The 72,089-nt window shown below is 47.5% G+C and overlaps 2 protein-coding genes across 5 annotated transcripts in view; one reads left to right on the forward strand and one right to left on the reverse strand.

Annotated features, from left to right (window-relative positions):
- The window catches only part of LOC144124896 (putative ubiquitin carboxyl-terminal hydrolase MINDY-4), a 29,048-nt gene extending 26,552 nt beyond the window's left edge, over positions 1–2,496 (forward strand). For both annotated transcript variants that reach the window (XR_013313314.1, XM_077657840.1), the window contains exon 16: positions 121–2,496. Coding sequence is in view for 1 of the 2 variants with exons in the window: in XM_077657840.1 (XP_077513966.1) it covers positions 121–169 (49 nt within the window). In the remaining variant the exon portion in view is untranslated. The remainder of the gene's footprint in view (positions 1–120) is intronic.
- A 4,778-nt stretch (positions 2,497–7,274) lies between these two features.
- On the reverse strand, positions 7,275–32,505 carry PIP4K (phosphatidylinositol 5-phosphate 4-kinase). Of its 3 annotated transcripts, none has more exons than XM_077657842.1 (9): positions 32,380–32,505; positions 31,825–31,921; positions 31,134–31,286; positions 30,513–30,659; positions 26,458–26,520; positions 23,514–23,552; positions 20,628–20,741; positions 14,591–14,900; positions 7,275–10,511 (listed from the first exon to the last, which is right to left on the reverse strand). In XM_077657842.1, exons 1-9 carry the CDS (start codon positions 32,442–32,444, stop codon positions 10,327–10,329), a joined length of 1,173 nt encoding a protein of 390 aa, XP_077513968.1. In that variant the 5' UTR covers positions 32,445–32,505; the 3' UTR covers positions 7,275–10,326. The 3 variants fall into 3 exon arrangements, with proteins under 3 accessions (XP_077513968.1, XP_077513969.1, XP_077513970.1); XM_077657843.1 differs by lacking the exon at positions 26,458–26,520 and adding an exon at positions 27,579–27,635; XM_077657844.1 differs by lacking the exon at positions 26,458–26,520.
- Positions 32,506–72,089: the final 39,584 nt, after the last annotated feature.

Raw genomic sequence — 72,089 nt, forward strand, 5'->3', positions numbered from 1 at the left:
ATCTTTTGGTTTTGGCAGCTGCTTGACTGTGTACGTGTGGTTTCACCACTGAGAGTAAGCACTGTCATCTTTGCTATGGCTCGAGGTAAAAAATAATCTGGTGTTCTTTTTTACTTGCAGATGGAAAGGTGCATCAGTGTCGTGGAACAACGCGGAACCATTGCTGTGATTCCCTGCTTTTTGGCACCCATGTTCAACTCGACGCACAAGATATTTGTTTTTTTAGTCTGTCAAAGCAGGAAATCAAAATTTTGTGATTTAATAATATGCGTAATGCTTGTCTTGTAGTTAACTTTTGCACTGTACAAAAACGATTAATAATGCAACTTGACCAAAGATTTCGCCATTCTAGTCAGGAAATTTTATGTGCCCCCTTTTAATATATTATACACTAACAGATACATACCCAAAGAGCTGTAACACTATTGAGCACCGCTATTAATTATTCTTGGTGGCAAACTCACTGGCTACTTCGTGCTCAGGTCTCATGCAGGGGTAACATTTGTTGTTTGAAACCTGTGTCACTGAAGATAATTACACCGCATCATAGATCACAGAATGGTGCCGTTATCTGCAGCTAAGAGAACAGCAGTGAAATACCAGGAGAAAAGGGCTAGGAAAATGCCTGGTGCCTTGTAATTTTAAGTGCAATTTGCACTTTGCTCGTTTAATGCGAAATTCAACGTTTAAGATCTGGCATTATCATAGATGAAATGTAATTTCACCTCTTCTGCATGCATTAGGCAAGTGATGCACAGTAAACCAAACATTGCACTGAACAAAAGTTGTCGCGTAGTGTCGCCTCTCTATGAAGTTTTAGCTCAAACAATCCGGCAGTTAGGCTGGGGATGCATCTGTACCTCCACCATTACAAAATGCAGCTTTTGATTTTGATTCCTGTAGTACTCTGTCCAGTGGTGTGTCTGCTCATAAATCTGTGAGTTCTGGAGCAGAACTTGCGCACACTTATGGGCCACATGTTCTTGGGACTCTTCCCAAATTGAGTAGTCTATCTTCTACTTTGGTTTTCATTGCATTCTGTTCTAACTAGCCTTGAGCCATATCAGCAAGTCATTCCAAAGTTATTCCAAAGCTGCTGGCTTGTATTGCTCCCCCTGATGTGCAAGTACTATTGCAAGTGTCTACGAGAAATGATTGACTGAGAGTACGGCATCCAGCAGCAGGGGTGCAGTAAAACTGCGTTGAGTTAATCATTAGCAGCTTCAGGCAAAGCTTCAACTTGGGGGGGGGGGTGGGGGGGTGGGGGGGGTGGATTGGCCTTCATCACTTGCAAAAAGTGTGGCTAGTCTTTTCGTTTGTTTCCTGTTTTTAACCTGAGCTAGTGCTGCTCATTTAGGGAAATTTAAATTTTATCTTTTTCATGCATTCCAATTCTGTGTTACCTTGCGCTCCGAACTGTTTTCAGTTTTAAACAAAAGGGAGAGGAAAAGGAGACTTTTCTCTTCCTCGAAATGCATTACTTTTTGCATTTTATTGGTTCTAGAAATTTTTTTTACTGTTGGTTATTTTTTTATGTAGTGCCACGAGTGTTGGCTATTAAATCAAGCTGCCCTTGTGGCCATAGAGATCTAATAAGGCACTGGATGTTGGGGGTCTAGTCAGGGGCGAGCAAAGGTTCAAAAAGCCAGATTGTAAGAGCAAGTTTTGCATTTGGGGACTTGCCAGTATGGTTGGTGTTCATGACTTTCAGCGCTGTTCGATCCAGTCTTAAAGGAAATGGACTATTCAACTATTCAGAGGCATGCTTGATTTTTGGTTGCATTATGGTGACCAACGCCTCTGCTAGTACATTCCACACAGTGTCTGCTCTCAGTTGCGAAAAGGAATGCCAAATGCACCCTGAAGCTTCAGGGTGGAAGGCAAATGTGTGATGCGTTAATGTGTTCATGCTTGCATATGCATGGCCCAACAGTATTAGAAACAATGTGTGCATTAAAATTGGTGTGCACTAGTGGAGTACAAAAACTGCCATCCAATTTTCTGTTTTGCTGTAAGCGGCTGTAACCTTGCGGATACATGAGAGCCATGGAAATTTTTTTCCTCGAGTGCGTGCTGCTTTGTTTATTGTAGCGATAACTACATTATGGTAGCATTTCGAGCCTTCAGCATGGCGGCGCCGTAGCAGTGGTGGTGCCGCCATCCTGTGGCGGCGCTGCCACCCTGTGGCTGCGCCGCCACGCTGTCACGTGGTTGGTCACGTGACCAAGTTCCACCTGGCCAGCTGCAGCTATCGCGTCACTCCAGGTTTAACGAAAGCTAAACCGCCACAAATTTTTTGGCTATGCTTTCAGTGCCGGGCAGGCATTCACAGCTCTTCAAAGATGCTAGTCACGAGAGTGCCATGTGTGTGTATCTTTTTATTTGCATTTTAGTGCCACTTATTTTTTTCATGTACTGTTTCCCACACTTTAGGATATTTCATGCTCTGTTCATTTGTGTTCATTTTGCTACAATTAAAGATGCTGTGATAACACATCTTTCTGTTGCTGTCGATTCTTTTCTACTGTTGCACCTTTTGTTGGGCAGCGAATGCCAGCCTGCTCTCCTTGATATTGCCCATGCAAGCAGATTTCACTAAGACCATCACACACACAAAGGCAATGTACAGGCAGGAAGGGAAGTGAATGATGCATACTATAATGGTTAACTTTGTCTAACCATTCCCTAGATTAAAGTGGGAGCTGCGGTGTGAGCCTGCTTTGCCAATATGGCTGTTTGTAAGCACAGCACTAATGCCATGGCTCTTTATTTCCCCTGACACAGTTGTAAATGCAGCTAGGAGAACGAATAATGCTTCTTTTAGTAGTTCTCTCCATGCCTGCACAATCACAAGAAAGATGGGCAGATTTGCCCTGGCAGCAACATCCAAATACATGCAGTAGTGAGTGATGAGGCACTTCCTGATACACCTTTTGCTGAAGCTGCAGTTTCTTACCTTCTCTAGTTCTCTTATGATTGCTAGCATGCTCAGAGTAGCAGCTGACACGGCACAGCGTTCCCAAGTAAAGCCAAGAGTTCATAGCAGTGCTGCTTTTTTTTTTCTTTTTCATTGTTTCCACTCACAAATGCACCATTCTCTTTTCTTTTGCCAGGAAACTTATCAGGGCCCAGTATTAATTTCAGCAATGCAGAATGCCACTCTAACATGAGGAAAGCCACTGATTGTAGCGATAAATTGATGTGCAATGCCAAGACCATGATAAAGATTTGAGTAGCTATGTTTATTGGCAAGGCGCCTCCCTTCACCTTCTTGCTTCGCGGTTGTCCCTTGAACCATACCATGTGGTATGGTGTGGTATGCCCCAGTTTAATGTCCCAAAGCTGCATGCGGGCTATAAGAGGTTCTGGTGGAGGGCACCACATTAATTTAGACCAGCTGGGTTTCTTTTAACGTGCATGGACATTGCACAGCACAGGTATGTTTTTACATTTTGCCTTCAAGATGCACGTGCCATGGCCAGGGTTCAATCTCGCATCCTTGGGCTCCGCAATCGCTTGCTCTAGTACCAAGCCACCTCTGCTGGTGCATTTCAGTGGCACAGGGCAAGACATAATTGATCTTGTTTTAAGCATGACAAAATGATGTGAAGTTTTACCAAGAGTAGCGAGAGTACCAGCCTCCATGACCACATGCAATACACATTCCTAAAGAGGTGCATGCCCATCTTATGTGATACAGAGTGCTCTCCATTTGCCTAATTGTTCAAGACAATGTCAACAGAGGCAATAAAAATGCATGTCCTTAGTGCCACAAAGCTTATTGAATAGTCTGGTCACACTTAGATGCCTTTATTTTCTATCCATGGACATGTAGTAAAGGTAAGCTGTTCAGGATGTTGCTGTCTCTACAAACTACATGGCATGACCAAGAAACACAATGGTCGTGAGCAGTGCTATGATCACGCAGTGACCCACAGCCAAGTTGCGCTGTGCTCACTGCACCAGAAACAGTTCCTTCCATTCTGGCCCACATGAAGCACACCACACTGTTCCAAATAATTATTATTGTAGCACATTCAGTCGTCTACTTGGCATTCACCACTAGAAAAGCCAGCAAAGCTGCAGACATGAGCAAGGTGGGCGCAAATCTTGCATTAATCTGGGCTTCAAAAACTTTGAACAAATATTGCCATACCTTTCAAGTGAAGTGAAGAGTAACAGCTGGCATCTCTGTTCTAATGCATTGTTTTGTGGCAGATGTCGGGGAAGGCAAGCTTTGCCATCTAGCTCCAAATTCAATTCAACTAGAATTGTTCATGTTCCTCTGAATTTAAGTGAACTTGCTACACCACGGACTCCCGACAGCCAGGCATTCCTCAAAATTAATATGTTGAACTGCCACATCTCCTGCCGTCACAAGATGCCATGTAGCCTGTCTTCTGCAGACTGAAGACTGCAGATAAAGCTTTTATTAAGCAGATTTAGCTCGTTTACCAGATCACTTCATGTACCGCATCTTATACAGGTTGAAAAGGTGAGCGGAGAATATTTAGAGGTAATATGGGACTCCTGTAATTACAGCAAGGAAGTCAATAGTCTCTAAAACGAAGGAAAGCACAGAGTAGTCTTCCGATAACTCTAGTAAGGAGGGCGCTTGTGAACCTCTTGGTCACAGGGAGCTAATGCCCAGTAACTCTTCTGTCCCTAAAGGGTCACTCGGCTTTAAAATGCCAAAGAATGGCCAAAAATTTAATTTTTTTAAACATTGTATCCACTTGTGGGCCTTGTTTTTATGCTGCCCCGAAGTTTCACTGCTGAAATCAACGAAGTAGTACTCTAAAAAAATTGTTTCATGAACCGTGGCGGTTCTGCATTGCGAAGAAATGCTCCAACAATGGCAGTTTTTCTCAGTTACGGTCTTCTGTCTAGATATTTACCTTGTGGAGCAGATTTGATTTGTTACGCTTCTAGGACCCTACTGCGAAGTCAAGACATTGTCTTTCAAATTCGTAAATTTTAAATTTCCTGTATAAAATTTCCTTCACCCGAGATATGTTAGCGGACACTGCACTGCAAAAATTCAGAACCAAAATTTGTACTTTGCGAAAAAAAAAATTCCAAGAATGTCATGACTTGTAGCACGGCAGCAGGAACGCAATGAATGTTGAACCAGCCTTTTCACAAGATATATTAGAAAACCGTTTTCTGGAGATATAACGGTGAAATTTTTTGAAACTATTTCTAACATGCACAGGTTTCATGTAGATACATCAAGAAATTAAAAAAAAATTTGCTGAAAACCGCGTTCCCTACCAAGCTCTCGCCAGATGTACACAGTTACCTTTCAGACACTTTGTGCTGAATTGTGTGCAGAGTGATCCCTCAGCTTTTTTTAAGTGTTTCTAAGTTTTAGACTCTGAACCCTTAAAAAAAAACTGTCGGAGCTTCGAATGACTGTGGAGTGATTAGTACATGGGACCAAGACTGAAGCGACAATAAAAAGAACATGCGTTATATTCAAGAGCACAGATTACAAACATCTTTGTTTGAACGCTCATCTATTTTTCTCTACTCCCAGGACGCATGCACTTTTTTCTTAGCCCAGGAGCCACTCTTCCTTTTTGATGAGATGGCTTTTGGTGTTCGCGTCATTTGTTTACCTGTTTTCTTTATATGCCTAGCAGCGATTTCTTTATTTCGGGTCAATTTAGTATCCGTTGTGTCGCAGATGGGGTGGTTTTCTTCTCCCTACGAGTGAATGCAGTAAATAATATTTGACAAAATGACTTGGTAGCACACCCTCTGCCACTTTCATGCAAATAGAGTTGGCCACCAGTACCGATTGAAGAGACTAGCTCAATATCCCAGTGTATTGCATGAACCACCAACTAGCCCAGCTTTCTGCCTTGACACCAGTACAGATATTAATTTTTTTTCCCAAAAATTCTTGAGTCATTGCACCTTCAAAACAAAGCAATTCCATGACTCTTGGGTTGTTTATTGTAAAAATCCTAGAATTTTAATGTATGTTGCAATCTCCGTGCATTGCAACACTTTGAAAATTTTGTCCACTCACGTTTAAAACAATAACCTTTGGTGTTTTGCATTGGAAAACAAACTGGCTTCATTCATGCCAGATTATAATATTTAAGCAGAAAATTTCTTTTGAATTAAAATAAGCAGCGCTTAAACAGGTCAAGATTGCAGATGCCCAAAAATATTCGTTTATCACACTAAACGGTTATGCACAAGGTCTATTAGATATGAAGACTGGATATGATATGAAACTGAGTGATTTTAAATTGTAGACCAATCAATAAAAGACAAAATATCATCGATGGGGCTGAACCTACGACCGCAGCATCAGAGGTCACGGGTTTTGTCCTCGCTAGTGGTGGTCTTTCTCATGACCTAGATACAGTTTAAAATCACTTTGCTTCAAACACAGCACACTCCCTTAGAAATGCTAAGCTACTTTTTAGCTCATTCAACCAAACTCCCCTAGACTTAATTATTGTCACTTGGTGTGGGCATCGACTACTAAATCTAATATAGACAGAGTGCTCATTCTCCAAAAAAAGTTTTTAAGAGCTGTCGAAAACGTACCAATGCACTACCACACACATGAATTATTTAAAAAATACAATGTAATTCCAGTAACAAAATCCTATGACTATCGGCTTTGCAAGTTGTTCAAACAAGAAACTAAATGTAACAATTGTACTACTAAGAACATAGCTCAGCTAGAAAAGAATGTAGATTCATACCAGACGCGTCATTTTGAACCATGGAAGGTTAACACAAGTAGAACTACATGCGGTCTACAAATGCTGCAAAACAAGTTACCCCGATTACTAAACAGTTTGCAAGCTAAAAATATCCAACTCGACAATATAACTTTCAAAGCACTGCGCGATCTTTTCAAAACGAAGTAAAACGAGATTTTGTGTCTATAATATTTCCCCATCAATGTATTAAAAATGTGAGCACGTGTTACACTGAAATGTGGAAACAGTATATATGTTTTAGCGTTTTTCTTGTAATATGTTGTATTTTTCACTTTTTTTTTTCTTTACATGTTGTGATAAAATATACTGTGTATAAACTTTTTTTTACGACATTCCGCAAACTGCCAATGAAAGGGGGCCTGCGGCCCTGTCAAGCTGGCTTCTGGCAGCTTTTTCTGCAGGCTCCCTGCATCATGTAATGTGATGTGAATAAACTTCTTCTTCTTCTTCTTCTTCCTCCATCTTGTGCCAGATTTGTGTACTTTCTGGGTGACAACAGCAGGCATACAGTGAACACACAACACATTTCATGTCTCTAAAAATTTATTTGAGTGTCATAGAAATAAACATATGTACACTAAAAATAATACACTCACAACTGAAGAATCTTTGTGAGGATGCCCCCTCGGTTTGGGTATGGCAATGTGCCTGAAGAACTTGCACAGCACACAACACAGAGCAACACAGCTTTTCGTCCCTCTGTCCCGGATACGAATTGGGACCCCACCGAAACTTCGACCAGTGGACACATCCTATGCTGCAAACTATGTAACGTTCATGCCCTGAAAGCAACTACAGAATTATACGAACAACAATACAACACTGAAAACATCAATCATTTGCAAGTATTACACCTGAAACTACACAAATCACTTCGGTGCTTGCAAGCGCAACCCATGTTTTGCTTCCATGGAGCTTTACAAGTCTGTTAGTTCTTCCATGCACCGTATGGAATGCACACATCAGCATTATACGACAGATTATGGTTGTAACTGTTTGATGTATCATGTCAATTTGAGCCCTGATGCATAGCAATGGAAACTTAGACATGCTTTGAAGAACATCACAACCTGTTTGTAAAAGTTTGGGCCATTTTTTTTTCCCTCCCACCACAAATGTCAAGGTCCACTGCCCATGCCACTATTCACAAACAACCCCATCCTCAGCCTCTTGCAGTGTTCCAAGTTCCTCCTCGGATTGGGTGCATGCAGGCTGACTTGCACAAACTCATATGTACACTGCCACTGTGCAATAACAACTGTCCTAGAGTGAGGCGACCTCCTTTGTTCGACAAAGCAAACAACTTGTTTAGGTTCGACACGATTAGACTACCACTAAGAAGCTTGGTAGCAAACTCTCTCAGAACACTGAAAGGGGGGAAGAAATTGCACTACCACATACATATCGGTACCTACGTAAACATAGCTAAAATTGGCTTACCCATAAACAGCAATACTAAACCACCTGGACAGGTGACATAGTGGAGAGGTGCAACACTGGTGGTATACATAATATATAGCACTGAGTATTATTGATCTTTGTCTACTTGTATTTTCCACCATATCCTTTCACTCCACGCAAGAAGAAAAAAACTGAACTGCCCTCGACGTGCTAACAAATTTTCATGCACTGACCCCCAACCAAGAAGTACCTGATGCTCATTGCAATGCAGCTGGGCTAAAGACAGACAAAACAAGAAAATGCTTGGCCACAGCTTTGAAACTAACAGTTTTGCTGCGGTATACAAAATGTTGGGAGATGACTGCATGCTCCATGTGAAAGAAAAAAAAGAAGAAACGTGAATAACGCCCAGAAGCAGCTTGTGAGTCACCAACATGGAATCAATGAAAGTGTGGCGAATGTGATCAGTCTGGAATTGGGACTAGTTGTGTAGAGGAAAACAAAAAGACTAATAACCACTCAGTTTGCAAGTACTGCACACGCACACACACACACGCACGTACATGACACATCAGCAGCGACGACATTGTTCGCTTGACATTCCTCACTGAAGATATACGATGCAAAAGCTGAAGAGAATGAGAGGTGCCAAGGCGGCTCTAAAAGACACTCGATTAGCTTCGCACAAATAGCAAGCATACAAAAGTCCCATACAACTGCGTGCTGGAGGACACGGAAGCAATACTGAACCTGTGTCTGCACGGACTCCTTTTTTTTCCCTTTCACTCCTGCCGACAGCAGACCACAACACGGTGCTGCAAACTGATAAAAAAGCAACAGTAGCATTTCACGGGACCTAGACTACCGCCACATGAAGAGCCAAGTGGAGCTTGCATGAATTAAATAAAAGCTCGAGCTGGGATGAGGACATCACGACCTACAGTCTGAGCACATTTTGAGCTTTTGCTGCGTTTGAAAAGGAGAGCGTGAACAGTAGAAGCACTGGGTATGTTCAGGCTCAGCACGGATGATAAAAACTGGAACGACTGACTTCAGCCACTGTGCACAACGGACAAAAACTGCTCCCTGTAACTGCAATAGGTAAAAGGTTAAAAAAAAGGAAACGTTGCGAGCAATACGCACATCCACCTGTTAAACATGACACGCTAGAACGGACTGCAGATGCAAGTTCGCAGTTCTAGACTCTCTGCACTACACCGTTGGGCACATGTGTGCAAGTCACGGTGTTGTTTGTGTACGCAGATTAGCACCCCCTATCAAGTGGGGCCACTGCGCAGCAGTTTCCAGCACCTAACTATCCATCGCTCATTTTGGACCACCCAGCTGAAGCAGTGCATGCAGGAGGACAAGCAAGCCAAGGCCTTCAAGCTCAAGTCTCTGATAGGCTTGCAGTAGACCGTCAACAGTTCTGCACATCCTTTGCACTCACAAGTGGAACACAATGCCAACAAAATGTGTCACGAAAAGGGTGCTCTCGCAGCAAAATATACTTACATTATCATACACTACCGATGCAAAACTATCAGCAGCTGCTGCAGGTAACACTTGGTTTGAAGACACTGCTGGAAGCTTTCAGCGGCCGAAACAGCGCCCTAATGGAGAAGTGCACCGTGCCTGGGAACACTGCAGGGCAGTATCAACAACAAAGCCTCGAATAGTTTTGCAGCAGTAGCGTATGCACAAGGACATCACACGCGTATATCTTTCATGGGGACCAGTAAAATGTGGCCTCTGCTAGGAAGCATATTAGAGCAACAGGTGGGCAAGACGACAAGGAGAGAAAAGTGGCAAAAATCACAGCATGGGTACGGCTAAATAAAGCCACAGTGGGCTTCCCAGAACCCGAAGCTCACTGGCACTAAGAGTTCCTGACACGGCAGCGATGCAGGTGGCCTCACTTGGGCAAGTTGGGCACATCTTGGGGGGGGGGGACAAGGGGGACCGTGCAGAATGCCCTGGGGCTTCACAATCTAATCGAGGGGAAGTATGAAAACGCACAAAGAAACACAACAAACGAGACCATCAGGGATGGATGAAAACAAACTCGCAGCGATTAACACAAGCCAGCTCCTCACGACAGCAATGGAGAGACACACTCACCCCCTTTCCCCAAACCTTTTGTAGGTACACAAAGCAGACCAGTGCCAGGGGGGTTCTAGTCTATCGCTTTGGAGATGAAGTCAAGAAAGCGCTTGGCATACTGTTCTGGATGCACCGTCGAGATCTCCGCCCCTGCGCCGTGTTTCATTGTCTTCGCTGCCTGCGCGGTGCGTTTCTTCACTCCGTAGTGTGTGAGCACATCAACTAGGGCCATGAAGTACACTTCTTTCTTGCCAGAGCCTGAACACAAAAAAGAAAAGGGAAGCCAAGGTTACAACAATAAACTGTTTGTCGGGTAAAGACAGCAGAGTGCTTAGCAGTTTGGTTTGGTTCGGTTTATGAGGTTTAACATTCCAAAGCTACTCAGGCTATGAGAGAGGCCGCAGTGGAGAGCTTAGCAATGTCTCTATGTCCTCCACCTGCCATAGTTGCAGATTATGGCACACATTATTAGACTAAATATCGAGTAAGAATATGCTACACAACATCAACAGTCTTCATGAATGTGTGCTTCGCTGCTTTTTTACCACTACATCATCGCCACAGCCGAATGACCCACATTTTTAACTACCAGTCTCTCGCGCTGTGCTTTGGATGTAGTAGTCTTCATCAACTTCCATCCATGCGCAATGGATCCAGAATGCAGCACTATCACATTAACCAAAACCACAACGGAAGTGAAAACCAAAGTGTAAGTGCACCCAATCTGAATTTGGCCTAACCATGTAATATCGTCCATCATCTTTTTTTCTTTTTTTTTCGAAAACGGCCATTTGAAATTGGATGGTCGACCTATACGCGGAGTCGAACCATTTCAGGGTCTAAGGTAGTTTCAGCCGAGCCACAAGTATCGAGCACCCTGTGCCAGAGCTCGTTCCTGCCAAGATTCCTCAGCTCCATGTTTCGAAAAGGAAAATCGTTATTTCGTACATAAATTGGTTCTGAAAATAAATATTCTAAATGCATGCCATTTACCCAGCTCGCTTGCACCAGTGGCTGTTTTTGTGGACAAGCGGTGTACAGCGAGAGAGCTAACTTCTGGTGACCTCCAGAGCATGCGTATGTCACGCCGGAATCCTAAACTATAATAGGTCAATGGCAATTTGGTTTGCCGGTTTCTATGCTAGTCAGCTGGGAGACATGCAACTGTGGACATCAGGAAAGCGTGTTGTTTTATTGCCTTTGACCTCCACTGGGGAAAGGAAATGGTGCAGTATCTGTCTCACATATTGGTGGACATAGGCCTTTTCTCCGCCTAAGGGAAGAGATAAAGGAGGGAGAGAAAGAAGAAATAGGTGCGGTAGTGGAGGGTTCCGGAATAATTTCGACCACCTAGGGACCTTTAACCTGCACTGACATCACACAGCACAGGGGCGCCTTAGCGTTTCCGCCTCCATCAAAACTGCATCAAGCGTTTTTTTATTTGAGCTGCTTGCTGCACGCAAGCTATGATCCCATCCCTTGGAGGTTGGAGGGGGGGGGGGGGGGGGGGGGGGGGGGACATATGTGTTTTACCTATATCTGGAGCTGATTTTTCCATCCCAATATACACCGTCTGGAATGCACTGGATGCCTGAGGCTATCACTTGAAACTCCAGCAATCAAAAGCATTACCCACCCATCAAGATAACCCTGGCAAGTTAAATTTACAATCAAGCCCATTTACATTCAGTGCAAGAGAAACCTGTGCTGTTGTGCATTTCAAACGCTACTCAAATAGCCTGACCAATCACACAAGTATGCTTAATTTAAAACATTGACGATTGCAATGAGCATTTCCCAAGTCTCTTTTCTGACATGAGAGGTGCTACGATCATGGCAATTAGGGCGCCATTTGCAGATAGCCTAGACATAATGAACAGTATGCACTGGAAAACACTGCAGATCAGCATACTTAAGCAGCTGTTGCTGGCCACAGCAATCACTTTGGTCAAAAAAACAGCACAGTGTCTCAAACAAAGGCCAACCACTTGCCAGGACAAAATGTTCTCAGTGACTTCATTGACAATGCACGAAACACTGCAGGAGAAAAAATATTTTTGACTGTAGTGTCCCTTTTAAGATATTATGTAGAAAAGAATTGCTGTCTTCACTGATGGTGACAACACTATCACAGCAACAAGCACAGCAACCAACCCTAACTTTTTGTACGCTTTCCAGAACGAAAAGTTTCATTCAGCTCGCAAGCGTATGCGAACCGCAGCCCACCCTCATTGGAAGACACGTTGTTGCGGTGGATTGGCACCGCACGGGATGCACGGCTCCCACTGAGAGGGCCATTAATCTGCGCGCAAGCAGAAAGCTATGCCCTCTGCATAAACATCGATTCCTTCAAAGCCTCGGAGAGCTGGCCTCGTGTTCAAGATCGTGTGTGGGGAGAGAGGTGCGGTCAATGAAGAAGTCGTCAAGGGCTGGCAAAACGTCCAACTTCAGGAACACATCGCAGCCTACAACCCAAACGATGTGTCCAACGTGGACGAGATAGCACTATATTTTAAAGCGCTCCCGGATATGACGATTACTTTCAAGGGGGACCCTTGTACTGGCAGGAAGAGGAGCAAGGAGCATGTGACTGTGCTTTTAGCGGCCGACATGACTGGCACAGAGTGTGTTACTCTCCTTTTTATCGGGAAGGCACTTAAACCCATATGTTTTTATAACACCAAGCACCTTCCAATCGACTATTGCGCAAATAAAAAGGCACGGATGACTTCTGAAATATTTTGTTCATGGCTACAAGAGATGGACCATCGATTTAGCGCCAAGAAACTTATGGTGCAGCTAGTGGTGGATAACTGCTCTGCGCACTGCAGCGTTTCTGATCTCCAGGTGATCCGACAGGTATTTCTACCACCGAACACGACCTCTGCACTACAGCTGATGGATCAAGGCATCATCCAGTACGTGAAGAAAAAAATACCGGAAACAAGTTTTGGAGCATATGCTGCTCTGCATGGAGCAAAAACAACCATACAATGTAACGCTCCTGAGTGCAATCCATATTTTGGCACATCCTAACATGCCGGCAGCAGTAGTGGCCTATTGCTCAAGCACAGCTGATTTGGGCAACCGGAGCTGCCTGAAGGCCTGCAGGTCGCAGCACCTGACAAGGATGAAGAGGATAGGGCACTCGTTGCCCTGCTTCCCGCTTAAGTACAGCTCACTGACTACTTTGGAATCGATGATGGCGTTACTGTAGACGGTCAGTTGCCTGATGCAGAAATTATCGCCAATGCTCTCGGGGCGACTGGCGAGGCGTCCGACGAAGACGACCAAGACGACCCCCGCGAAGAGCTTCCGGCACGGCGTACCACTCTTTAATGAAGCTGTGGACGCCCTCGCTGTTTTGAAAGAATTTTGCCTGAGTAGTTGGCACATGTGCGAAAAATTGTCGTTGCCGCTCAGCTTTCGAAGAAAAAACAAACAACCATTACAGATTTTTTTGTAAAGTAAAGGTACAGAATGAAAGCTTTCTTCATGTGCTATTTTTGTTGTTCATACGATAATTCAGCATTCGGATAATTCAGACAATTTTTTTACTCCTGTGAGATCCGAATAAACGAGGTTTTACTGCACAAACACTCGCCTATCGCCATAAAAATCTGATTATTGTGGCAGACTTTTCAGCAGCTGCCGTGGATGCTTCAACCATGATTAGTTTTATCCTGTCCTTAAAGCTAATTGCTGGCAGCAAGGGTCTCAGACAGGAGAACATGACTGGCCTGGAGAGCCTGGAAAGAGCTGTGGTAAGGTCTGCTTTGAACAAGTGGACTTGCATAAAGCAGCTTTTGAAGACCTAAATGTCACTTTTGGTGGACGTAATATTTTTAGCTGTTATACGCACAGTCCACTTACTACGAGCCTGGGATATAACAAATGGAATCCACATGACCATCAGGTTCGTCATAAGTGGGCTCGACTGTACAAACTTATCCCAGTTCTGAAGTGGTGACTCCGAAACACCATAACTCGACTCCTATGTGGAGGATGAAGGCATAATTATGCAGGCAGGGTTATAATTTCACCCTCACTGCATTCCTTGATGTCAAGGGAAACCAATGGCATGCGTTTTAGCAAGTTCCCTGCTGCAAAATTTCTCAGAAGCTTTCTCTACGAAGTTACATCACATAATACATAAGTGCATAAAAGGACTTGTTTGACATGAATTAAATGGAATATTTGGAATCAGCATGACAAAGTACATGTTCCCCAAAGATTTCATGATTCTGACTTCATTAATAAACATTTTTTTTTTAAACCCTCTTCCTCCCTTAAAATAAAATCAGAACACGGCACACGAACGGATGAGCAGAACACACCATCAAGGCTGCCAATGGCATAGATATCCCTCGCTGGGTTGAAGAGACCGTTCGCAATTCCAAGTTCATTGCGGAAGCGCCCACCACCCGGGGAGTCCGGTGGAGTGGGCACAGCGTCAGCCAATCCCGATCCGGCCGAGTCCTCGTCTTCATCCGAGGGGGGCAGCGCATCACTGCCTCCCGTGCCATTGTCCACCTCCTCCATAAGTGCCTCTGCCCGTTCTCGTTCGAGGGCTTCCTGCTCGGCCCGCTCCACGTCGTGGATGCCCAGGCAGAGCGAGTAGTCCATCACGTTCATCTGGGCCAGGAACTGAAACCATGGGAGGAGCGGTGAGCGAGAACTTTCAGACTGCAGGCCTTGGTTTCTCCGCTGCACTAAAAGCTTTGCCTGTGCCAATCACTGTGGCGCCCTGTGCTGCAACTATGGCCAGCAAGGTATGTATACTCCGTTTCATACATCAGGTGCAACGCTGTGAAAGGTACGAAAGTAGTCCGCGTGGAAAAATAAAGAGAAAGCACGATGGTCGAGAGATGCAAGGTGCCGGCAAGGGCCGCCATCCTCATTTCCGTCGCCGCCTTCCCGAGTGGCCAATCTGTTCCATAAGAGTTGGCGGGCCCGTGTGAGGCACCGTTTTTATCGACGAGTGGAATAATTTGAGTATCTCCGCCATTTATTGCAAAGCACAAATCATTGTCACGCAAGCCGTCGTCTGCTTCCATGGCGGCTGCACCTGCACCGACCACTGAGGAGGTGCACAGTTTTCCTGAACTTTCCTGAACTAGACCTGCACAACGTCTGCACTTTTTTTAAACGAATGGAGTCGTGCAGACAGTGCCATCTTGCACCGATGAAACGAATGGCAAAGTACAGCACCGCGAGAACCAGTTCACGTAGTGCAGGCGAATCGAACGAACCTTTTGACAGCGTTGCACCTGATGTACGAAACAAAGTATAGTAGTACATGGCACAGAGCCGCATGCAGCCAAGAGGATCCATTCCAATGCTTTTGCCTGGGGCCGTATTAAGGAACGGTCACAAATCAGAACAAAAGTTATTGACAGTGACGTCAAAATGATGAAACGATGAGGCATCGTCACTTGACGCTATGAGGAATCAACAGGGTGGCCCCCCCGAGCATTTATTTGCATGGCAAGGGACCATCTGCTAAATTTCTGTGAAAAGACAAGAAATGTGCAGGGATCAAAATAACTAATATTTTATTTGCCAAAACATTGTGCTTAAAGTTGGAAAATATTAAGCAAAGCAAGGAGCATACACGAAATTGTGGGCAATTTTGCTGCAGCGGGGGTGCGCTAGCGGTGGTAAATGTCAACAAAACACTTTGCACGAAAAGAGCTGATTCCACAGCTTATTGTTTTTTAAGTCGCGTCTAAAATCAAGCTACTGTGCGGTTGACCGTAGTGCGCAGAAAAATCTGAACAAAGGCAGTGAAGGCTATGAGTCTGCCGAGCAAACTTGCAAGGAGCGCTTGGTACGAAATCGACGAAGACAACTTGCTAAAGTCTGAGTTGTTCAGCCCTTACAATGTGCAGTATGTGATGTGTAGTTGTCTGTTTCTTTTCCCTTGGGAAACAGAAGAGAACCACGAATTGCGATGTGCGCAGAAAAATAAAGTTCTTTGCCACCATAATCATGTTTTGTTTATATGTAGCTGTGGAACAAGGTGACCGTGGGAACCCACCATTTCTGCGCACCAACTTTGCAGATTGCCTTCGACACCCGCTGCATGCACTTGCTAACTGTCGATTGTGTGATGCCAACGTACGCCCCATTACCAACGCAGTTTGAAAGCCACTAGTGGCAATGAACGACAGTGCACACACCACCTGCCGCCGCACCGACAGCACACTCGCACGCGCACCTCCCAGTTAATCGGTGATTTCGTCGCACAGCCACTATTGAGTCTGCTTCTCCAGTCGAAAAAGGCGTCGAAACAGCTCGTCCGGCAAGTCAAACGCGTCTTCGTGCGCCCTCCTTCGCGGTTGTTCGCACTGGCGTAGCCACCTCAGGAATATTGCCACGTACACCGCCGCCATTTTCTGTCATGAACGCAACTGGCAAATTCACCGCCTAGAGGCGATCATAAAAAACAATCAATTTGTGCCTGCATAATTAGGAGTGCAACGTAATCACTTCTGCAACATCCGTGACGTAATCTGCAACCACCCATGACGCAAAAGAGCAATATGGCTGTCGGCCACGGCCGACCAATAGGAAGGAGCAGGGCTAATTGATTCGTTTTCGACAAGTTTGTGACTTGATTGTTCCGTGATACGGCCCCTGGTCTTTTATGTGTAGTCCTGTCTGCCAGGTGCATCCAGTATGCATTTATTAAGCAGTCTCTTTTACTTCGCCTCTGCCTTCCTTAGACCTCAGCCCCTCATAATTTGGAGTTAATGTTACTGCAGCAACAACAGTTCAGGTATCATTTGCATTGTCACTTTTCGCATTCACTTCTGTCTCTTGCTTGCAAAATTTTTTTTACAGCCTAAGTTCTTATAGCCAGACCCTGCCTCCTTGGGATCTTGTGGCTATTGCTTGCATGAAAGAGCGTCATCAGATGGAAAGGTCAAATGATCCTCTGTTTCGCCAAGAAGACGAGAAAAATGCAGAATAGGCAGAAGGGACATATGTACAGCTTAATGCCTATGGAATCATTACATACTGGGCCAAGGGGAATCACATAGCTCTCTTTAGGTGCATAACTGGAATAAACTTATGGCATGCATGAGTGGCAATTCAATTTCCTTCATGCCTTCCACATGAAAAAAAAAAAAAAACTTTAAAGAAGTACGGACAACAGGCTTCTGATCTCATGTTTTTGTTTCTTTGAAATGGTGCGTGAGGCATTAGTATACATGGATAACGACAAGAAATTTGCCTGGAACTGCAAAACAATTAAGAATCAAATTTGTTCTCTCGTGTTGTTTGGGTTTTGGTTTCAACAAATAGAACAATGCTGAGGTCACATGAGGCATACATTAACTGCAACATAATCATCGTTTCATATTTTTAATTCACTCACTCTCATACAAGCTATTCCCAAGAGCCGGAATGACAAATAAACAAACATGCATTAGATCACCACTTTTCCACACCTCAGGAGCTCAACGTTGTCTCAACTTGCCTGTTGAAACCGAAACCAAATGAACATGACCGAACAAAGCTCAAGTATAAATTTTTGACCCGGCTTAAGCGAATTCCATTGACATGCCATGTTTACTGATGTCTTGTGCAGCATTCTAAAGAAAGAACATGCAACCAAGATTTGGTTTCCCTACTCTTTTAAAAGTAAATTTTTGTAATCTTTTTCATGCCGATGATAGGCTTGTCAAACCTGATATCTGTTTTCATTAGTCATTATACAATGCACCAAGCTAAATGATTTTATTACGGTGACGGTTCAGGATAGTTGGCGGCGAAACTTATGTAGTAAGAGCACAGTCCTTCAATACATTCACTGGCTATGAAGCGTCGCCTTGACACTGTGGGAGAGTTTTGCATGCTACCAGCAGCGGCTGCACCACAGTGGTATGTGTCATCTAAGGACATTGAGCAGATGACCGGGAAGGTGACAGCCTTTGTCAGCAAGTAATATTGCAACAGACTGCCACATAATTTTTACCTTTGATTCTGCATGTTGTGACCGGTACGCTGAGTGTAAGTGCTATGAACGTGCTGAAACGTACTGTCTGCCATTCTAGCTAAGAAGGGACGAAGGAAAGGCGCGAAAAGTGGAAGCGGGTCATACCGCGGCAGTAAAATGGAGGTTCAACATTCGACTCCCTGCATGTCCATGTTCATGTAAAAAAAAAAAATGCATGAAAATAGCGCCTGTGGCTTTCTTGCAGTGGTTTTATTTTATATTATTTCCACTGAACAGTTCTCCTTCCCATTCTACAAGGTTCCACATGTGGAGGAGCCGCAATTCAGCCATCGGATGCAGTATTTTGGGCTGACCACTGCTGCTTTAAGTTGAACTAGGATGTATGATAGTCAGCTGGCTGGGAAAATTCTGACAATGTGTACATGAAACATCTTTTCATGCCACCACTAAATCGCGCTGCAGAAATAGCATCCATTTGTTCCCATCAAACATTTCTCTCCACATTCTGACTTCGCTACTGAGACCCACAAAATATTTGTTCCACATAAAATAACTTGCACGTAATCTCGCTCGAAAAGGATCAAACACAGACTTGAGATACAATATGTGCCGTAGAGTACCAATGCAGGCACTGCTTCCATGTTCTCAGATGGTCAGTGGCACCCCTAGCAACAGATCCTGTCTCCATATCCTTGCTAGGAAACTTTATGACCAGTAGAAGTGCTAAAGCACTCTGGTAAGGATTACACAGCACGGTAGGAACAAGACAAGCCCCCCTCTAGTGTCCTGTTTCTTCCGTGCTGTTTAACCCTTACTAAAAATGCTCCCTTTCAAAGCGTCAAGTGCCGCACATTGCAAGCATTCTTTTCAGCACCCCAACGGATGCACAGTGCTGCGACGTGCTCGTGTGCATGGCAGTGCTGGTACACTTTCGAAACAATAAAAAGCGAGATGCAGGCTGTCAAAACTTGATTGTGAAATGCTGAGCCTGCTGCTGTGTTTCACTGGCCCTCTTTGGGCTGGTGAGGATGGGTTTTACAAGCAATGCGACAATGGTCATCCTAACTCTCACCGAGTTCACTCCGTTATAGGGCGCTGATCAAGCGAACGGCCGACACTGGCGTGATAGTGTTAAAAAATTGGAAAGGTGTACATGATGACTGCACGTACAGTCGGGGACAAAAGTCTCTGGACAAAGTGTTTCGTAAACAAAGCCGATAGCTCTATTGTTAGCTGGCGGCTAAAGACCACTTTTGTGGGAGTGAAAATAATAATCCTGTTCTTTCCCCTTTAGAAGTGGAGCCTTCAGCTGGCAGATAATAACAGAGCTATGGGCTTTGTTTGCACAACATGCGGTACAGAGACTTGTCCCCGACTGTACAGTATGTGTCATACATGGAGAGAATAGAATACGAAGAATGATTAAGCTGGCACTTATGGCAGAGAAAATAGGTTTCGCTGCAAAGCAAAAAAAAGAAAGCGCAGAGCACTCGAGAGGAGGAGCATGAAGCGGCACTCCTGCTTCACGGTGAAACCTGCTTTTCTCCATGATAAGACCTCCCTCTAAATATGACGCATGCTGTGCACTGTACAAAGTTGTAGTACAATGATAGCGGCATTTACTTTACCATGGACTGAGCTAATCTGCATAAGGCATAACTGAGGAGAGAAACTTCTGAAATACTGCAATAAAATCAAGCATGTCAGTGCTTCGGCTTCCTGAGCTCTCATAGAATGAACCCTGAAACAATAAACAAGCAGCATTGAGGTATATGACTGTTTTCCCCTGTTTCAAGCACACAATGGCTCATGTTTGCACAAAAAACCATGCAACGCAGACAGCTTTAAAGCACAGTAGGCAAACTTACTTTTGTAACAAGCACAGGTTCCATTTGCAGTTTTTGAGAGGAACCTACTGATTCAAGTATAAAAGGATTCATGAACAGTGCTTTGCTCGCTCTAGACCACTTTTCGTGTGGGTACAGTTTTGTTCAATATTATTCCATGACATGTGTTATGCTGACAAATGTGAAATGCAATAGGTCATGTTGCCGTGAATCTTTGTACTGTTTGTTAACACTCCCAGCCGTCACCACTAGGCTCTATGCCTTTATGCTTTATGCCTTTATGCTTTATGCCACCAGACTTATATCGAATGATTGCAGCCACTGCTTCCACACTGTTCCAGATTGTTGTAGTTGCTTAGGCGCCTCATCTCAGTGGTTCCTTGCCAAATCATTCAGTTCCTTGTGGGTGCGAGTCACCCAGTAAACAGTTTTCTTTTTTTGGAAGCCCTTTTGCTGTCTTCCTGATTGCTGCCATCATTCAAGATAAGTTGAGATCTCGCGTCCCAAACAGAATGATAAAGCTGGATGCTCGCAGCTTAGCAAGGCATGTAAAGCACTCACGTTAACATCGGCAGTCAGCAACTCCAGGAATCGTTCCTTGGCGTCAGCTCCAATGTGGACTTTTGTGCCATCCTTCACGAGGTCATTGTCCTTCAATGTAGGAATGTCTTTTTCCTTGAGGAAAACACCGAGCACACAAAGACCAGTACAGCAACCAAGTATGAAAATTTCCAACCCTGAAATAAAAGCACTACACCTTTCGTAGTGACCAAACTACTGCTACAAGCAATCCCAGCAAAAACGTCAGTTATGAAATGTCTTCTACAGAGATCTGTATGACCTCCACACAGCACTTTAATAATTTTTCAAAGCTTAAATGAAAGAAAGACACCACAATGAGACAAGGAATAACAAATTTCCATAGCCATCATTAACAAAATACAAGTCAAATCCATGCAACTCAAATATATAAAATGCTGCCTTTGCATTGAATACAGAGAAAAATTGCAGAAACACTGAGTGTAGAGGTTACTACTACAATCTCCAGAAAGAGCGAGAGAGCCCTGATTGCAAAAATGCCGTCATTCAGACATGGTGCTGCTGACAGCTCTACAACCACTCAGTTGTGTGCCTACCGCTTATCTTTCTGCATCACCATGACAATGACAACCTAAAAGGTCGAGTACTCTCATTATGCCTTCGAGTGGCTGCTTCATAAAGCTCTCTAGTGCTCTATAAGGCCGCAGCATATTTAGTGACTCAAGATCGAGCACGCAAATCACATACAGCTACTACACTACATGATAACGATTTCCGACACCGAAGCGGAAGCTACGGAGCTGAAACATGTCCTCTCTTCCAAAGCAGTAGAATATAGTCCCCATCTGCAGTTATCAGTTTTATCATAAAACATAATATATAGCCAAATCCGTTATTCACGGCATACTTCTAACGCAACTGCCAACTTTAAATGTTGAAACTCAAGCAAAATGCAGTTTTCTTAATTACAATGCCCCGCCGCGGTGGCTCAGTGGTTAGGGCGCTCGACTACTGATCCGGAGTTCCCGGGTTCGAACCCGACCGCGGCGGCTGCGTTTTTATGGAGGAAAAACGCTAAGGCGCCCGTGTGCTGTGCGATGTCAGTGCACGTTAAAGATCCCCAGGTGGTCGAAATTATTCCGGAGCCCTCCACTATGGCACCTCTCTCTTCCTTTCTTCTTTCACTCCCTCCTTTACCCCTCCCTTACGGCACAGTTCAGGTGTCCAATGATATATGAGAAAGATACTGTGCCATTTCCTTTCCCCCCAAAACCAATAAATCAATTACAACAAATTTGCTAGGCTCGTCTAGTAACAAGGAGCTTCAACAGATGGCACCAGCTGCTCCAGCAATGGAATGAAATTACCGAGTTGAGAATACCTCACCAAGTGATCAGGTGCACCATCATCATGCAGCCAAAATATTTGATGTGCGCTCCACTTCTACAGCAATGTTCTCTTCATAGCCAAGAAAATTTGTCACCAAGTATAGTTCATTCGGAGTGCTTGCCTCTGAACTGGAGTGCTCTTGGGCACTCCATGCTTGTGTGTTGGACTAGCCAAGCACTCACAGTCACATTGGTGCCTCCTGCCAAGCTTTGTGCAATGCCAATGATACCCAATATTGTGGTGGCAAACACTGAATCTTGACTGTTGTGAAGTCTGCGCGTTTACATTCTTCTAAATTTTAGTCACGTATACATATTGCTCTGAATGTACCACAAATTACGATCAGGTTTAACAGTCGTGATGTCAATAGTAACTGCATCTGTGCAGCGTGCAAGTATGCAAAGAGCTCAACACAGAACCCCTGTTGGGGTTTCGCACAATGCAGTGATAACAGACACATACGCCTCACATATCACAAAAGCTATCGTAAATGTTTTGGAATGTTGAATATATTCGCATATTAAAAATTGGAGGATGCTTAAGCTTCGCCTTTAAGAGTGGAACGCGACAGCGTGTTTCAGCACTGCCAGGGAGTCCATGAAACACCACCACCCGTTCTTCCCAACACTTTGTTGTTGAAAATACCTTTCAACGCATTTTTCATTTTTTTGATTGATTCAATTAATTGATCAATTACACACTCCACCATCAAAGCATTGGCTTTTTCCTTCTGAGCATTTTGATACCTCTGACCCCTCTTACCAATTTTTTTTAAATTTCTTTAATTACTCATTTAATTAAACTGATTTCATTAACTCGTCACTGCCTATCACACACCAATCAATCATCAATCACAAGAACCACAAATTACCATGAGACACTTTTTTTTATGCAGCCCCCGATTATTGCCGACATGCGGTGCCGACTACTACTACTCCGACGGCTTTTCGACTGAACGAGCTGTATAAGCTGTCGCGTAAAAAGTCATTGTATTTTCAGGGTGCATTCACCCTAAAACCTGCACTGACCCTAAAACAGTCTAAAGCCCCCACCTTAAGCGGCAACAATGGCATCCAAAGTTCAGTGGCTAAACATGCCACATAACTGGAGTTTAACAGTTCGTTAGTCAAAATAATCTGTGCCACTGGCCACTTCAAAAGAAGAATATGAATGTGCTTTCAGAATCTGCAATAAACAAAATTAGCTGAATGTTGCTAAAGATTACTCGACAAGTGGGCGTTCACATGTCCTAATTTTGTCAGATTACTCCTCTGAACATTCAGCATATTAATACCTCCTTGGGCACATATTCAAAATTGCATATGATTTTCTCACGCAGAGGCACAGGTTAAAGATATCATTACTGTTGCAATCAACATGGACGAATTCACAATTTTATATGCAGAGTCAGTTTTGTATGCAGAGAAAAAAGCCCTCAGATGCTTTTAGCCCTTTTAAAATGCCCTTAGCCATTTGCAAACGCATGCGGCAGATACTGTCAAAATAAGCAAAACTTACCCTTTCCTTTTCGCTGGCTTCTCTGTCCACCGTTGACCCCTGTGAACGATGTTAAAACTGTCAGTGCTATGATGTACAAATTGTTGGACATCATAACCTTTCTTTGCAAACATCTCACACAACAGCATTCCGTCACTGCCAGACAGTGGATTTTAACATAACCCTGAAGTAGTTACTGTAGTTACTTTCAATATTTCTGATGTCATATGACGGAGGCAAGACTGTGACCACAAAATTTTTTAAGGCCATCTTGTACCGACACTATCTTGCTACGGTAAAAATTATAGCTTCAAATAAGAGGCAATGAAGCACTTTGTTATATTATAAAAGGCAACTATTTGTATCAGCTGCAAGAACAATTTCTGGCTCACACATGAAAGAAAAAATTACACTGATAAAGGAAGCACTTCAAATGATTTTGATAACAGAAAAAGCATCAAAATGCCATCCACGTAGGGTTAAAATTACACTGATAAAGGAAGCACTTCAAATGATTTTGATAACAGAAAAAGCATCAAAATGCCATCCACATAGGGTTATAAGGAATATTGTGACTTATGACCAGGCAGGCTTGCGTAAATGCATATATGTGAAATTTCCTACAGACTACTTCTGCAAATTATATCTTTGCAAATAAAACATGGCGCTGGTTCAGGTTAATAGGTTTTCAAACCACTACCATGTACTTTGCGCCCAAAAAAAGCAGTGACACTATGGCAGCGAACATTCGTTTTACTCTTCCTCTCATATTTAACTCCTTCCCTATCACACCTATTCAAATCATTCAATATGAATGGTGGTGCAAAATGCCCCATTCTGAGCACTCTGGGCTGCTTCTGAACAAGCAACGCTATTCAGTGGGTTGAAAAACGACTGCACTTCAGTTTCGGAACCGTTTTTTTTGTCAGCCGCATGAGGGATTATTTATAAATTAAACCCGAAACCTGTCAACACGGAGCGACCACGCAAGCATGGCGCTCAAGGTGGCGTCTTCTTCTCGCACTGACCACCCTCAGCAGCGAAGCTATTCTCGAGATTTTCCAGTGTTAACACTTGTCTCTGTCGAACAGGTGTCATCTTTACGCACATAGCTGTCGCTTGCACCTACAGAGTCGACTGCTCCCTCCAGCCCGGACTACCGACTGGCGCTTGCCTGTAACTTTTGTTTCAACTGTTACCAAGGGGATTCACTGCTTTCAGGGCCTCTCTGAAGGTACTGGCCATGTTGTTCTGAACAATTTTGTGCCACCAACAGTGTAGCAGACATTTATATGCACGAAAGTTTGGGGTCCACCTTGGCACTGCACTGCAGAATTGAAGAGTAGTTCAAAGTGCTACACGCGAGCAACTGATTCTTTTTTTTTTTTTGCAGACCGGAAAGTTGAGCATGAAGAGTTTAGTAACTTTGAATACTCATTTTTACCACAGTAATACGCCCAACAAGCACTCTAGATTTTCTTTTCTCTATTTTCTGACTAGATATATGTTTGATATTTTTGTATTTTTGTGAGTCTCTCAAATTTCGTCAAACAACGATTTTTTCCTTCGTAAACAACATGCGTTTTCTTTCTTTGTATCACTGAAAAATGAATTATATTAGTTACACAATGATGTGCCACAACAAAGAAGAGTTTTTCAATTAAAAGGTGAAAAAGAATTTTATGCAAACCACCCTGAAAATGCCAGTTTGCTCATGGCAACAAAACAGTTGAGCACTTAGCAAACCTCGTCCACTAGGTAAACAGTTACTCCAGCATGTAATTAATTATCTACAACTCGGGAGCAGTGGACTGCTCATGCCTTCAAATTAATGAATCCAAAACATCTCAGAAAAACGGAATGATCTTTTCCTAACGATATGGAAAAAGAGCATCACTATTTTCATCCAACTTTAAGCACATATCTGACACTAAGAACTGTTTTACCAAGGCTTGGTTGATGGTTCCAATAATCCAATAATAATTGTGCAAGCATGCCAACAAATAATCTCCCGCTGCCAGTTATTCGACCTTATGAACAAGCAATACTATAAGCAGATTGCAGCTTAAATGTTAAGAGCGCGGACAAATGCACTTCTGTTCCCTAACCTAGACTCAAACATCCACCCATTAAAGCCAATAATGAGACATGTTCAGTTTAATTTATATGAATTAGCGAACTGCAAACATTGAAAGCATACAACTCTGCAGCATCACTGCACTAATGCAAGGTAAATTTGCACATAAGTGCGATCACTAGCTCACACATAGCAGAGGCTGCCAACTCCTATGCCTTCCAACCTGACAAACATGAACATAGCCAGTAATTAAGAGCTGCGCGTGGCATCAGTACGAGAAATAAATAAGAAGAGGCAAAAACATGGGAAAAGTAGCCGTTCTGACAAAAGCAGTTCTCTTGTATACATCCCAGGCCAAGCTTCTTTTATTTCTTTCATTAAGGGCACTACTGGGATCACAGAAAAAGAGCCATATCAGCACAGCAGCCGGGCTTCTTAAGCATGAGGTCAGTGACAAGTCATGATGAAAATCTCAAGCAAACTAAACTAACATACAGCAGGTATGCACGTGCACAACTGCAATCAAGTCACTTTTCGTTATATTTGCTGATCAGCATGCCCGGCAGGCTTGCACACACAGTCAGAGCAGTACTGCCATAAATGCAGCTGTGGGCATCCCGGCTGACGTGACTTAGCGAGGTCCCCATCAGAGGGCTCACACGCGCACATAAGTTGCGAAATAAGTTCCCCTTCAGAAGCGACTTTGTTTACATTAGTCTTGCCTAAAGACTGGAAGTTTAGGAATGAATTAGAACTTGGCACTGCCTGTGTTAAAAAGGGTCAAATTAATATTGCGAGCATTCCCCGAGAGAGGGTGGTTTGTTAAAAGCAAGGCCTGCTTTCCACACACATCAAGCAATAAGGAGACAATGCCTCACGTTCCCTTACCTGAACAAGGCCAGACGACGACCTGTGCTTTAACAATGGGCGAGGCTTAGAGCTGAGGTATCCCTTCACATTGAAAACGTTTCCTCATCAAAAACCTACTCGGAAAGCATCACGGCCACTACTCACTAATGGTGTCCAAAAAAAAAAGCTAATGCACAAGTGCAAGGCTTAAAAAATAAAATGCAGTGTGGATATGCTCTTGTAAGGCAAGTGAGTGCTGCAATGGTGCTCAGTGGCAAAGAGTGCTAGAATATGTGCAGCACACTTCCAATAGGATGCATCTTTTGTTGCCGACAATCAATATAAACATAGTGCTCATCACTCAGAGCAACATTTCTAGGTGTCTCAATAAAATAACAATTAGTTCTACATAAGCTTGAATGTTTATGTTCACTTTTATTATGAAAGAAGCTCAGTCATAAAAATATTTTATTGCGCTGTCACACTGCACTAATGAAATTGAAATATTCACACACCTGGCATTATAATTATAAGTAATAGCCACTTTAACTGCTGCTAAAGTATCAGCAAGCAAATATGCGCAAATCATAGCAATGAAAGTAATAAAATAGCTGGCTAAAACAGCGAAGTCTCTAGTCAGCTTTATTTTATATGTTTAGGGGTTGGACTTTTCGGATGAAACTGAAAAAGGCCAAAAAAGGACGCTGAATTCGTTCTTTTCAAATCGGTTTTACCCAAAAAAGGTCAGCAGTTCTTGACTCCTAACATGTACCCCACAACTAAGTGGCTGTTGAATGCAAGTTGTACTCAGTCGCTAGAGAAAATTAACGAGTCAGCTTCAGGCAAGATCGTTGGATTAAGCAGCACGGTTGTGCATCTTGAGGTATATCTCCACGAATTAATGCAGACAGAGGTGCAAACCTGGAGTCTCCACATACTCTGCAGGCATCAGCTTAGGGCTGTTGCATGCTTAAGTGGGTCTGTTTATTTCACTGCATGTAACGACCCTGGCAATGTTTCTCTCCTCAACACGTCACCGTCAACGTGAAACCATGCACAAGCTCCTGAGGGTGGTTTAACGGCAGATCAACTGCTGCGGTCATCACGCGAGCTATGTGATGCATGGCCTCCTAGTGCCTCTGGATTTGTGCTGCGCTCACCTTTTCTTTCTTTCCGATCCGAAACTTTGAAGCGCTTCCTCTTTTCACAGTTCCGTCCTTGAGTGAAAGAGTCAGCAGCGTGTCGCAAGCAAGAAATACACGTGCATTTCTTACAGTCAGATAAAGTGATTCCGACATGGGGTGACTAGCAGAATTAAAAGAGTGGCTCTACTTGCCGAAGCGTGTATACATACGTGTAGCTCTCTTCTGGCTTTCGTGTGTTTGGCTTTCGTTTACTTACTTTTTGCACAACAAATTTTTACACTTTTGCAATACATCTTTCTACCATAGCCTGATCACCTAGCTCTCCTGCTGTTACCCTTTTTCATGACGATGGCATATTCTCTTGCAAGCACAGCCCTGAATGTGACCATATCTGCATTATTTACTGTTGCATCAACTGCTTGTGCCTAGGAAGATGCTAAAATAAACCCTACGTAGCTTGTAAAAGCCCAGAAATATAGCATATATCACCATAGAACAAAAAAAAAACTAATTTTCCGTCGGAAATAATATTCAATGAAACAAAACTTAAAAACTGAATTCTGAAATAAACAGCAAAAAATTCCGCCAAATTTCCAGACAATAAGAACCAAAAATTCCAACCCCTATGTACATTCAAAAGGAAAAAAAAACAGCTACTACGTACAGTCACTGATGCAAAGCAAAGTTTGTGCATTAGCAATATCATGAGCATCTGTGTGGACTTCTATAATGTAAAGTACTGCAAGCCATCAATAGTGGAAAGGTTATAACTCCTGGCTACCACTTAAAAGCTTATTCAGTGCACACAATACGTGCATAAGCAATAGAAAAAAAATGCCCTTGCTCAAATAGCATGTGCTTCAATCTGTTTTCACAATTTCAGTAAAAGTTCTGCAGTCCAAAATTGAAAAAAAAAAAAAAGAATGATTTCCAACCTTACTTGCACCTACCACAGTGTACACATCAAGTTTATGCCCTATAAAATACTGTCAAGGTGTTAAAAGATACAAGTTTTAATGGTTTCAAGATCAAATGGGGAAGGGGGCTTAGTAGAGAGTAAAAACATCACAACACTAAAGCAAAGGATAGCCACTAGATGCACAAGTTCTAAACAGAGGTGCAAAGTACGAGTGCAGACACACAATCTCACAACTACACATAAAGCACCACTGCACACGAAACGACAGGGGTCAATGTATTGTACACTGAATCAAAGGCAGCATTCAGGACATAGCCTAACCATTTTGAACAAACAAGCTAAAGAAACTGCCTAGATCTAATACCATATGATCTGTCTAACCAAAAGGCAAGCAACTATTGGCGATGTAGTTTCGCAGAAATGAGCAGACGTACAAAAGTTCTCAACTACTTATATGAGCCATGGGCGCTCGACTACTGATCCGGAGTTCCCGGGTTCCAACCCAACCCAGAGCCCTCCACTACGGCACCTCTTTTTTTCTTTCACTCCCTCCTTTATCCCTTCCCTTACCGCGCTGTTCAGGTGCCCAAGTTATGAGACAGATACTGCGCCATTTCCTTTCCCCAAAAACCAATTATTATTATTATTATATGAGCCACACAATAGACGAGCAGACAGTATTTCTTTCCCGAGGCTTAAAACTAAGTTCGAGATGACACAATTCAGAGCGACCTGGAACTGTGAAAAGAAAAACAAATTTTGTGTGGTATCATTCTTATGCTCATATTAACCCTTTCAAGTGCCATATCTGGTTTCGATTGAAAAATAGCTTTTTCGTCTGAAAGAATTAGTTTTTCAGTTCAAAATACCAGCAGTTCATTTTTTACATGGATATGCGAAGTTTTGTACAAAGTGTCCCAGTAGCCGGAAATAATTCTATCGAAATGCCCAGATTTGACAGGTAAACACCTGAGGGATCATGGAATAACTCCGGAATTGAGAAAAAAAAACGATTTCATTGCTGATGGTAAAATTTGCATGCATTAATGGCGGAAGACACGCTACCCAGCTCACTGTTTCATGAAATATTACTTACTGCATTTGCTATACGGCATAAAAACTATTTTATTTGTGATATAAATGAGCTAAATTCACTTGAAACAAAGAAATCGCTGATAGGTGCAGCAAGCCCCCAGAAAAAGCTCCAAGTTTGTTTTGCACACAACTGTGTACCAAGGACCTTAAACGGTTGAAGCTCGTACAGCGGTGTTTTTCCCAAGACTCAGAGCCTTCTCTTAGCATGACTGTAACGATTGTTTTAATGGATGCTCAAGTTTTACTGAGAAGCTCCTGTTTTGCTAAATTTGATCATAAAAACCTCGGGAACACTGCCTTTAAAGAGGCTCTGAAAGGGGCTTTCAATAATGTTTCAGTATACCTAAGATGTTAATAGATAACACTTCACAAATATCCTCCAGCAAGAATCTTTTTTCATGTATTTTGCGGAAGCCATGTTATCTGTAGTCAAAATTTGAATTTCCACATCTTGGCGCCTTTCTCCTCTCGTCACTTTTTACGCGCTGAAATCTCTGCGCTCCTCCACCAGTCCCCCTCACTCGCCCCTCCGCCAGCTGCTGACAAACGCGGGAATTCCCCGAGGAGCGGAGTTGGCACGGTGAACCAATGAGAGCAGTCTGCTGCTGACTTAACGAGCACTACATGACTCGTTGCACGTGTATTCGGCGGAAAACTGGCACCGCTGGTGGCCATGAAGTGCAGAAGCGGGAGTTTTTAAAAATGTATTGTAAATTACCGGCTGACTCTAGAGGTCTTGTAAGCGGCCCGAAAGCTCGGTGGCCTGTACTGTACATAATGAAAGCATTTTATAGCCAACCTTGAACACCCTTTTAAGGGACCCTTTAAGTATGCCAAGCTGAAATAGCCCGTGCTATCATTCACTTAAAACAAAGAGATACAAAAGACACAAAGCTGCATTTGACAAGAACCAAGAAAGTAAGAGGTGGTTGTACCTTCAGATCATACTTGACATGGACGTTCAAGTGGCTGCTGAAGATGTTGCGAATCACAACAAGGTAGGTCTCCGCACCTTCAACGGTGAGTCGGTACATTGCCAGGTACTGGGGGAGTAGGGTCTTCCCATGCCTCTCCACCACGTACTGCAAGCAACACAAACCTACTCAGCCCAGTTTTCTGTTAAAGGCTTTCGCAACACCTCTGTTTCCCCCAACGTACAAAAAGTGTAAAGGACGATGACCACTAGCTTTGAGCAAATATGTATTAGAGCCCCATCATCTGCTTCGCCATTTCTGTGCAGTCTTTCTCAATGTGGAACATCCGAGACCTGGCCAACAAGCTCCCCATCAGGTACAATCCAATGATATTCACGCAAAATTGCCATAAACTCAAAAATCAAAGCACTCTGTTCAGCCAGTTCCCTGCGATAAATAAAACTATAAAAAGATGTTTCAGAGCAGTGAATGCCAAGCGCTACTGACGCAGGTTTTATATATATAGCAACATTAGTCTGAAAATAGCCCAATGAAAGCGTTAACTATGCAAAGTAGGGTGCTGCACTGACAAGGACACAACAAAAAAGGCTTTTGCATCATAAAATACAGCTCTGAGCTTACAGGATGGTACTCCTTTAGAAGAACGTGCATCTGTTCCACTTCTTCACTGATCAGAGTCTTGATGATGAAAAGGCGGTCATATGACTGGTAGAATTTGGAACCACTGCGCCCAGTTGACTCCACTGCTATGGGCTGCGACTTTGTCAGTGAGTTCTGGAACGATACGGTTTACAAACAACGCTAAACACAGAATCACTAAGAGTCTTCACCTATACACAACCGTATATTGAAAAGCCACCACCAAAATCAACAAACAATGATTTTGAGAAGCATTTAGTACACATGTGATTCCTGAAAAATAAAGAAGCGCCGACCAAAAAAGCTACAGTCAAGATGACAGACGTTTCGACTTCCACTTGGAAGCCCGTGTGGAAGTTGAAAGTCTTGTCATCTTGACTACACCTTTTTTGGTCGGTGCTTCTTTATTTATTTTTCACGCGTATTCACTCGACCGGACGAGATTTTGTCAAACCTTAGACTTCAGCATGTGATTCCTCTTCGAAACATGGCTTACTCTTTGCCATAAACCGTTTTTTTTTTCTTTCAGTCAAGTAAATGTAGATATGTGAAGCATTAAAAACGTTGCCATGAGGAACAAGATATGAAAAGAAAATCAGGTTGCAATAGTGACTCACTCCTGGTACAGATAACGTCAAAAGATATGGCATGGGTAAGAGAGGCCACAACTCACCATGTAGTCGACATCGTCGATGCCAAACCTTTCCCTCAGGTTTCTGAACACCAGAGGACAATACTCTTTGACCTTGAAATGGCTTGGCATGTTCTCTCTGGGCAAGGCAGAAAGCAGATCACATTCCAACATGTGAAAGCGGGGCATCACGCTCCTGCCACTCTAGCATAGCTGCATAATGCTGTCAATTCAGCACTGCAGCAACAGGAAGTATTTGACGTCTACTGCCTAACTTGAGCAGCACATTACGTTGCATGGGGTGGCACAATTCACACCACTGCCACGAGCCATACAAGAATTTCTCTGGCCATGTGCGCTTACCCGAGCACACTCTTAATCTTGTTTCTTCGTCAAAGAAAGATCAGCACAACCAACGACAGCCCACTACACAAACTTTACAGAAGCCATACAATAAAGCGCTGCGTTCTCTTCACACCAACCAGGCCTGACACCACGGCCAATCGTGCTGTCGATCCAACAGAACCAACAATGCTAGAACCACAAAATGGCAGCAGTTGTAACTTAAGTCACACCCCTTCTAGCACCAGCACTTACTTGTTGAAGTGGTGGTTGTCCACCTTGATTTTGGTAAAAGCCTTGAAATCATCCGGCATGAGCATAACTGGGACATTGACGTGGGTGAGGCCATTGATCTGTGAAAATAAAAAAAAGAAAAGGCTATTAGCGATGGGCATGCAACTAACGAAACACAGCTCTTGTTCAACAGCAGGTGCTAGAAGCCAGTTCCTCCTCAAGTTAAACATTTGATATGTTACAGAGAAGAAGGTGCCACAGAAGAAAGAGTTCTGAGAAGAAAATTGTTTAATGCTGTCATGATCACTAAAGCCCATAAGCCTGTGCTAACTGGACCATTCAGACTGCCATCATGTATGCTGCTAGCAATAGGAGCGACAGTCCATTGCATTTTTAGCCTTGGACATGTGAAGGTGAAAATGTGTGTTTAGAACCTTTCATTTTTGGACAAAATTTTGACATTGATATGTCCACCCTTCAAAATTTTGTGAAAAGCCAAGAAGCATTGTTCTTGCGGTTTTATTTTTTCAAATACCTTTCCAAAACAATAGTTGTCAACTCGCCAAGTTTGCTAATGTTAACAGCTAAAGGTGTGAAATTAAGTAGAATCCCATATGGTTTCAGATTAGCTCTCCACAGCACAATCTTGGATGGTTATGAACCTTCTTTAACCTTCACGTCAGGATGAGTGAGAACAGTATTCTGTTTGCAACAGGGGAGGGATTTATGAATAACTATTGGAGAGAGTGATCCCCTATACACAATGCATTTTTCTTTTTAAACTTTAGTTGAACAAAAGAAAGAGTGCCAAATGTCATTCTTCCAACAGAAAATTTCCCTCACAGAGGAGAAGAAGCAGTTGCCCCCACCCCCTTTTACCATAAATCTGCATTCAGAAATACACCTGTAGAAGACCGCAAGCAAACGCCAGCTCGACATCTAACTGGAATGATTGTACTGCAGAGCTCCACCCTACCAAGTAAAAAAAAAAAACATTGGAACCAAATGGACATTCCAGTTGGTTCTAGTTGTTTCTAGCCACCCGCCTAATTGGACCCAACAGGACCTACCAATTGGGCCCAATAAGCCAGGCAGTTATTTCACAGAAAATATTCACAAAACATACCTCCCAATTAAGTTGCGCAAAATTCGGAGCGTGAGAAATATTTCTACAACATAAGATATTATTAATGCACAAAAGAAAAACTGATTTGTGAGGACTACAGGAGCTATGGCATTGAAATTCACATGCTTTGACAGAAATCAAGGCCAACAGGCATGATGCGTTCATCACACACAAGGAACATTATAGATTCAGGCACTATAGTAGCTCAGTCTTGGCCAAAGTCTTCAGGCCAAAGGCTTTTTGCTTCAGCCACATAACAGAGCCATTAACACACTATTAAAGACCGAATGACCTTGCAATGCTAGCAGAGGGTTTCTTCTTGCGATAGAGAAGGTTCCTGCTTCACTTGTGTTTTGACTAATCCGCTACACGGAGCATTCTAGGAAAATTCATTTCGATGCAGCTGAACGCTATGGCCTTAAGACTTTCGACCAAGACTGTACATCCAGAGAACACACTTCTGCTCCAACTTATGTACCCCATTTATAAGGCTCTCATGATGGGGCCAGTGGCACCTGCACACTGAGCGCAGTTATTTAATTTAATGTTGAATGCAGTGATGGCTAAGATGATGATACAATTTAGTAGGTTAAGCTGCTGATAGCTCTTTTATAAGAACCATATTAGTACTTCCTTGTGTGTCACGTATGCAAACATTCATATGGATACATTGGGTGCAGTTGGGCAGACCAATTGGATGCAACTAATGAGACCAATTGGGCTCACCAACTGGAAACCCAGTTTGAAACATGATTTGGCCCAACTGGAACCAGTTGGAAATCCAACTGGCTCCAACGTTTTTTTTGTTTTTTTTTTTACTGGAATACCTCAGCTGTTGCAGTGAAAGAAAGCTTGCGCAGTTAAAGTAACATGCAAAGGTCAGTAAGACATAACATGGAGCTGGAAATACTGAGAGTTCCGGTGGGAGCACAATTCAGCAAAAAAAAAACTAAGAAACTTCCAAAGAAAAAAAAAAGCTCCAGTGCAATACATGGCAAACTTTTTCCTTTGTGCAACGCATGCTTTACTACTCGTTTGTGGTATGCAAGAGCGCATGACGACGAGCGCTCAAGCATGTTTATTGCTAGCCGCGCTGCAAGAACCGACCATCGTTGGGCCGCTGCAATGGGCCAAATGCCGCACCCAGTCTCGTTACCCAAGCGGGGAAGCATGCTTCCCCGCTCTGAAGATACATGAAGATACAACGTTCAGGCCACCGGTCGTGGCTTTATGTGGTGGAAGTGCAGCACAGCCAATTCTCGCAAAGGACCGAATTCCCTGTATTGTTATTTCTGTTCACGAAATAATGAAAAAAAAACGGTTCTTCCCCAATTACATAGACATCGGAAAAGGACCCTGCAAAACCCTTAAGTACACTTTCCGGTGTGGCACCGCCCTTCCTTGAGGCATAAATTAGTCGGGCTCTGAGAGACAAATTCGTAAACGAACCCACCCCATCATTAGGTCCCGTGCTAATAATCAACACCTGAGCACACGGACTCAGGACCGGGGGGCGGGGGGGGGGGGGGGGGTGGGGGGGGGGGGGGTTGCGGAGGCCGCGTTTGATTGGGGTTACAAAGTTGAACCATTTTAACTTTCGTTGGCGACGCCGAGTTCACCACGCATTCGTGTTGAGACCACTCCATCGCATATGGCAGGTGTGAAAATTGATACGATGCAAACACAGATTATCACTCGGGTTCATTAAGCATGCGCCAAATGCCTGGAAGCAGAGCGGTAAGTCAAGCAATAACTGCGGCTTATACGCGGATCAGGAAAACGGGAAAATACGGCGAAGTACGACTTGAACGAACATCCAAAGAACGAACTTTCAGCTTAACGAACTCTTGAAAAATCCCCCGCCTAAAAACACCACTGCCCCGAATGCAAACCAGCTTCGGTTAAGAAAGATCAGCAAATCGAAACTTTCAGTACAGCCAACATTTCAGTAAGTACTAAATAAAGCACTGCCTCCGGGTCAGAATGCAGCATCGTTTCGGGGAATGTGCGGCAATTCTCGTAACGAAACTGCAGTTAGACACTGCAAATTCCGGAACTATGCCTGCAGCGATTTCAATTCCGAATTCTGACAGCGCCATTTTCGCTTGTGAAACTGCGGGATGCCATATTAACGTCAACTATGCCATATCTAGCCCGGCTACGTAGTTCGCTATAGTGCACTTGTTTTAGGGCACAGTTAGGAAGGTTAATTGCTGTCATAGATTCAGCCAGGGAGCAATCGCCTTTAAAAGAGCCAATAAACATAGCAGACGATAACTGAAATGGTTGAAGATGACAAGGCATGTTTAGTTCACCAAAGACTAACCGGCCAACGGACTGCGCCCGATGGTGCGCAGGCAGCCAGCAAAGTGCGCGCTCCTACTAGTTTCAAGACATCACATGATACGACACCGAGGTGCTAATCGACGCGGAGAACTGCGCACGAACAAACAGCGGCATGACGTGAAGACTAAGCCACAATAGAGGTCGACTCGAAACTCAAACCTTCCAAGCCGTGACGGACACCACGAACGGGTAGCCCAGTTAACATCACAGCCACCGACGCGACAGCCGCCCGTACGCTTCGGGAGAGCGCTCGCCGCAGCGAACACCGAAGAGCATTGCGGAATAGCGCGTGAGAAAGGGCATTTCGCCATCCAAGCGCGCTACATTGAAGAAAGAAGGCGGTATATACGCGATAACGCTCCCACCACGGCTCGAAGACGTCGCATTGGTATCATCAATATTCTTGATGAATTAAAAGACTAGCGCATATAACAGAGACACAGACAAAGAAGTAGACAGGACGGGCGCTACTACTTCTTTGTCTGTGTCTCTGTTATATGCGCTAGTCTTTTAATTCATGATGAAACACCAACTAGCCCAGCTTTCCGCCTTGATCATCAATATTCCTTTGCAATTTTGCACTTGGATGTTTATTCCTGCTCGCCGTGAAAATATTATAGAGAACAAAAATGTGCAAGCACGGACGTGGAAAGCATTTCGACAACTGGCGTACCAAAGCTCCCAATGGCGTAAAATGGTCCGCTTTTAAAGAGCACAGCAGCGGGTCACGAGCGCCACTCGAGCCTATATATGCGAAGCGGCAGATGCGGGTGACACCTCGTCTTCACTCCTGCCCAGTGATGGCTGGGCAGTGACGTCACTACAAGCCAGTCGTCAAGAGCGCAAAAAAGAGAACGGAACCAAGACGAAGTGGTTATATTGCACAGCCCCAGATCGGGCCGGCTCCGAATTACTCCTGCCCAGACTCGCAAACTGATCAACGGGCGAGCCACGACTGCACGGCCCCGCGGGCAAGCAAGTATACGTCGGCGTCCACAAAACGCGCGACATGATGACCAGCGCGCCAGAAAACTTCCCACAAACAGCTGTGTGCGCCAAGAAGCGGCGACCATAAACCGTGCCCATGCACGTCGCCGCTGAACATGACGCGAACAGTGCGCGCGCGATGCCACATTCGTAAACACTGGCCGATGGATGGGAAGCCCGACCTTCGCGACGGCGACGCGACCCCTCCTTCGTTCTTTTTATGGAAGCTGGGCGTCAGCAACCTGTTCGCTCTGCGTCAAAGCGACGCAAGCGAGTACAAGGTGGGAATAAGAAGCTGCCGCAAGGGGAAGGCGAGAGAGAGAGAGAGAGAGTCGAGAAGAGGAGAGGAGAAAATAAAAAAGCGAAGGCAGGAGAGCTGGGGCGGAAGGCACCGAATGAACGACTTTTCCGCGTAGCGGCCGACGAGCACTTTATTCGCGCGCGCAACGTCTTCATTCGTTCGTGCTTTTTACAGGATGGCCAAGGGTGGACACCACAGTGCGAACGGGAAAGAATGTCCGTGCGCACAGACGCCCTTCGCGGTGAGCCTATTGGACGAAAGCAAAAAACAACGCTTGCGACGTACATTTATATCTATTTGAGGCAGAAGTTACCGGAGGGAGCCTAATGCAATGTCGCAATATACCGCCTCGGCGCGCATGCGCTCTCGATGTACTTTTTTTTTATTTATTTACTCCTGCAGCTGGTGTATTTACTCCGGTAGCTGGTGGCGCGTGCACTAGGTGCGCCTGCCCCGCCGTTACGTCAACGAGGACGCTTGCTATATATATATATATCCTTACACGTGCAATACAGAGCGCAAAACGTTAACGTAAGCAGATTTCCGCGCGGACTTACACCATTCATTAGCGCGTGAAGGTTAATTGAACGCACGACTAAAATAACCCGCAAAGGCAGGCAAGGAAAGAGTGGGACTGAGAGCGCAGAAACACGCGGAATTTACTGGTCTTTCCAAACTAAACTCAGATAAATAAAAACAAAACTGAGTGAAAACAAAAACACCTATATAGGGAAAAATGACCCCCTGACGAACAGGAAAAGTCACCGAACCTCGAGAGAATTCAAGGAACGAAAACGGATTATGGGGATTATGGCCTCCAGGATTAAAAGTTTCCCCGCGTGAAAAGGAAAATGGCAGAAGGAAAGGGGGGGGGGGGGGGTTTAAAAGGCTGGCGTCAAATTTTACTTAACGACGCTTGGGGCTGCACTGGCTAATGCAAGGGAGAAATGCGCATTTATATGCGCGCGCACTCTACACATGCAATTAATGTACCGCTGTATATTGCGCACACGTGCGCTCCCAAGTTATGCGGGACACTAAATGTTTACTCTTTTCCCCCTTTTTTATTCTCTCCCTCTCTTTCTCCACTATTTGCATCATTCGTTGCTGCAGCGTACAGTGCCCGCACTGTGTGTCCGTGGAAGCGCGGAACATGTTGATAAAAAATGCCACTTACGCGAATCAAAACAACCAACAGTCACTGCATGACGCCCGTGCGCAGCGCCATGCAATACTTGCCAATCGCGGCGCGATATGACTGAAATTGCTCGGCATTAGCCCTGGTGCTTAAGTCTTAACGTCAACCGGCAAGAAAAAAGTTAAAAAAAAACTCAGATACACACACGTAAGTGCATACGAATTGCCACTACCGTTACCATTCGTACTCCGCGCACGAACGCAGAAAAGCAGGAGGGAAGGAAAACCCGAAGACAGACGGGTACGCAGCCGAAGGTTTTCTGGAAACAAACGCGCACGCAGTTCTTTATATAACGCGGCTTTGCCATTCCTGCGTGCACGTATGGCTTCCCAATTCTATAGGCAGCCACTCGGTCGTTGCGTCAACGGGTATTAAGCATTCCACAAGAAAAGATTTAATTTTTTTTTTTTCCTGCCCGCAACTTCGGTAAGGCACAGCGCGTGACGCAACCACGGCGCCAAAGTAGCAAGAAATAGCGCCGGAATGATACTGACGGCCCAGACGGAAAATAACACAGTTGCAATAATAAAGAAAATGAACGCGCAAAATAAACATATTGGGCACCGTCGATGAGGAATCAAAGGCAACTGGAGCAACAAGCCGTACAAACGACAGAGGAGACTTACCGGAGAAACGGAGTATACCATTCGAAAAATGAAATGAAGTACATCCTTATCACGCAGGTAAAAAAAAAAAAAAGCAGCGGAAAGGGATGAATGTCGCAAATGGAAAAAATAAAGATGTTTCTTCACCAAGGCGACATTGCCCCTGCACCGCTTGTCGCGCCTAAAATGCTCATGAACGATAGACGACTGCGAGGAATGATTGGCGGTTATTACCCGCCAATCCGCGCGTGACCTTTGTGAGAGCGACGACGACAGTTCGTTTGACGTCACTGCAAAGAGCAGTTCTTCACGCCGCGTCGAACCACCATCACAGTGCCGAAAGGCTGCTGACGCAGGCGGTCAGCGTCGTCTGCGATCATGTGGCGTTTCAATCTGCACCTGTGTCATCTGCGGGCGGCACCGTAAACGAGGGCTTAACTAAGCCGCGCCTCTATAAGCGTTTCACGATCGATAACCAAGCGCGGAGAGATGAGGCTGCACGCAGGCAACGCGATGAGAGAGAGGAGTAGACAATGTCGTCTCCGAGTCTCCATTGTTTCGTTGCACGGACGTGTAGCCATTGCACAGTTCGCGTAGGTGCTCTCGCATTCGACATCGCTGTTCCATTGCAAAGCCTCGTTACAACTTCTCGCAAAACTTTTACCCCACGGCACTTTTATGCAGCGAAATTATCGCGTTCGGGACGCCGAGATCTGCGGCACCAACCAAGCGCATTGCCCACATTACTCCAAATCCCTCCCCAACCTCCTCCAATTTCCGTGCAGCTCTGAAAGCATGGCCGTTGCACCTCCTAGTCTAAAATCTCCTAAAGAAGCCAGCAGTCACCATGGTCTCTCCTTTTGACGTTTTTTTTTTCGGGCATGACGCACCACTGCCACAAGCGGCTGCACCACCCGAGGACGGCAAACAAGCTCGGGGAAGCTTTTCCCGCCCGGCCGCCAGGTGCACGGGCGCAGAGTTTCCTCTGACGCAGGTAGGGACCTCGACGTGCGAACAGCTGGACGGAATCTCCGGGGCCGCACCACAAACTGCTCTTCCGTCAAGGCATACGCGCACACTCCCCCCATTCCCCCACGTCGTCCAACGTAAAGAGTGGTCGGATGACACACGAGTCCCATACGGCACCGATCATGAGTTCCGCGCCTCACTGGCGTTGCCAACGGAGTGCGTGTCCAGGATGCCGTTCACACACCCGCGCTCAATTAATTCTGAGGCCACACGGAATTCTCCGAAATGCTGTCGTGTAGAAGGTTTCACGAGTCTACAGCGGCCACACCCGGTCGTCTCCACGGGGTTCCCGAAGTCAGTGCGACGGAGTGCGCAACACTATAGTATACGGGAAAGAAACACTTCGCGGTCGTAACGGCTCTGCCTCATCCGCGGGGCTCGAAGCGCCAGACTTCGGACGAATAGCGGTATATGGACCCGGCACAGTTGGCACGCGTCCCGGCGAAACTACTACTTCCATTAGCGCTTCCGCAGAGAAAGAATAGATTCTGGGAAAGCTTAAACGCAGTCGGTTATTATTAAACCGGCGAAGGATCGCCGAGGAAGAACGAGGGTTACGAGCTGGTCATTTGCACAAATGTGAGAGGCGAACTGCAAAGAGCCACTCCGACTGGCGACAGAAGCTGTAAGAACTTTCAGATCCAAAAACAACTCGGGAGACAAAACACACACACACACACACACACACACACACACACACACTATATATATATATATATATATATATATATATATATATATATATATATATATATATATATATATATATATATATATATATATATATATATATATAATGACTGAGTAGAGTTAGAGGCAACGCAAATGAGCCGACGAATTTTTAAGGGAACACGCCAGCGGAAACCATCTAGCGATTGTGAGTGACCTTTAACCATAGAAGCGAACGCTGTCTTCGCCAAACATAAACGTTCGCTTTGCAGCTGGCCTGCACAGTCTTCGCACACTGCTGTGATAATTGCGACGTCGTATCTAACTTTCAGGAACGCATTACTGTAGGGCACAAGCCCCAATTAAAGCATGAGACGGAAAATGTTAGGCCCAGCCGCCAAGTGGGCACGATATTTTTGACAAATTAATGTGCGTACAGGAACGCACAGTCATGGTGCGATGGAAGTCCCACACTTTTCCATCGTTTCGTGGGGGTTTGCGGGCAAGTCTGAACCTTTAAAGATGACACATACGTCTTAAGACCAGTGGGGGACTCACGTGACCACCGTATCCTTGAAAAATCAGCTGCCGCTCATCTACGAGGTTCGTGAAGCAGTTCGGGCCGCTCGACTTTTGGGATGAGGACCCCACCCATCTGATCGTCAAGCAACTCTCAAGACCAGTTTCTCAATAAAGCTTATTCTCTCTCGAAGGCGCCCGTGTGCTGTGCGATGTCAGCGCACGTTAAAGATCCCCAGGTGGTCGAAATTATTCCGGAGGGCCCTGCACTATGGCACCTCATTCTTCCTTTCTCCTTTCCCTCTCTTCTTTATCCATTTCCTTTTCGGCGCGGTTCAGGTGTCCAACGATATATGAGACAGATACTGCGCCATTTCCTTTCCCCGAAAACCAATTATTATTATTATTATTATTATTATTATTATTATTATTATTATTATTATTATTATTATTATTATTATTATTATTATTATTATTATTATTATTATCATTATTATTATTATTCTCTCCCGCACGAATAAGTGCATATTTCGCAAGTGCAACGCTCACAATCGACAGGGTGAATCCCGGCTGATACTTTATAAATTGTAAGCGCAGTATGTGCGCGCGGCGAGCGCTGCTAGTTTCCCCGACTAACCGTGTAGTCAATGCAAAGCGAACTTGGCTCACTACAGCTGGGGACGTGTGCGATTGCATACTGCGTATTCGCACCTCCAGTCACTTCGAACGGGTAGAGGTTCCGCACAAATATAAACGAAACAACATCCCGTTTTTTTTCTAAATATGTTTCACATAGTTCCATGATTCCCCTTGCAAGCAAACGTCAATTTGAAATTTTCTTCCTTGCAAAGATGTATCGAGAGCAGAGGTGGGCAACCTCATGAGGTTTCGACCTCAACCTCAAAATGACCTTTGAGGTGAGGTCGGCGACGGCTCGAAATTTTGTGAGTGAGGTCACCAAATCAGACCTCAACCTCAAGCGTGAGTTGAGGCTGAGTGAGGTCGTCATTCGGTGAGGTCGAAATTTTGAGGTCGAGACTTTTTGCAGTTGCCACGTTTACTCCGACGAGTGCCGCTTCCGAAGCTGAGTTGCAGGGCACCGCCGCAATGTTCATGCAATGATGACACTTGGTGTTCGGTTTCCCCTGTTTGGACAACCGGATGCCACAGTTCCCTCTTAGCTTCCGGTGCTGCGCCGTAATGTCCGTTCAGTTCGAGCCTACAGGAAGACGCACCCCTCTGGTCTTCCGGGAAGGAGTGTTACACCCCTGTCACATGGCATTCCTCGAAGGCCTTTCCAGCAAAGGCACCTTTTTTCACCAAAGGAGCGAAAGCTTAAAGGAGCAGCGACGCAGCTACACGGTGCAGCCCAAAGGTGAAACAGTCGTTCAGGCTTAGCACCCGCTGCTGTGCTCGAGGCGGCTGAAGTGAGTGTTTTTAAAATTAAAGTGGAGTATTCTGTTCATTCGTTGAGCTCAGACCATTTTTTTTTTCTGATAGCTTCCTTAAAGTACTGCAACAGCTGCTCTCATCATCAGCAGCAGGTATTGTGTATTGCCTTGGCCACCAGGGGCACTCGGTGTTGCTGTAACACTTTCACCGTCTTGAAACCTGTGCATAAAATATAAACGCCAGCACCAAAAGCAAAGCCAGACACACCTTTCGTATTTTAAAAAGATATTTTCAAACACTGTTGGCTGTACCTATTTTTTTATTGCTTTTACTTTTGACGTTGGATGGCACTGCGATCGCAGGTTCTCTAAGGCCGCGCCTTTGGGCTCCAAAGGTCTCTGACGAGCGCCTTTGCCTCCAAGGCCCTTAGCGGCAAAGGCGCAACATTTGTGCCGTGTAGCTGCACACCTTACGCCTTTGGATATAAGGACCTGATTCTTAAAGGCCTTTGTCGTGCCCGTGTGACAGGGGTATAACACCCTCTTGCAATAAATGTGCAGCTCTGAATGAATCGCTGTAGCATTTTTTGCAGAAAGAGCAAAGAACTCAAAAGTTGAGGCGACGGAGCAGCCAGCTCGTACCTTGAGTCAAGCTGATAACGGAGAGCAGCGGCTAAGTAAGGACTCCGAGACTCCATCCGACACGGTTTACACTCGTCCGGTGAAATGAACCGTAAGCGCTTCGCTAGACTTACCCGTTACCCGCAACCACAAGTTGGCCAGCAACTCCGACTGGGGCTGCTGCCTGTCTCTGCTCATTGCGTAACAACTCGGCAAACAGCCCATGGGTTTCAGCGAGCGCCCTCCGAGTCAGCCAGCTACGAGCGCGGCAAGCCAAGAGGGCAACGCGTATCACGCACGGTCGAGTTACCAGCTGTTTGAGCGAATAGCGAGCACAGTAAACGGCTGTCGCAACGCAATAAGCCAGCGCCGGAGACACAGCGAGGGATATACATAGAAAGAAAGGACAGGCGGCGGCGCAAGATGAAGAATACGAGCGCCATATTTTTCTCCAGCCGATGCGAGCCGTTATACCATATAGCACAAAGTGTCCCCGGCAGCCGGGCAGCTCTTGGATCCCCTTGTGTGGCGTTTATATTAAAAGCGGGAGAAAAGAACAGAAAAAGATCTAAGCGCTCGATTCGCTGGCACGACGCCAGGGGAGCTGCCAGCGCGAAGTCCCCCGTCGCTGTCCCATATATCATCCCCTCTGTCGGGCACACGTCGGCCAAGCCAAGCTCCGTCGTCGTTTAAAAAGTGCGCAAACCGAGGGAAGACCAGAAAGAAAAGAAATAATGAAAGCAATAAGGAAAGAAGAAACTCAGGACAGCGGAGAAGATGGTCCACGGGCCCCGGAGAGAGTAGCTCGGCCAGCATCACCACCGGAAAAGCCAGGAAAGAAGACACGGGTGCCGAAAACTCCAAGCAGAACGGAGGAGCTTTCCAGCCAGAACAACGAGGCGACGAGAGAAACCTGGGAGGGCGATATGCGGTATAAAGGGGTGGGGCCGAAAGCTCGACGGCCTCTCTCCCTCTCCACTCCGGCGGTGAGCTCGGTCAAGGTTTCATCCGGGGGCTTCTGCTCCACCGCCCAAGTTCGGGATGACACGCTCGCGACACGCCAGATGACTGATGCGGAGCGCGTAACCGGCCCCCCGCAGCGACGGCCGGGTTTGGGGCGTGGTGCCCGCCGGTCGCTTCCAGGTTTCAAGGTCCGATGGCGATCGCACGCCACTATACCTGTCGGCGAAAACGTCCTTTTAAATACAGGCCAAGCGATATAACGAGCAGCGGTGTCTGAACGTGTGGGTGATAAATGGCGCGGAAAAAGTCAGCCACAACCAGCGCGACGACGATTAAGGATTAAAAGAAAAGGGGGCTGAAGTCTATTCAGGCTACCAACTCGACAACAGGCGACGTCCTCTTTCAAATAGATTCCGTCGAAGACTGCGGTACGGGAAACCTACACGTATCAGGAAAGCGTAATCAAAGGAGCGTGTGCAGTGCGGCGTACATTTAAGTACGGGTAATTTACAAAACGAGAAGTGTTGTGTTGGGTTTTATGGAGCATAAGCTGCCAAGGCCATCACGCGCCAAACATTTCGTTAAAAATTATGTCGGGTTAAAAGTGATAAGCTTTTCCAAATTGAGATATTTCATTGCTTTAGGAACAAACAGGTACGTACGAGCCAAATCTACAACAGCGCTTTCTCTTAAGAGCAACATACGGTGAAAATGAATGTGCTGGTCGTAAAATAGACCTACAGAGTCGGCTGCGTGCACATATAACTCTGAGCTCTTGTCTCAATGTAATAGATTAAATTACATGCGGTGTCAGGCCGCAGCCGGTTGGCATTAGCTCGTACTGCTATAAATATCCATCGACTCAAATGAGGAAGGTCTCTCGCAAGGAAAGGGAACAGCGGCGCAACAGATCCGCGACGCATGTAGTCCTGGGCATGTAGTCCTGGACATGTAGTCCCGGACATGTAGCCCCGGACATGTAGTCCCGGACATGTATCCCTGGACATGTAGTCCCGGACATGTAGCCCCGGACATGTAGCCCCGGACATGTAGCCCTGGACATGTAGTCCTGGACATGTAGCCCTGGACATGTAGTCCTGGACATGTAGCCCTGGACATGTAGCCCTGGACATGTAGCCCTGGACATGTAGTCCTGGACATGTAGCCCTGGACATGTAGTCCCGGACATGTAGTCCCGGACATGAAGCCCCGGACATGTAGTCCCGGACATGTAGTCCCGGACATGTAGCCCCGGACATGTAGTCCTGGACATGTAGCCCCGGACATGTAGTCCTGGACATGTAGTCCTGGGTATGTAGGCCTGGGTATGTAGTCGTAGTACACGAGACACACCTATTTCAGGGCTAGCTGGTATACACTGTCAAGCAGAGAAGACAGCGCTCACCAAGCAGCAGTGCTGTTTCTATGCTGCCTTTCTCAACCGTTGCACCATCGTCGTGCTGTCTCCAGCCTTTCTTCGTTATAAGAGCAAAACACCACAACGGGCATAGCGCTGTCACACCCGCGATGCTTTTTGTGATGAAGTGCGAGCTTCAAGAATTTTTTGGGCGCATTGCTCGCAGCTGCGCAATCACCGCCCTTCGGCCTATGACTGCAGAACTGGATTTTGCAAGCCTTCAACTTGAGCATGCGTTTGTGCTTCGAACATTGCTCCGACAAGAAAGCTCTGTCGTCACTCCGTCGCTGCTCTAGGACTTCTTCGCATAAGACATCTGCATGCCGCCACCACCCTCTTCTTTCTTCCCCCTTGCCCCCTTCGCCCAAAGCCTACCCAGACGCAAGTTCCCGCCAGGAGGCACGCACACCACAGAAATAGCGCGCCCATTTGTGCTTTCTCCAGTATGCACGTGCCGACAAGGGGCGCGCGCGGACGGAGAGACGCAAAGCGCGACGGAAAAGCGCGACTCGCGTTCCCATTCGGACCACGAGGGGTGGGTCTCGCGGCCGGACGCATTCAGCGTCGCCAGCCGCTCGACTCCGCCGACGACGCGACGCATGACGCGAGCGCGCACCACCGACTCATGTTTCGCGCCCGCGTCCTCCCGGCGCGGTGGCCTTGGGACAACCGGCGAGTACACACGAGGCAGCTCAGAATGCGTGCGCAAGACGGAGTCGCACTTGGCGAGTCTCCCGCCGGAGCGCTGACGAAGGAAGCCCACGCGCGGCAACATGGTCGCGGAATGCCCGAGAAAGAGAATCGCGCAAGAACGGCAGAACCCCGTGTCAGCAAAAAATTGGCCAGGGTTCGAATGCTATCCTGTCGGCTGCGCCATGTCAGCAATAAAGTGGTCGGATTCATTAAAAACAAATTGGTTTATTAGAACTTAGCGGGATACTCGAATAAAGGAAACTAGATCGTTAAACTTCCTTTGAGAGGCTGAGAGGATCTGCGGTGCGTCGGAGGACGTCGCTGACGCGTCTCTTTCCGTCGGCGTCTCCCGTTCGTCTCTCCATTGGGCCTCGCTCGAAGCCCGTGGTCTTTTCCGCGGCATGCCTGTCGGCGGATCACGTTCTTTTCGGAAGTTCTCGTTCGTTGCCCGCGTGGTGCCGAGGCTCGGGGAGTTGAGGATTTCGGAGTCCGAATGCGGGCACGACTCGCGAAAGCATTACATGGCCCATTGGCAACGAAACCCGGAATCGGCGTTGACCAGCAGCAGTGCATGGTCCCAGAAGTCCCAGATGACGTCACCGTGGTATCGAAGTAGATTTATGGTTTATGAGATTTTAACGTCACAAAGCGACAAAGGCTACGAGGGATGCCGTAGTGAAGGGCTCCGGAAATTTCGATCACCTGGGGTTCTTTAACGTGTACTGACATCGCACAGTACACGGGCCTCTAGAATTTCGTCTCCATCGAAATGCGACCGCCGCGGCCGGGATCGAACCCGCGTCTTTAGGGTAAGCAGCCGACTGCCATAACCACTCAGCCACCGCGGCGGCTGTATCGAAGTAGAATAAAATATCTTCCGAAGGTGCGGGGGAATTGAACCCAGGACTTTCAGACTGCGAGGCGAGCACGCAACCCATTGGCCAGATAACAACGGTGCTTCTTGGCGAACAAAGGTGAACCTAGTGTATGCGTTGCCTTACGACTGTATACGGCAATGAGTAAGCATGTCATAGGATAAAAAGAAAAAGGAAATGAAAATAACAATTTCGCATTCAAAGCACGTAAATCTAGAGTGCGAAGTGCCCTCCGTAATTTCCTTTTTTCACATAGAACATGTTCACTAAGAAGCCTTGATTGGAGCAGTAGATTACCCCTAATCCTCGTTAGCGAAAGCTAGTGTAAGGGTTATTTCTATACAGCGCTATAGTGCCTAGAATATCAGCGCCTAACAGAGCGCAGATATTGACATTAATGAACAGCGTGCCGAAGACTAACGCTGTGTTGTCGACACTGGCCGGACTACAACGAGGTGTTAACGCTGCCTGATTAACAGGTTGCATGAGCACTCGGAAGTTGGCAACATGGAGGATACCCACATATGAATCGCCATCGACTGTAATGTACCCCCGTCAGCAGGCTTAACACGAGTGCTCGAGAGCGTGCCTTCCACTGACATTACGGCTGCTGGGCGTCAGCTTTTGGGTCTGAGACAATTATAGAAGGGTGGAAGCTGGGCACGAGCTTGCTCCAACCGCCGCAAACGCATCGTGCAGCATGATCTCTGATTCAGCGCCCAGGTGGTGGTGTAAAACATTTATGCTATTTAAAAAAGAGGTATAGCTTGGACCGGGCCCTTCAAGCCCGGCCCTCACAATCACTAGGAGAGATACCTAGTCCGGGAGCCCTGTGGCCTCCGCGGCGGCCCGGGCTCTTTTAACCAGGGCGCGCTGGTCCTGGAGAGTTGAACAGCCGGGCAGGGCAACCTCCCAGTCCTCTTGGGTGGGATGGGGATGGGACTGTAGTATCAGCGCAGGACGCGCAATCGAGCGTTCGTGTTAAGCGTCCTGACGGCGGGGCAAGAAGAGGGGGGCGACAATAATGGAAAGAAAAACCCAATTATTCACTCAAGAAAAGAAATTGAAAATTGGTTTTTGGAAAAATGAAATGGCCCAGTATCTGTCTCACATCCCGGCGGACACCTGAACCGTGCCGTAAGGCAAGGGATAAAGGATGGACTCAGAGATGAAAGGAAGAAAGAGGTGCCGTAGTGATGATTTGGCCTTAATGACGCGAGGATTATACACACGCAAACGCGCACATAGCGCGCGAAGGCTGGAATTAAAAAAATGAACAGACTCGCAGGCAACCAGACACCCGTTTAATGTTCTGGCGACCAGAGGTGGGCATTTCACCTCAAAAATCTGGTCGGCTCAAACTGCCGGGAGCTTGAGTCGACCGGCAGGCAGCTACGGGCGCTACGCCAGAGGGGCAAGGGGGAGGGAGAGTGGCGTGCTGTGACAGTAACACTCCTTCCGGGAAGACCAGAGGGGTGCGTCTTCCTGTAGGCTCGGACTGAACGGACATTGCGGCGCAGCACCGGAAGCTAAGAGGGAACTGTGGCTTCCAGTTGTCAAAACAGGGGAAACCGAACACCAGGCGTCATCACTGCATGAACATTGCGGCGGTGCGCTGCAACTCAGCTTCGGAAGCGGCACTCGTCGGAGTAAGACGTGGCAACTGCAAAAAGTCTCGACCTCACCGAATGACGACCTCACTCAACCTCAAACTCACGCTTGAGGTTGAGGTCTAATTTGCTGATCTCACTCACAAAATTTCGAGCCGTCGCCGACCTCACCTCACGACGTGAGGTTGAGGTCATTTTGAGGTTGAGGTCGACCTCATGAGGTTGCCCACGAGTGCTGGCGACACCGTAAATAAAAACAAGAACTGCACGAAAAGGACGGAACAAGAGAGAAGCACACGGGACGAGCGCCTCTCCGCACTCTTCTAGACACCACACATCCCGTCAAATCACGATGACGCCGCGGTGTTGCAGCGCGACACATCACCACCGTCCGCAGCGGTAATCCGATCAGCGCTGCCGCTGCCCGCCGGGCACGCAACGCAGCGGCGATTTGTCCACTGGACCGATGCGCACGCGCGCAAGCGATTTGCGCCTGCGATTAATGTGGACAGCTCCAGGAGAAGCGCTCGGGGCACTGGCCCCGTGCGAGCTCGGATCCCAACGGATTAATGCACGACGGCTCTATCACTGCGTTGCGTCCAGCGCACTAATCCGCAGCGCCACGTTGACACAAACTGCGCTGTAGATACGGTGCCAAACCGAAAGGTCACTCCGGGTGCCCCGTAGCGTAGTTTAACACGACGTATTAAGCGAAGCTCTAACGTAACCAGGGTTATCCCCCCAACTCGATATCGCAACTCACTGCACCTCTACACCACGTGCGTGATGTGAAAGGAGGGGATAAAGAAAGATGCCACGTAATATGCCCTCGTTGCGAAAATGAAGATGGACTCCACGAGACTCAGGAGCGCTAGACGCGCCGAGAGGAAGGCGCTTCAATATGCCCGCCCACTCGACGTACAGCTTCAATTTCCGCTCCAGGCAGCTGGAAGCTGGCAACGCGCAAACACTCGCGCCCTAATGCAAAGAGGCACGCGAAGATGCTCGCATAAAGGGCGCTCCAAACGAACCGACGGATAAGTTTTCTGCACTGAGGCGCAGCCCGCCAAACTACACCGTAACGAGACTTTTTTCATTCGCTGGATTTATCAAGTATACTGCGCGCTGCAGCCAGACCAGCGCGGCGACGAAGAACGATTTTCGTCGTGTGGACTCCAACAACACAAACGAGACACCCCGATATCGCAACGCGATATCAGTGTTATGACGTTAGTTAGTTATATTGATTTTAATGGCGCAAAAGCAACTTAGGCTATGATGCGCCAAACACACGGTTAGAGCTTTTGTTAAAGGTTACGCTTTTTATATCTAAAGTTTGTATAAAACATTGGCTTCTCTGAGAAATTTAAAAATGCTAGAAAAATCAACCAGTGCTTGATCTCCTAAATGTAACATGGGGTGTAGTGGGATGTATTCATTGTACAATGTTGTGAAATATTTTTTCCTCAGTTGTTCCAGTTTTTTGCATACAATTAAAATGTGGTTTACCGTGAGTTCATCGCCACACATTTCGCAGAGAGGTTTGCCTTTTTTTGTCAGTAAGAAGTTGTGAGTAAGGTGTGTGTGTCCAATGCGTAGTCGACACAAAATAACTTCTATGAAACGCTCCTGATGTGTACATGATCTCCATTCTCCCAAAACAGGTTTTATAGAATGTAGTTTGTTGTTTGTTTGTTCGTCCCATGCAATCTGCCACTTATTCCTGAGTTTACTGTGCAGTAATTTAGAAAAATCCCTCTGTGGTATGTTAACTTGTTTTATGTGGCCAATTCTAGCTTGTGCTGCGCAAGCATCTGCTCTCTCATTACCTAAAATTCCAACATGGCTAGGGACCCAGCAGAATATAATGTTATGTTTTTGCTTTGTAATTTTAACTATGTTATGTATGATTTTTCCTATTATGGGTTCAGCAGCGTTTGTAGAATGCAGCGCTTTTAGCATACTGAGTGAATCGGTGTAAATGATGCTATTTTTTATGTTTTGTTTTACTATTTGTTCTACAGCTACAAAGATGGCATAACACTCCGCAGTAAATACCGATGCATACTGTGGCAATCGTATCATTTTTTCATTTGTTCCTTGAATTACTGCACTTCCGACATGACTTTCTGTTTTTGAGCCATCAGTGTAAAATTCTGTGTAAGTGTCATATTTTTCTTGTAGTGCAAAGAACTCTTGCAGTATGTGCTCGTGTGGTATTTTCTCTTTGTTTAAGTGTGTCAATGTGAAGTCACACACTGAAGGAAGGCTGTACCATGGTGGTAGATATTCATGTCTTTGTGCAATATTAGGTAGGGCGTCCAGCACTGCTAAGTCTTCACATTTATCTTCAAAGCGCATTATTAGTGGCCTGATAAAATGTGGTTTATTATTGAATAATCTCCTAGATGGGCACTTGGTAACAATGGGATAGCAGAGATGTTTAGGGAGAGAACGGGTTTTTAGGATGTACGTGCATGTTAGTGTGACTCTTCTATCCTCTAGTGTGGGCTCATTAGCTTCAACGTAAAGACTCTTCACCGGGGATGTTCTATAAGCTCCAGCTGATAGGCGCAAACCAAGATTATGAACAGGGTCCAGTCGTTTCAAGTAGGATGTTCTTGCCGAACCATATACCACACACCCGTAGTCCAGCTTGGAGCGCACCAAAGAGCGATATATTTGCAATAGGCATGCTCTATCGGACCCCCACCGTTTTCGCGAGAGTACCTTTAATACATTGAGGGCTTGGGATGCTTTCTTTTTCAGGTTGTTAATGTGTGACAGAAATGTAAGTTTCTTGTCAAAAGTGACGCCTAAAAATTTATGTTCCTGTTTGACTGGCAGTGTGGTTTGATTCAAGCACAGATTGGGATCGACCTGTAGGCCTCGTCGTAATGAGAATAAAACAGCTACTGTTTTTTGAGGGGAGAACTTGAATCCATTTTTCTCTGCCCAAGCAGCCAGTTTATTTAGTGTGATTTGTATTTGTCTCTCGCAGGACAGTATGTTGGAAGAAGTGTATGCTATCTGTATGTCATCTACATAAACTGAATACATTACGGACTTAGGTATTACTTTGGCCAAGGAATTCATTTTTACTATAAAGAGTGTCGTACTTAAAATGCATCCCTGGGGTACGCCATTCTCTTGGGCGAATGTCGTTGATAGAGTTGCTCCCAGACGGACTCTGAATGTGCGGTTAGTCAGGAAGTCGTTCAAGCAGTTCAGCATCCTGCCGCGGATCCCTAGATCTGCTAGGTCATGGAGGATGCCGAACTTCCACGCGGTATCATATGCCTTCTCCAAATCGAAGAAGACACCGATACAGTGCTGTTTGTGGATGAACGCCTCTCGGATGGTGTTTTCTAGGCGGACAAGGTGATCAGTGGTCGAGCATGCTTTCTTAAATCCACATTGATGTAAATCTAAGAGTCGACGAGATTCAAGTGTGAATGTCAGTCTAATGTTTACTATGCTTTCGAAACATTTAGCGATGCAGCTGGTGAGGGCTATCGGTCTGTAATTGTTAGGACTTGTTGGTTGTTTTCCGGGTTTCAGAAAAGGTACTATTATTGCTTTCTTCCACTCCTCAGGTATATTCCCAGTTGTCCATATTTTGTTAAAGAATTTCAACAATGCCTGCACGGCAGCCTCAGAGAGATGGGCGAGCATAGCGTAATGCACATTATCTGGGCCTGTTGCTGTCTTTTTACCACAAGATAATGCCCTAATCAATTCCTGGAGTGTGATGGGTTGATTGTAGTCCTCGTGCATACCTGCTGCAAATGGAAGTTTTTGTTTTTCTGCTATTGCTTTGTTCTTCTGGAACGTGTTTGTGTAATTGGACGAACTGGAAACTTCAGCAAAATGCTCACCTAGTATGTTGGCCTGTTCTTCTAATGATGTTTGTGTCCCGGGTGTAGTCAACAGAGGAAGTGTGAAAGGGGTATGGTCACTACTGAATCTTCGAACTTTTTCCCACATTTTTTTTGAGGTTATTGAGCTGCTTATAGAGGACACATATTTCTGCCACGAGGATTTCTCGGCATTTCTACGAACGAATCGCGCTCTGGCCTTGGCCCTCTTAAAGGCAATCAAGTTCTCCGCTGTGGGATACCGACGCAGAGAGCCCCAAGCTTTATTTTGTTGTTTTTTTGCCAATGTGCATTCTTGTGTCCACCATACTTTATGTTTTTTGTGTACGAGTCCTGTTGTTTGTGGTATGGCTAGTGTAGCGGCCGATATTATGCATGTAGTAAATTTTCCATTAATTTCGTCTATGCTGAGATCTTCACAAAATTCTTTTTCTAGTGTGGCACTTGCTGTAAAAAGTGACCAGTCGGCGAGGTGAAGTTTCCAGCGCCGTGGTCTTGTGGGGATGACTGCAGTAGACGATGAGAGGCTGATGATAATAGGTAGGTGATCACTTCCCAGAGGGTCATTTAAAACATCCCATTTAAAATCTGTAAAAAGCGATGGTGATGCGAAAGCTAAATCGAGAAAGCTCATTTTTGCCGAGCTTGGGCAACAATAAGTTGCTTTTCCTGTATTTAAAAGACAGATGTTATTTGAGAGGATAAAATCTTCGATTGTTTGCCCCCTAGAGTCGCAGCGCTCGCTTCCCCAAAAAGGGGAGTGAGCGTTAAAATCCCCAACTACCAGATATGGCTCTGGAAGTTCATCTATCAATTCTTCTAGATCATGGACTGTTAATGTAAAATGTGGAGGAATGTATACGGAACAGATTGTTAGTGTTTTATAGCTGACGAAGCTGACTGCAACCGCCTCTAGTTTTGTATTGAGCTTTATTTCTCGAGCAGGGACGCCACTTTGGACGACAATTGCGACGCCTCCTGAAAGTCGATTTGCCTGCTCGCGATCGCGTCTAAAAGTTTGATAATGTTTCAGGATATGCACATGTTGTGGACCAAGATTGGTCTCCTGAAGACATAAAACTATGGGTAACATTGACCCTAAAATATGTGTTATGTCACTATAATTCCGCATAAGTCCTCTACAATTCCATTGAATTAAAAAAGTCATGCTTGTGTTTTTAAAAGAAAATGAAAGGAGATTTACTTATGAGGTGGGCCCGTTATGAGGGGCCTGTCTTTTTTTCGCTCAAGAGAGCTGTTCCGCCGCTGTAATGGAGGCGGAGTGGGTGTTGTATCCATCACCTCAACAGAGGTGCTGGAGGACCGCGCAGCCGCGGTTGTGTTAGTTTCAGGCCTCTCCCGACGGGGGGAGGTCCTGCGGGATGCCGACCCATGGACCGGCGGTCCCTGCTTTGGCAGTGACAGGGCAGCTTTCGCTGACCCTGCCTGGGGCGTGGATGGCCCTGCCATAGGCTCGGTGGGAGCGGCCTTGGCAGGTGCCGGAGTGCTGTGCGGTGCTACGCCCCTGCGCACCACATCAGCGAAGTTTTGTTTTGCTGTGAAGGAGAATGTGTTTGTAAGCGCAAAACGCCTTCTCGCTTCTTTAAAAGAAATGTTTTCTTTGGTCTTTATGGTGATAATTTCTTTTTCTTTCTTCCAGGACGGACACGCCCTGGAGTATGCAGCATGTTCTCCTTCACAGTTTGGACAGTACAGGGCTGCGTCACATACATCAGACTGGTGATCCTTAGAGGCACATTTTGCGCAAGTTTTACGACCGCGGCAGCTCTGTGAGCCGTGGCCGAACCTTTGGCAGTTGAAACACCTGCGAGGGCTTGGTATGTATGGTCGTACATTGATTTTCAACTATCCCACGTCGATTGTGTCGGGCAGGGTGCTGGTGTTGAACGTCAGGATCATGTGTTTTGTGTCTATTTCCTTGTTGTCCTTCCGGATTTTGATTCGGTGGACATCTATGACGTCTTGGTCGATGAGCCCTTCGAGCATTTCTTTTTCAGTTATGTGAAGAAAATCATTTTCCGATATTACGCCTCGGACAGTGTTTAGTGAGCGATGAGGAGTCACGGAGACCGGGATTTCCCCTATGGACGTTAGGTTGGAGAGCTTAGAATGTTGGACATTGTCACACAGTTCGAGCAATAAGTCGCCGCTGGCCATTTTTGACAGCTTATAGCCAATGCCTAGGGTTTCAGTCAAGCACTTTGACACAAGGAAGGGGGATATTATTCTTGCCTGTTTATCTTGTTGTTCACTGTGGATCACATGATATTTGGGGAAAGTTACTTTTCTTTTTTGAAAGAAGTTGTCTGCCTCGTTCCGCCTCTTTTGAGAGAGCGATCGGGTTTTGAAAGTTGGGGAGCCATAAAAAAACTGTTTTTCGGTCATGGTGCCAGCCACCCACCACGGAGTCCAACAAGGGGACGGGACAGGAACTTGATAGCAAGTCCTGCCCACGCCAGCTGTACACTTCAACTATAACCAAATATGACGCAACTCAGGGTAGTTGGTCACACAAGGTTAACCCTCGCCGCCAGGAAAAAAGGAAAAACTAAGAAGTGAGTAGGATACAGGAGAGTTGTGAGACAGAGATAGGAAAGTTAAAGATGAAGAGGAGGATAGGAAAAGGCGACTGCCGATTCCCCCCGGTCGGGTCAGGCCGGAGGTGCCGTCTGCAGGAAGCTGGGGCCAAAGTGGTGTGTTGCTTCCGCCAAGGGGCCTTAAGGGTCCAAACGCTCGGCATCGGCTCAACCACCAGGATCCCCTTTTCCCCCGGACACGGCGATGCCACGCACGGCGAGGCGCGGGTGCTCGGGTCCGTGGTGATGCACAGTTCACCATCATCCCCTTGCGGAGATGTCCCTGCGGATGCTCGGGAACCCGCGGTGTCGCCACTCACCGTCGCGACGCCTGCAAGCTGCAGGCGCCCCCCTGCGGGGAAGTGTTATGACGACCAGATCGATGGGCGCCTCCTACTGACACGGAAAGGCAGCGCTGTCGGCTGCAGGAGTCGACCAGTTTTATTGCTTAATCGAGGAATTTCTCAATGATGTCCACATCAAGCACCCGTGAGCGTGCGCGTGTGTGCCATCACACGCAACCCGATGGCTGCGCAGAGTGCTATGTATACGGCAGATCGGAATAGAGGCGAGAGACGGGGAAATCAGACGCAGACAGTGTAGTCGTATAAACACCCAGGTAGGTAGAAAGCCATAAAGAAAAAAAAAAAGCAAGCCGCCTTCGTAGTTTTCTTCAGTGGGGACAAAAAAAAAACGCCCACGTGCCACTACCTTACAATGAAGCGCTCTCATTGCCTTTGTTTTTTTTTTTCAGTAATATCCTGACGACGTTCAATAACGCGGGAGCACACACTCAACCACAGTAGTGTCTTCACCTTGAACGCAAAGACTGAGAGAGAAAGAAGGGGGAGAAGGAAGGAGAACAGAACAGCACACGCTTACACTTTTGAAGAACCACAAAAAGGGGGCAGGACAGGTGGGGAACTGAGGGCGAAAAAATGTTTCCGCCCGGACAAATGAAGACGTGCCGGTTCAGCAAAACTCGGCTCGACGTGAACGAAATAACGGGAGGCAGAGGAAACTTTCAAGAGAACGGAGTGAAGGGGGAAAAAAAATAAGATAAAGGCGAGGGGAGGCACAAAGAGGAGGCAATATATAAGCGAAAAATGATAAGAAGCGAAAAAAGGGGGAGGGGTAAGCTGACGGCGGGAAAAGAGAAACAGAAATTCGATCAAGACGCGTCGATCTATACGCAGCGGGGAGTGTAAGGAAAGAAGCGAAGATGAAGAGAAGGGAGAGAAAGAGGACGGCCGCCCCAGCTGTTCGGCCGGACGGTCGTTGGTGGCGCCTTTACGAAGACTAATGGTGTCCGCCTCGGCCGCATGCACGGCAGAGAGCGCGGCACGCGTACACGTATAGACTGCCCGCGGTCAGCTGTGACGGAGCAGTGCGGGACAACGAGGTGAGCGGCGGCGGTGCGCCATGCAGTGGGGACGGTTTCCCCGTGCAAACCAGTGCAAACGAGCAGCCCAGTCGAATGGGTACAGCTCGACCGCGCGCTCCACCGCCGGGCATCGCCTCGACACTCGCTGCCTGAGGTACCAGAACCTAATGCGGCTATCACTTGCAAAGAAATTATTCAGTTATATCAAACACAGCACAGCCGCTGTCAAAAGCGAGAAGCGTTGGCTCCTTTGCTTATATACCAACACGGTACTGTGCCCGGCAGTGCTGCAATATTTTAATCCGGCTTTTAACGGGGAGTGCCCGCATTGTGGGTGCGCGTTATCGGACGTGTACCACATGGTGTGGTCATGCCCCTCTAACCCAGTTTACCTCCCTTTCGCCTCGCCTCCCTCACCCCCTCACCCCTGGTCGGCTGCTTTATAAACGTTAGAAAGCCAAAGTGCTCTCGTCGCTATAGGGTCCGAGCTGCCGCTGAAGCCGCAGGGGTCCCGGACTAGGAACCCCTCTTATAATTTGTAAGGGGCTGGCCCTCAACGCCACTCCGCACTGTCTGGTGCTCTAAAAAACCCCGAATAAATGTTTTCCACCGCCACCACTGAGGCAAACATATCGGTAACGCGATGCACGATGCTACTCTGCGTCCGCCACATAGCACGCGAACGATACGCGCTTAACGGAATGACACAAAAGGAAATTTAAAAAAAAAACTGATAGGACGGTGGAGAGCGCGCGAGGCGGCAGGGAAGTTGTAAGAAGCCGACCCCACTCGGTCCGTGCCGGTGTTGAACCCGGACGCAACCCGCGCATGCACCACGCAACGCGACTCCGCGCAGCCAGGAACGCACACGAACACGACAGCGACGGAACGGTGCGGCTTTCCGACGGAGGTGGAGCCACCTAAAGCCCCTCCATGAGCAACGTCATGGAGGGGCTTTAGAGCCACCGACTGCGTGGGAGAAGGAAAACGAAATGAAAATAAAAAAAGAAAATCGATGATAGAAAAACAAAGCAGCAGTGGGCCGGCTGCTTGAGTGGGGCACCGCTACACTCCGTCTCCGGCGATCTCTGCAGAGGTGCGGATACTATAGTTATAAATAGGATCGTCCGACGCAGAGCGTCAGCCGGCAGACGGTAGGGGACTGGGACGCAGTGCACACGCGCGTGGCAGTTATTAATGTGAATTAATATCGATCCTCAGGCGGAAAATCATCCGAAGTTGCCGTCGTCCACGCCAGACGGTCCGAAAACCCAAGTGACCTCATGACGTCATCGGCAGTGCATACGCCATCGGGAAAAAAAGGACAGAAGATTTCTTCGATAAAATCTGAGGAGATGTGGACCAGCGACCGCTGTGAGATCCAGAAAAATCTAATACAGCGAGCTCGAAGGGCAGCAGAAGTCAGCGGTGCCCTGAAATGAGGTCAGCCAACCACTGGCCACCCGGAACAGATCCAGGGGAGATTAACGGAGACGAAGCCACCAGGACCCACCAACATCGCAAACTCAGAGCCAAAAAAGGATTCGGACTTCACTCACTACCTCTCTCTCTCTCCCGAAGTGGGTTTCGAACCCATACCGGCGGGAACAGATCAGTTTCACTGGATGCTTCATTAGAGCACTGCATGTGCCACCCCCGCCGCATAACACCCCGCGCGCTAAACTGCCCGTCTCGCGCTGGGTTTCGGTATCGTCGCCGTCATCAACTTCCATGCGGGCGGCGCGAACAGATCAGCTTCGCTGGCCACTGCATTAGAGCAGTATGCGCCATCGCCGCAGCCGAGCGCCCCGCGAGTATGTTTCCGCATTCACAGCACGTAAGCAGGCCTAAGTGCCCGCCGTAATTTTTAAGGCGAAAGCCTTTTATGGCTCATACTCGCGCGTCCGGTGTAACGCTGTCTTACACGAATAACGCGGCCACTAATCAGGATAGCAGGAAACGAATGGTAGCATCAGATAGAGGGGACAAAATATAGCCCCCACGCCAAGTTTGATGACTGTAGAGTTATTAGTTACTTAATTATAGTCATAGTGAACTAGGAAAACAACCAAATGCGTCGATACAGCGCGGACGTCGATATAGCGACGGGAGAGGGTAACGTCACACCTCAGGTCGTCATGGTAACGGCGCGCGTGCTGGTGGCGCCACCTGCGCGCCACCACCAGAGAAGCCAGAAACTAGACAAGAGAAGAAGGCCAGAGAAGCAGACCGCTAGCGCCAACAACGTCGTCTAGATCGAAAGTGTGGCAAGGCACAAGCCTTCGGGAGTGCCACTGGTATGGGAACCTGCGAAGCTAGAATCGCAGTAGGCAAGGCCAAAGGCTTTCGCCTTGGCGCGCTTTAGATTGGCAAAGTGCTCATAGTTTGTTTTTTTTTGTCGCGAACTGAGTGCCCACACAGGTGCTTCTAGTTTCACGAGCGCGAGTGAAACGCGGAACGATCCAGGCATCGTTTTAACCTTCACCGTCCACCAGTGCATATCAAGATACTATCAAGATAGTCATCGCTTTTACCCTCGCCCATGTAAAGGCATCAAGAAGGCGGATGAGCGGCTCCTTCTCCGCCTCCTCACCAATACACTGCTGTGCCCGGCAGCCCTAAAAGATGTGGCCCCTCCTTTAGCGGCAGCTGCCTTCACTGTAGAGCTGTGTCTTCGGACACACGGTGTGGGCCTGCCACTCCAACCAGGGTATTGCCCCCTTCCCCAACCCAACATGGGAGGACTGGGAGGCTGCCACGACTTACAGGCCCAACGAGCCTTAGTCGGGCGCGCCCGGGCGGCGGCCACCGCCACTGGGGTCCCAAACTAGGGACCTCCACCTAGTGCCTGTAAGGACAGGTCCTTTACGGGCTGACTCGGGCATACCTCCGGTCCCCTGTATATCCAATAAATGCTTTCACCGCCACCTATACTCAGCTGGTTGGGCCACGGTCACGACGAGCAACGTGAACAGGCTGATCGAATTAAACCATCCATGAAAACTCAACTGCGAACAAGCCGCGCATTGTCGTCAAAGCGTACGACAATATATACGACTACAGAAGACGGTAATCAAGACCGTGCGAGACCAGGCGATGAAAACGCTAACAGCGCTAACCGAATCAAGCGAGCACGGGATGAACAATAAGCATCGGACTGCTCCCTGCTCTCGCGTAACTCAACGGCCTCTTCCGAGGGAAGATAAGGAAAAAAAGAGAGAGAACTTTTATTTCCCGCGCCCCGTCCGACGCTCGTTTCTACCATGCACACCCCTGCTGCGGGCGCACCACGGACGTGCAGGATTATTGGAGCGGGCAGCTAGATTTGTCGGAGTAGTTTCGTTCCTAGTGCAGCCAGCTCTCCAAGGAGGGTGCAAATTTTGAGGAGGATAGCGTACAGCGTTGGATATTAGTGACCTCGTGTTCATCGATAACACGGTCCAGTCAGCAACGCTTGACAGAGGCGAATTTCCTGGCGGCGCGACATATCGCGCTCGAGGCTAGTCTGCCGATCGATCGACCGCATCGCCAGCGGTATACACCAGCAGCGGCCGCAACTAACGCTGCACGCAACTAACCAGGCGTATACTGAGCGCGGCGAGCCGTGGTCCGCGAACCGGGGCGCGGGCACGTCCGCGTCTCGATGGGGTGCCTCCTATGCGGCGGGCACAGCGCATCACGTTCCGGAGGGCCGCCGAGCGCATAAAGAGATAGCGGGCGTGCCGCCGCCAAAACGAGATATACCCCCCCCCCCCCCCCCCCCTCTCTCCCGTAGTCGGCTGGACGAGGCAGCATCTGCACAACGCCCTTCAGACCCACGGCAGCAAAGGAACATGAATGATACATAGAGTTTTTCCTTTCCCACTTCTCTCTTAACGCTGCTTTTCATCTCAGTCCGGTTCTTTTATTTTAGCCTCCCAAAGCGCGTCACAGGTGCCTGACACGGGCGGAGGTTTCTTTCCCTCTTTCTCTACCTCTTACGTATTGTGCTCTGTTTTCGAGACAACATAAATGGGGCGACTATAATTCTACTTCCGCCCACTGCCGTATACGTGACTCCGCTGCGCGCGCTCTCCTCCGACTATAGCACTCCGCTCTTCCCCTGCATCAGGCCGATGCACATTGTTCGTTGCTAGCTGTCTACCACTCAACCGATTTTCGCGCATTTCGAAGGCGGGTGGCCATAAACATATGCAGCGTTTAATTTTCCGCCCCGCCGCGGTGGCTCAGTGGTTAGGGCGCTCGACTACTGATCCGGAGTTGCCGGGTTCGAGCCCGACCGCGGCGGCTGCGTTTTATGGAGGAAAAACGCTAAGGCGCCAGTGTGCTGTGCGATGTCAGTGCACGTTAAAGATCCCCAGGTGGTCGAAATTATTCCGGAGACCTCCACTACGGCACCTATTCTTCCTTTCTTCTTTCACTCCCTCCTTTATCCCTTCCCTTACGGCGCGGTTCAGGTGTCCAACGATATATGAGACAGATACTGCGCCATTTCCTTTCCCAAAAACCAATTATTATTATTATTATCAATTTTCCTAGCTTTCTTCTTTTTTTTCACAGTCCTGCCACGGATAATACGGACAGAACTCATTAGAACAAACGAAGGCATAACGTTTTTAAGTATATGGTAGCGAGTGTATCGGACAGAGTAGCACGGCATGCAAGACGAAGAAGAAGCCGCGCGAAGGGCTTCGCTGGTCGGCAACAGACTCCCTCGGAAAAAGGATGCACAGACACGCAAACGGTGCTGAGCGCTCTATTCACATTCGCGCGAAGCCAGTAATCCATTGGGCGCTGTAAATGTGACAGACGTTAGCCTATTGCTTCTATCACACCAGAGGAACGCGCTCCAACACTCTTGTAGTGTGCAGAAAGACGCCAGTCTTTCGTGGCGTGTTTCATCGGGGAAGGGGGGGGGGGGGGGGGGGGGGAGTCGGTCTTTACGAAAATGTTACCCCAGTGGATGTGCTCGCACAGCTACCATACGAAATTCATGTCAATGGAGTTTCAGCTGTTGGTGAAGGTAACTTTTTCACGGCTACACAAACTCCGCTCGTTGCAAGCAGCAAAACGCCGTCGTATAAAAAAAAAAAAGCAATCCCTTCTGTAACATGAACCAGACATGCATGTTCTCGGCCAAAAGACCGTATCCAGTGTTGCTTTCCGCAACTTCGCTGGAATAACTTAACTCCATCGGGGTATCCCAAGTCACAAGGGAAGAGTTCCTTAACTTGGCACAGGATATTGCACGCGAGCGCATTACAAAAGACTACAGTGCTCTGCACCGCTGCTCGCCATTCAGCACGACGCACAATCAACCGTCACGGCACGGCTAACACGTCCGGGCCTTCATTTCCTGTGGCCTACACAGAATGCGCATACCAAAGAGAAAAAGACGAGAAGGTGTACGGAGACGGAGAGCGCAACACTTACGCACTACAGACCTCCACTGCACTCAATTCACCAGACTCATTCTGTATGGCAAACACACACACACACGCCCCAGTAGCACCGGCGTCGCGACGAAGGACGGTTCGTTGCGCGTAGACCTGGACGCAAGGAACTGAAGCTGTCGGCGCCTCTCTCTCTCTCGCTTTCAAATAAAGAAACCCAGTTTTCCGACTTGTTCGGTCTTGCGCAGCATCCCTTGAAAATTCAGTTTCCAAAGGCTAGATTTTCCCGCTTTCAATTCAATTTGTTCAGCAAAGATGTTCTATATAGGTGTTTCAGGAAGAACCAATAATTCTCAAAAATAGGCTTTTTGAGGTAAAAATATGGGTTTTCAGCATGGTATGGTATTATTGCCGGACACACAAAAAAGAACGGTGAATCGTCTCAGGTAGGAAGGTGGTAAACTAATTTTTAATAATTAACTTTTTAACTAGCAGAGTTAGGCGCCTAGATTTTTTTTTTTTTGTGTGCCTCGACAACATTTGGCTACATCGTGCCAATATACATGCGCTTTCGAAAAGCATGCAGGCAAAGCAATATCTCCAGTGCACGTAACTAGCCAAAATTTGTCGAGCCACAGCGCCAAGGGTAATCGCGTTTTCGAAATTCTAAAAACTGATATGGCTATTACTAACGGCCGGCCACAAATCTCTAAGCACAACTAGGCGCCTCACTCTACTAGTTAAAAAGTTAACCATTAAAAAATGAGTTAACCAGCTTACTATTCAAGACGATTCATCGGTTTTCTGGTCTGCACCAACACTGGTAATACTATGCTGAAAAGCAACGTCTTTACCAAAAAAAAAAACCTATTTTGGAGAATTATTGAGTCTTCCCTGAAACACCTGCTAGTATAGCGTTGTGCGCGTATACTGCCGCCCGGAAACTTAACGCGAGCGCTTGAGATATATAGTGGCTGGACTGACATTAGCGGCGCGGAGCGTTGGTCGCAGGGTCCGAGACCACGCTTCGCGGTGTGTTTCCGGGGGCGGCTACCGATATCGGGTGCCCTATGGCATGGCCTCGCCACGCCCTATAGCCACGCCACGCGCTCGATCGCACTCGTGTTAAATATGCTGGCGGCTGTACAGGTTCCTGCACCGCCGCCAGCAGATTTAACACGAGTGCTCGAGCACGTGGCTGGTACTGGCATTTAGAGCCGCGGAGCTTTATGAAAGGAACAACGAGTCTGCAGTTTTTTTTTTCTTTGTTACTTCTCTATAAAGCTGGAAATTACTTTTGGATAATATACGCAGAGATGAAAGTTAGAAGACAAAGAGAAAAAGTGTGCTCGTCGCGGGCAATTGTGATGTAATCATTACTTGAATGCTCAAACTTCCTTTCCATATTGGAGGAACCTGTACGTGCAATGTGTTATGCTTAACCGAAGGTTTTCGTTTTGGTAGTACATTTCTGTCACCACATCGTGCTCCAGTTAAACTTAGTGGACTAGTTCACGCTCCTTATATTACACAGTGCTCTGAATCAATTATTATTAGTATTATTTAAACGTCTCACCACTCGCCCGAAACGAGCGGCTTCAATACCCAGACTCTATCGACCCATTCACAGCAGATGGGGGGTTGAGCAATGCGGTTACTAATCTCCTACGTCTTGGAGTATAGCTTCCCAGTCTCCTCTACTATTAACCACGTCGCGTTTAAAGTGCCTGCTCGTTCTCATGTACGTCCCCAGGCCGCGAATTTCCAGGATACCGTATACCGTGCGTGCAAACCTCAGTGCTAAATCTGTTCGCAAAAAAATATCATGCTTGCCTCTGGCTATGACCACTAGCAGCGTTAAAAAATAATAAAAGCACGCTAAGCACGTTCCAGTTAACTGAGAAGGGTAACGCACGCGCTCATCAGAACTTGGCCCGCCGCCAATCGGCGACCCTAAGCCACCCGCCGATGGGAGCCTGACGACATTACATCCTGCGCCGGCACGGACGCGAATCGTCCGACTCATCGCCAGCGCCCGGTGACGACCATCCCGCCCAATCAAGCGCTTGCGCCGCTGGAGCAGCTGCGATGCACCCCCCTTCCCTCTATCACACTTCCGACGCGCATGCACGCCCTATAGGTGCCCCGGTGTTCACCTTCGACATTTAGGGTCATGGAATGCACCTACTCCATTTTGTTTCGCAGACTCAATATCGCCGCGGCGCAAAATAAATCCACAAGTCGCATTTCCAGCTGTCTGGACCGCAAGGTCGCTCATTACGGCTGGCAGGCATAAACGTTTTATCGCAGGTAGAAATTTAAAAGGCGGCACGTACATAGCAGAGGTGTGCGCAGTTCTCGCGAAACAAAATGGCGTCCCCCTACCGAACGATGTCTCTCGTCACCATAAACTGAGCAGCTGATGTTAGACCCCCCCAAAGAGGCGCACGTACGGTGCGCGTTGGCGTTCACATCGCGCCATGTCCGGTCGGTATACGGGGTCCAGGAACAAGATCAAGTACCGCAATAAGGGAGGCCCTCGGACGCGGACGCAGCGAGACAAAGACGCGCACATAACTCCGCGAAGGATCAAATCGGCCATAGGTAGTCCCGCTTTTTCCAGCTATATACGACACTCTGCGCGAAGAGAATCGGGAGGAGCAATCAAATGTGACGACGGGGCTTTTTATATTCGGCCGATAATGCGGTTCTCAGCCTCGCTAGGGACGCCCGTCTAGATCGCGCCATCGTCTCCGGCATGGAAGAAGGGCGCCGTAAAATACACGAGCAGAGACCCTTCACTCGATCGAGACGGAGATGTGAACGCGCAGAGGAGCGCCGTCCACGAGCACTTGACGCTTGCGCGCGTGTCAGATGTAATCGAGGACACCCGAGAATAGTATTGTAGAAACGAGAGAGAGAGACAGAGGAGGGAGTGAGGGGGCAGAAAAAGGCAGCGGTAAACCGGAGGCTGAAAAGGTGGCGAGCGACCAGCCAGCACTCTGCCTTCTTTCCTCATCAGTCTCGAGAGACCGTGCTCCTCGGGTATCTGCGTCAGTCGGGAAAAAAAAATAGCGGAGAAAGCTGGGCAGCAGCGAAGAAGCCCCACCGCTGTTCACGAAGCAGAACAACGGGAGCACAGCGTGGGTAGGAAGAAGAGCCCTCTTCGCACGGACGCCAGGGAAGAAGCAGGCGCAGCTAGACACGCAGCGGTATGCGCGAGGCCTACCACGCTGACGCCGCCTCGGCCTGCTCTCGCCAGCGAAAGTGCCCGCTGTGCCGACTCATTTCCGCGCCTGGGAAGCGCGCGGGGGGGTGGGGGGGGGGGGGGGGGGGTGGAGTGATCTGCTGCTGCTCTTCTCTAGACACGGCGCTCCATGCGCACCACTACACGACTGCGCGCGCCCAGCAGGGTTCTAGCGCGAAGGCCATCGCAGGTGTTCGTGTGTGCGAGTACGCGCGCCCCGTGCGCACGTGCCCTGGAAACAAAAGGACGAATGCGCCGGGAATGTACGTCTATGTACTGGCCTCTGCTGCGCCCGGAGCCGGCATACGCACTGCCGCAATCGCAGCTAATGCGGACACACACGCGTGCGCTCTGGTATTCCGCAATCAGTCTCCGGCAGCCGTGTACAATAACGGCCGCAATAGGCGGGCACTCGCATCGCCTCTTCCTGCGACGCAATCGGCGGAGAAAATCGCGCAACGTAATGGAAGCACTCAATTTAGGCCCCGGTGCGGAGAACGCGGGTGGCGAACACGGCGTCACTGAGCGACGGGCTCTCGAGGAACGGACATGGGGGCGAATGACGGCAGCGTGCTTGATTCTGTGCAGTGCCACCGCGCGATGTGAGTTAAGTTGCAGCCCGACAAGAAATGAGAACCATACATCCGGCCATTGCACTGCGTGTCATGCAGGTAGAAGAGTCGGGAATGTCTTTAAATGTAGAGGGGCAGGCAGCACGAAAAGTCATTCACCCAACCGGCCCGACCCGCCGCGATGGCTCAGTGGTTAGGGCGCTCGGCTACTGATCCGGAGTTCCCGGGTTCGAACACGACCGCGGCGGCTGCGTTTTTATGGAGGAAAAACGATAAGGTGCCCGTGTGCTGTGCGATGTCAGTGCACGTTAAAGATCCCCAGGTGGTCGAAATTATTCCGGAGCCCTCCACTACGGCCCCTCTTCTTTCTTCTTTCACTCCCTCCTTTATCCCTTTCTTGACGGTGCGGCTCAGGTGTCCAACGATATATGAGAGACACTGCGTCATTTCCTTTCCCCAAAAAACCAATTATTATTATTATTATTATTATTATTATTATTATTATTATTATTATTATTATTATTATTATTATTATCGACCGGCCTGCGTACATTTCGAGACCGTCGTGTTCGATATCAATTAAAGACGAGGAGATATCAACTACACCCACCCTGCCCCCCCCCCTCCCTTTTTTTTAGCGAGAAACGAGCAGTTCAACTAACAAAAAAGTTAGTACGTCATACCATGCTAAAACTTTCATTTGAGAGACTTCCTAAAGCTGAGAGGTAGACGTATAGCGTAGACCTATACCTGATTACCGGACGACTCGTGCGCAAGCGCAATGGCAGGGGCGGGGACAGGCGCGGCGCCATTACGCATGCGCAGCCGGAGTCCGGTAATCCGGTATAATTAGGCGAAAAAACCAGTCAAACACAGATGACGGATAAGAGAACGAATTCACAACACGACTACTGGGGATTTGGGTTTAACGTCCCAAAGCGACTCAACCGAAATTATTTCGAAGCCCTCCACTACGCCACCTCTTTCTTCCTTTCTTCTCTCAGTCCCTCCTTTATCCCTTCCCTTACGGCGCGGTTCAGGTGTCCGCCGATACATGTGACAGATGCTGCGCTATTCCCTTTCCCCAAAAACCAATTTTCATTTTATTTTTCCGTTTACCACTCGCTGTGTTGTGAATTCCTTCTCTTCTCTCTCGTCTGTGTTTGACTGTTTTTTTTTTTTCAAAAATCCCAGCCGTTGTGCTGTGAATTCCTTCTCTTGTCTCTCGTCTGTGTTAGACTGGTTTTTTTCGCCTATGCACCAACTGGCCCAGTTTTCAACTCGTTTGCAAAACGTATCCAGTATAAGTCTACGCTAGTACAGTACATCTCCCCTAAGCAAAATGCATCCAAATCGTTGCGCCTCTTTTTTTTTTTTTTTGTCGTTTCCTACTTCTGAACTGAACACGTGCGTCGATGTCACCGCCATCGATTTCGCCGCTCCAGCCACCTCGGCACGCAAACCAAGGCTCAAACAAAGCCTTCAACAGCGCACACGTCTTCAATGCGACAATATGATACGATGCAGTAATAAGATTATGTCGATGCGGGCAAGTCGGTTAGGCGCTCCTAAGAACTTGGCACAAAAGCAATTAATCAAAACCCGGACTAACAAAAGCAGTACTAATTCGCCTGAGACAGCGTATCACATTTGGCCGGAGCTGACGGTGGCTTGAGGGCTCGTCAGACGATAGGGGAGACCAGTAAATAACGACTCCTGGAGCTCCAGCCCTTAATCAATCCATTGCACGTTGGACTGTTCGCTCATTGGATGACTGGGGGAGCGGCCAAACTGATGACGGCGCGCTTATCTAAAAGCAACAGCTCACTCAAGCGAGCAATTAGAGCGGACAGCCCATGAATTATGGCTTGCTTTAGGTATTCATATTAGCCTCGGCAATGTATCCGTTACCATAGCTGATGGATCTATATGATGGATGTCTTGCAGAGCATATGTTCCGACGAATGAGCCATTAACATGGTTGATCGATTGAGCGAACGTCCGCTAGCGTAGCCGTACGTTCAAAAACAGTGACATCTGCGCAATATATCGAGTCTCGTACTAACGGAATGAAAGAATTCGGAAGACTTTTGAACGGCGCTATTAAAGAGACAGTGAGACTCACTCCTTCGTCCCTTCCATTACGGCGCGGTTCAGGTGCCTACCCAGATGTGAGACAGTCCTCGAAAACCAATTTAAAATTTTCAAACGTGCTCGTACGAATCCATCCCAGCTGAGTATTCTCTGAAATTATTAACATGAGAAACACTGCGCTTTATCGTTCTGCTTTCAGCCGGCGCACGGCTACACTCAGATCGACATAATCATCAGTGGCATCAAAATGCGGCCTCGCAGGAAAGGCGCCTAAAGCACCGAAAGAAGGTCGGGGTGTATGCATCGCCAGAAGCATTTTTTTTAAACTTAAGAAAGAAAGAAGAGAAGAGAAACGGGGCAGCGATAACCGCTATCTGCAGCCTCTTGTCAGCGCTCTGCAAGTCTGCTCTAATTTCAGAGAGCGGCACTGACAGATATACACGAGACGAGAAGGTCACAAGGGTGACACCTAGTGGCCACGGTCGCTGCGCGACACAGGCGTTGTGCGTGTGCGTTACGAAGGCTACAGAGGAGCAAGCGCTTTGATCTAATCTATAGTCCGGATTGGAAGCGATCCGAGGACAGACGTACACGCCCAGCAACAGCTGTTTGTAGGTTTTCAGAAAGTGCAGCCGAGGGAAGTTCGGGCCCGCCACGCGTGATAGCATTTGGTCGCTTATTGTCACGGAGCTGAATGGAGGAGAAACTAACGCTGACTGGAATAAGCTTCAGCTGTAAGCAAAACCAAAGTGCATAAAAGAGATTCAGCCGAACCCTAGGAAAGATAGTAGTCCCTTGGTCGCCATCGGAAACTGAAGGGAAAGACTAAAAGGTGCCAGCGGTGAGCACAACGCGGAACGCGGCATCGCACTGTGCACAGTGCAGCTCAAGTACTGCACAGTGCAGTACTCAAGCTGCTCGGGGTCGTTAAAAAAACACGCGCAGGAACCGAGAGAGATGATACTCCTTCCATTACACTTTTTTCCATCGCACGTATACTGATTGACATTAGGCCTTTGCGCATCGCGCAGTTCACAAGTGATGCACGCGCCGCTCGTGTTTAAAACGGCATATGCATGCCCGCATTATACTAATCCGGAGTTCCCGGTTTCGATCCCGACCGCGGCGGCTGCGTTTTTTTGGAGGCAAAACGCTAAGGAGCCCGTGTGCTGTGCGATGTCAGTGCACGTTAATGGTCCCCAGGTGGTCGAAATTATTCCGGGGCCCTCCACTACGGCACCTTTCTTCCTTTCTTCTTTCACTCCCTCCTTTACTCTTCACTTACGGCGCGGTTCAGGTGTCCAACGATATATGAGACAGATACTGCGCCATTTCCATTCCCCCCTCAAAAAAAAACAATTATTAAACCAATTATTATGTTCGCCTTTCATTCCAGCCTGACTGTACACCCAAGCCCGAGCAACGTGCCCCTCAGAGAGCAGCTGCGCTGACATTTCACTCTATTTGCCCCGCAGCGCACCGCTCCAGTGCTACAGACAAACCTGCATGCTCGTGCATGAAACATTCTGTTCCGCTCAATTCCACACAGTCATGCGACGTTATCGGCCCCCAAAAAGGCACCGAGCGGCAACACAATCACGCCGTTTACCCAACAGGGGGGCGCCCTGCACACACAGGTGCGCAAATATCCCGCGGGGCACCAGCAGCAGCCACGCACGCGCGCAAACAGCGGCCCACGATTGCGCGTTACCCTCGCAATAGCCAAAAATTTTTCCATGATGCAGTCGCCCGCACGCGTCGTATAGTGGAGGCCATTGCGCGTGACACGCTTTGATGCGCACCCGCACAGCCTGCCGCGCGGCGTTCCGACACTGCTACGGCACGCTCACCAACGCATGCATGATCGATCGACCTCCCTCTGCAACCCCCCCCCCCCCCCCATCCCTGCTCTCGCTACATCGCCAGGGGAGGGAAAGAGGGGAGGGCAGGGGCGCTGGTGACGACGCTTCTCCAGAGCACGATGCGCGTGCCCGCCGCGAGTGGTGCATGTTTTTTGCTGCGTTCGCGACACCAGCTTTCGCCGCGCCACGAACTTGTGTCCCGTGGAAAGAAATACGTGCTTCTCTCTTTTCTTCTTCCGCCTCCTGTCCACGATAACGCGCGCCTCGGGACGCCATTTGTCAACGCTGAAACCGATGCGTTTGAGCAAAGCTGAAATTAAGGGGTGCGAGGAAAACTAAGCCGTCAGCCACGCTATAGTGAAGACAGGGGGGAAGAAAAATGCCAATGTTTCACGAGGAAAGAAAAAAGGCCAAGCTGCCTCCCTTCTCGGTGGCGATACCTGAAGCGCGTCGCGCAGGGAAGGGGTTATCGAAGGAGGGATTGAAATAAGGGAGAGAGACACTGTAGTTGAGGGCTCCGGATGAATTTCAACCACATTGGGTTCTATGCCATGCACTGATATGCAAGGCTGACAATGCGGAAAATATCTATCGCCTGGACGACCGCTCCGATCAGAGTTCTCCCAAGACAGGACCTGTAAAGAAAGCAGCCGTTGCTAGATAAGCCGAATCATGCCGCTCTCCGTCAAGAGACCGTGAGACGTGCTACCTCTGAATGGTCACATGCATTATACGGCGCATGCACTACGGCGTGCAAGGACGCTGAACGAACTTCCCGGCGGCAAAGTCGTGCGAAAGTAAAAAGAGAAGAGGGGACAGCGCTGTTAGTTCCGCTGGAGTCCATCCTGCTCTAATCAACGCTCTAATCCGCTGCGACAACCACTACGGCGTTTGGTTTCCGAGTTCCGCCACATCGCGACTTGGGTTCGAGGCGACCCGCATTTTGACGGGACTGCTTTGATTAAAGCACGCCCGTGTGACTAAGGCCCGCGAGGGCGAAATTCTCTTCGTCCAGCAGGTGGGGACTTTCCCGTTATGTGCCGACGCCAGAGATATTAACCTGCATAGCTATCGCTCAAAAGGAACAAAATACCAAGCTGCAGTGCAGACCAGTCCACGGCAGGCCGCTTGTGGACGCAACGCTCACCCAATGACTGCATAGTTCACCTCAACTTTGTGGGAAGTGAGGACATATAGTCGCTGCGCCGTTCCACAATCCGTGAGCTCCATCCTTCCTGACGTGCCGCGTCGGCATGGGCGGATTTAATAGGGCGGAAAATTTTCCGTTAAAAATCCACACTGACCTCCCTTTCTTCTTCAAATAAAAAAAATGTGGCGCACATGACACTGCCCTCTATGATGCGCTGGCCGTAAATACGCCCCCGGGAGTCGCGCGGTATGAAAAGGTATACGAAACAATGTGCCCAATCAGGAAGATGCAATGACAGCGACGAACAGCCAGAAGCACGCACAGTGCAAATGACGGAAGTATCCACACACATGTTCCCGCGCGTGAAGCGACACACACAACTACGCGTCACGGACTTCCCTCCAGGAGGTACACACCGCCTGCCTGCTACCAACGCGACAGGCGCTGCGTACATACAGCATAATTACACACTCGTCGGACGAATGGCTGCGCCGAGAAGTGTCGTTAAAGAAACCCCTAATTCGCATGGAAAGCTCTCACCGAGCTACGCCTCCATTTCCGCTGCCCGCGACGCCAGCGCGCCGTCATCACGCGATGCGCCTTGATCCGTCGGGCCCGGTCAGAATACGAGCAGCCGCGGACGAGCGGCGCGTCTCGATCCGAGGGAGATCAATTACCCAAGGGGGGGGGGCCCGTACTAATCTTCCCGGGCCTCATTTCCGCGCGCGGCCATCGCCTTTCATCCCCGTTCCGCGGAGGAGTGGGGAAGCGCTTAGTTTTTTTCGCCAGGAGCCACCTCTGACGTGTCCACGCGCCGTTTTTCCCCTCTCAATCGATGAGAGGAGGCCGGCGCCATTCTACCGATCCGCCACACAGATAGCGATGCCGCCCGCGCCACACTTGCGCGCGCTCCGTCCGTTCGGCCGGTCAAGAGCCGTGCACCCGCGCTTTGTTTATACCGTGCGCGAGAGAGTGCGCGCGGAAATTGGGGGTTGGGCTAAGCTTGGCTCCTGCGCGCTGGCCGAGTGCCCGGGCTGCCACGTTACGCCCCCGCGCGCCAGGTCTTCGTTTCCTCCGCGCGAATAGGGATGTCGAGAGGGCGCGTCGCACGGAATGCGCAATATGGGCGCCGATAACGGAAGGCGAGATGACGTCACCACGGAAAACGCGCGCACAACTGGTTACAATTGTACAAACTGCCCCC

This window comes from Amblyomma americanum, chromosome 3 (genome assembly GCF_052857255.1).
Source record: "Amblyomma americanum isolate KBUSLIRL-KWMA chromosome 3, ASM5285725v1, whole genome shotgun sequence".
NCBI lineage: Eukaryota > Metazoa > Arthropoda > Arachnida > Ixodida > Ixodidae > Amblyomma > Amblyomma americanum.

What these genes read in the sequence shown, in the direction of transcription:
- PIP4K (XM_077657842.1), bottom strand. Translation starts at nt 32,444, where the DNA reads ATGCTCATGCCGGATGATTTCAAGGCTTTTACCAAAATCAAGGTGGAC. An exon ending in TCGACGATGTCGACTACATG is followed by an intron (nt 31,287 to 31,824) that starts GTGAGTTGTGGC and finishes GTATCGTTCCAG; the next exon opens with AACTCACTGACAAAGTCGCA. An exon ending in TTCTAAAGGAGTACCATCCT is followed by an intron (nt 30,660 to 31,133) that starts GTAAGCTCAGAG and finishes TGTTGCTTGCAG; the next exon opens with TACGTGGTGGAGAGGCATGG.